Source organism: Pelodiscus sinensis, chromosome 2 (assembly GCF_052426305.1).
Source record: "Pelodiscus sinensis isolate ZL-2025 chromosome 2, ASM5242630v1, whole genome shotgun sequence".
Lineage (NCBI taxonomy): Eukaryota > Metazoa > Chordata > Testudines > Trionychidae > Pelodiscus > Pelodiscus sinensis.
In genome coordinates, this window is record NC_143053.1 from 37,104,042 (window position 1) to 37,176,130 (window position 72,089).

Consider the following 72,089-nt stretch of genomic DNA (forward strand, 5'->3'; position numbering starts at 1 on the left):
TAAGTCATCAGACAAAACAGAGATGTAAACTAGGGTGAAGTACAGCTCTCCAACAAAAGGTACCGTGTCCTCCCCAATGGGAAAAGTCCATTGGCACCTGATGGCATATGATGGGACATTGCAGAAGACCTCCATGTGAAGAAAAATCATGCATATGGATTCCTCCCATCAATAAGAACAACCCAGGAAACTACAGACCAGTTAGTTTAACTTCTGTGCCAGGTAAGATAATGGAACAAGTAATTAAGGAAATCACCCACAAACACTTGGAAGGTGGTAAGGCAATAGGGAACAGCCAGCATGGATTTGTAAAGAACAAATCATGTCAAGCCAATCTGATAGCTTTCGTTGATAGGATAATGAGTCTTGTGGATAAGGGAGAAGCGGTGGATGTGGTATACCTAGACTTTAGTAAGGCATTTGATACAGTCTTGCATGATATTCTTATCAATAAACTAGGCAAATACAACTTAGATGGGGCTACTAAGGTGGGTGCATAACTGGCTGGATAACTGTACTCAGAGAGTAGTTATTAATGATTCTCAATCCTGCTGGAAAGGTCTAACAAGTGGAGTTCCGCAGGGATCTGTTTTGGGACCGGCTCTGTTCAATATTTTCATCAACAATTTAGATATTGGCATTGAAAGTACACTTATTAAGTTTACAGATGATACCAAGCTGGGAGGGGTTGCAACTGCTTTGGAGGATAGGGTCATAATTCAAACTGATCTGGACAAATTGGAGAAATGGTCTGAGGTAAACAGGATGAAGTTTAATAAAGACAAATGCAAAGTGCTCCACTTAGGAAGGAACAATCAGTTTCACACATACAGAATGGGAAGCGACTATCTAGGAAGGAGTACGGCAGAAAGGGATCTAGAGGTTATAGTGGACAACCAGCTAAATATGAGTCGTCAGTGTGATGCTGTTGCAAAAAAAGCAAAAATGATTCTGGGATGCATTAACAAGTGTGTTGTGAGCAAGACAGGAGAAGTCATTCTTCCGCTCTACTCTGCACTGGTTAGGCCGCAGTTGGAGTACTGTGTCCAGTTCTGGTCACCACATTTCAAGAAAGATGTGGAGAAATTGGAGAGGGTCCAGAGAAGAGCAACAAGAATGATTAAAGGTCTAGAGAACATGATCTATGAAGGAAGGCTGAAAGAATTGGATTTGCTTAGTTTGGAAAGAGAAGAGGGGGGACACGATAGCAGTTTTCAGGTATCTAAAAGGGTGTCATGAGGAGGAGGGAGAAAACTTGTTCATTTTGGCCTCTGAGGATAGAACAAGAAGCAGTGGGCTTAAACTGCAGCAAGGGAGGTTTAGGTTGGATGTTAGGAAAAAGTTCCTAACTATCAGGGTGGTTAAACACTAGAATAAATTGCCTAGGGAGGTTGTGGAATCTCCATCTCTGGAGATATTTAAGAGTAGGTTAGATAAATGTCTATCAGGGATGGTCTTGACAGTACTTGGTCCTGCTATGAGGGCAGGGGACTGGACTCGATGACCTCTCGAGGACTCTTCCAGTCCTAGTATTTTATGATTCTATAAGTTGACAGCTCAGACCACAAGGAAGGAGGGAGAAGGAAACATCTAACAAGTGTTCTGGATCTCTACTGATTTGATTCAGGAGTAGGGGAATAATGCTTCCTAGGCTTAAGCAAGAGATCCCTAGCTGTGTAGCCTAGATCAGTCCTAACAGACATGTACAGCTTGCTTATTATAGAAACTTCTATTACCATTTGAAATTTAAGATTGTAACTCATTGCTATATATACGTTTACCTGCTTTAACCTTGTAAATAACTTGTTTCCTTTTCCTACTTAATAAATCTTTATATAGCTTATTATAGCACTGGCAACAAGCACTGTCTGTGGCGTGATATCTTTTAAGGAGCAATTGATCTGGAATGACTAGTTCTTTGGGACTGACAGTAATTGAAATATTGCTCTGATTTTTTTGATGTAAGGGACCATTTATCACAAAGATACACTCACCTGGGTGGCAAGCCAGATCAGACTACCCAAGAGGATGATCTGTGACTATGTTTAGGCTGGTTAGTGTCTGAGTAGTTTACAATTGATGTTTGGTTAAATTAGTTTGCGGTTTGTGCCCCTGTTCTTAACAGTCTGCCCTGAGGTTGGTACTCAGGCTCGAGTCACTGCAAGCAACATTACATTCCCTCTAGTTGTACAATATCCTTTTGGAAATGGGGAGATTTCTATTGCACACAGTACTTCCAAAGAGGCCACACCATTTATTTTATATGATGGCATTATACTATTCTTTATCCCCCTCTGCTTGCATCCCAACATGTTCTTTGCTTGTTTATTTTTATTTTAGCATAGCTGCATGTTAAGCAGAGGTTTTCATTGGGTTGTAGACTGTGACGCCTAGATTCCTTTCCTGAGTTTTAAATGAGCATAATGTGTACAAGTAGCTTTTTTCTTCTAACGTGCATTACTTTATATTTATTTACAACGAACACTGAACAAGTCCAAGTTTCAAATTCCTAATGCTTTTTCCTTCTTAGAAACAACAGGCAAGAGTTAATTCTCAGTTACTAAATCCAGCGGTATTTTATTTCATTGGAGCATAACTGAAGATGAAATCGATTCACCATTAGGTTCTTTGGTCTGTATAGTACTTACTTGCACTGTAGAAACTCATGTTTTCAGTTCTGGAGGTTCCTGGTTCAAACCTTGGTGTCAACTACGAAGATGAACATCACATCTTCATATTTGACAGCACATTGTATGTTGACTTCAAAAACAGTGACAAAACCACGCATTTCTCCTTGTGGAGAGAAATAGAGAAGGAATTTCGTTTGATACATGATAGTTTCTGTTTTGTGTATCTTTGAAGGCACAGATGTACATCAGTAATAGGCATGGTGTAAGAACCAGAAGAGGATAAAATAATGTGATTTAAGTGGTACATAGGCCTCACGCTGCTTCCTACACAGGTATGTGATCTAGACCAGGGCTACTCAACATGTTGCCTGCATGTGGCCCGCAACCCATTTGTTTGCAGCCCACAGTGCAGTTTGGGTTTATGTAGAGCTCAACACGCGGCCCATGGGTGGGAGCCAAAATAATAAAGTAGTCAATATAATGGTCTTCTGTTGATATGCATTTTATTAATTAAATTCCTGGACTGTCATTGCTCATTAAAAGTGCTGTTATATGGGTGTAAATTGGGTAAATATTGCATTTTATTAATATCAGCAGAACTGACTTAAATGGAGCCTGCGTGCTGTGTAGTCTTGCCTTATTCTTTGTATTCATGCCTGTCAGTATGAAAGAAGCTATTTGCATGTATATGCAACCACACTTAAGTTGCGGCCCTTGGCATGTGCTGTAAGTATCATTGTGTCCCCAGAGTTTCCATAGTTTGAGTAGCCCTGATCTAGACAAATGTTTTAAAAAATTACAGTTAGATCTCCAATAAGTTTCTGGAAGCCTGTTTCATGACTGGCAGGTCTATTATAGGACTTCTTGATGGTTCCAATGGTAACAGTATCCACCCCTAATCCAGTTCTTAATTTATACCCCAAAGTGGCTTAATTAGTTTAGACAATCTAACTCTAGAGAACTTTGTTCATCCATTTTGCATCTCAGCTTGCATATAATGTTGTCACACCAACTCCAAACACAGGAATAAATTAATTCTTCCCTAAAAAAGTCAACAACCTCCAAAAATGTCAAGCTGACTCTTTTCAAACCAAGCTCTGCTTGGTCCAAGAACCCATCAACAACATAAATCCCAATTTATTTTATCAGGTGCTCATACACCACTAATGGAGACCACAGTAGAGCCACCCATGAACTTATGTAGTGCACCTGACACCCATTAGAGACCTATAAATCCATCTTCCTACTTATCACTCTGTAAATTTGTCTGCAGCCCTTCAGACTCAGCCTGGAATCAAATTCAAGCTAGGTTTTATTCATCTCACATATTTGTCACCACTAATAAACATTCTGCAGATCAAATTAAGCCTTTAGTGACACCTTTGCAAACCCATGGTCTTCAGTGGTTTGCCAAGGTTTAACCTATTGAAACTTTTCACACACGAGACAAGAACAGAATACAGCCTGCTTTCTCAGCTGTATTGGCTCTACACTTCTAATAGGAATAAAAAAGCTTTTTAGTTTGTCAGGTAACTGGATCAGCTGAGTAAGAAGTTGTATTGACATCATTTTTTTCAGAAAAAAACTGCATATTAAGTAGCAATTTAAAATATTAAATGGTTTAATTGTGAGCTGATAAGTATTAGTCTTACCACTAATTTATCCTAATCATTAGTTCCCTGCACACAGGCCTCAAACTGGCTCTCCTGTGGCACAGATGCCATTTTGGGATGCTGCAAAGAGGGGACGATAGCAACCAGCAAGAGGCAGGCATCACAAGAGGTTACTGGGGGCCCAGTTCTCTCTTAAAGGGGTTGGGTCAATATTAATGCTCTAGCCCAACAGGGTCTTCACCCAAGGGGTGGCCAGCCAAGTAAGCGGAGTGCATTTAGGTCAGGAGGGGGCAGGCAGGCAGGGGCTATGGACCCACTGAGGGGTAGAGCAGTTCCCAGCCTCCTCTGTGCCACTGGAAGGGGGTCAGCCACAGAGGCAGACAGTGCTCTGGTCAATGAAGGAAATGGAAACCACTGCTGGCATAGCATGAAGCAACTGTGACGGCCACATCAGAACAAACTAGGTACTTAGCTTCTCCCCCCATCTTTTATCAATTAACTGGTTAAACAATATAATTAACAGTTTAAACAATTATCTTGTTAAATGATATTTACATCCCAAATGTTACGATTACAGTTTAGGGGTTATATAATAGTTGTTTCCAAATAGTATGCTAAAATGCTATTGTCTGTTTCATCACTTTTTACCATTTGCAAACAAATGTTTCTAAGATATTTCAAATCAACTGACTTTCTCTGTGAGAGAAATATTCTGAGTGGAGACATCTGCAATCAACATCTGCATTAACATATCACTCCTTATCCAAAGTCATCTAAAGATATGACTACAAGGATTACCTAAACAGGACTTCAGGTTCTACTGGTTCTTTGAGTCTTCCTAGGAGGATATGTGTATTGTTTTTTAGGACTGTAGGAGGAAGCCAAGCAGGAAAGAGGATCTTGGAGAATGTTCTAGCCAGTGGTTTTCAACATTTTTTCCTTTGCAGACCCCTAATATATTTCAACTGAAGGAATGAATCCCTTTGAAAATCTTCACCTGCAGACACACACACCCACGAGCCCACAGACGGAAAGCCACTGTTCTAGGCAAAAACTTTTCAGTGAAGCAGAGAGAGCATGAATGTGCATAGCTTTAGGGGTAATATGCCTCGCCTTATCCTAATCCATCATTGAACAAGGAAAATTTAAAGAAGGAACTTTTTCTGTGGTTGTTTTAAATCACTGTCACATGATACGGTATTTGCAGTTGATTGGTTTTGGACCATTAAAAACAGATTCAAAAAGTGAATCCCTCAGAAGCCTTTTAGCTTGATCAGCTGACCAAATGTTTTGCGAGGAAGAAACACATCAGTCCATTTCAAAGCATGGTCAAGCTTGCCACAGAGAGTGATAACATATAGGCCTGTTCATTAATTTACATAATGAAAAATGAAATTGAAAATATTTATAAATCATTACCCTTCGCTGAGGAAGAAGACTGGAATAACTATAACACCTTCTAAAAAGGTATGAATGTTCAATTCCAGAAAGGAAAGTAGTACACAAACAGGCCTGCTGTTATTGAAGGATGAATGGAAGCCCTTGAAAGGGTATTATAATGTACAAATACAACCTTATGACATTGATTTCAGTAAAGAACATATAAAACACAGTCCGGCTGTGTCTAGACGGGCATGATTTTCCGGAAATGCTTTTAACGGAAAAGTTTTCCGTTAAAAGCATTTTTGGAAAAGAGCGTCTAGATTGGCACGGATGCTTTTCCGCAAAAGCACTTTTTGCGGAAAAGCGTCGGTGCCAATCTAGACGCGCTTTTCCGCAAAAAAGCCCCAATAGCAAAAATGGTGCTTTTTTGCGGAAAACAAATCTCAGCTGTCTACACTGGCCCTTTTACACAAAAGTTTTGCGCAAAAGGACTTTTGCCTGAATGGGAGCAGCATAGTATTTCTGCAAGAAGCACTGATTTCTTACAGTAGGAAGTCAGTGCTTTTGCGGAAATTCAAGCAGCCAGTGTAGACAGCTGGCAAGTTTTTCCGGAAAAGCGTCTGATTTTCCGGAAAAACTGGCCAGTCTAGACACAGCCACCCTAATAATTAGGATTTTAAGCAAAGAACTATCAAAAAATTAGTTCGTATCTGACCCAACTCTACAATAGGCAGTACACTAAGCATGACATACCTACTACCACTACAGTTTTCCCACACAGACTATAGATTTCCAGGCTTTCCCAGGCAACTGCTGGGAAAATCCCTAGCCTATAGGGATATTTTCTCTGATTGGCTGCTATTCCTCATATTCCTGACCCCTCAGGAAAAGCAGTCAATCAAAATTGCTGCATTGGCTGATACATTCCTTACTTTGTTAGCACAGGGAGCAAGCAATGCATCTTTCTCCCATGTGATGTGGCAGGACCACTGTGTTTCAAGAGCAGCTGGCAAGCAGCTGCTCCTATTGGTTTCTTGTGCTATCAACCCCCATAAAAGGCCTTCTCCCTGATGTATTGCCCCTTTCTCAGAAAGAAAAGGAGTTATAAAAAACTCTGCCCTGCTGCTACCTCACGAGACCTGGAAGGGGCTGAGTAGCTTTGTCCTGCTTCTTCTATCCACCTTCTAACAGGTTACAGTTGGAAGGGGGGATATTATATTAGAGGAGAAATAATTACATGTTGTAGATGGGAAAAGAAGGATTTTTTGGAATCATTCTCTGTCTAACCCCTCTTCTTCCAACCTGCTCTGTTTTTATGTACTTATGCAAAATTTAAGTATAAGCATGCGTCTTTAATTTTACAAATTCATGATATACTGGTATTTGCTTTCTGGATGTTGACAAGTATACCTGACAGTCTGAGATACTGGAAACAACTCCTCAAGCAAGAAAACTGCAGAAGCATGATGGAAAAAACCCCCCAGGCCCTCCCCCCCCCAACTCTTGTAAGGAAAAAGGCAGGCCCCATAACACAGGACACTCACCTCTTGAGCACTCCTTGCTGCTGAATGCAGTACTGCAATCCTTTTCCTGCTCCTGGCACCTTTTGTAGGTTGTGAAATTCACTTGGCAGCTCTTTACCGACTCAGTCCTCCAGCTAAGTAACAAAGCGAACAGGCAGTAGTCCCTGGCTATGGCCACCCCTTGATGCTAGAAACAGGGGCTGGTATTAGAGCAGCCCCTGCCTGCCGCCAGCTCTGGCCGCTGTGTCCCCTATCCCCCCTTGGTACTTGATAAAGGCAATGGGGAGGGCAGGCGGCACCCCGGAGTCAGCGCTGGTGGGAAACCAGCTTTTAAGCTAGCTCTCCCTCAGCACTAGTTCCTGTCCCCCCCCCCCTTTGCTACCTCTCATAGATAGAGGCAGCAAGGGGGGGGGGAGCCACTAGTTGAGTTGACTATCCAATAAGCATTTGCTTATCGGATAGTTGACTAGTTGCTTACATCCTTAGTATGGATACTCATCTCATTGCTTCCAAAATTGAAACAAGTGCTAGATATGATGCAGAAGAATGGTATAATGGAATATATTACTGACCCAACAAAGTGAAGTGCCTTTATGACCTATGCTACAAAAAAATGGGAGTCCTCCTGCTCTGCACAGTCCTACAGTGGTTCAATGAAGCAGTAAAGAAGAAAAGGTATATTCTTCATATTTCACTTCAGCAATAATTTTTTCTCACTAAATGCAACTAGTGAATTCTGATGAGCTTTGGCACACCTGACAGTCTCCACCATTCTAAACCTTATTAGACCTTACTTTTGTTACCTTCTATTTTGGTCTCACAAGTACTCCAGAAATCTTCCAAAGGAAAAAGAATGAGGTTTTGGAAGACTAGGGGGAAGTGAAGGTTTAAACCAGGGCTACTCAACATGCGGTCCGTGGGCTGCATGCAGCCTGTTTGTTTGTGGCCCGCGGTACAGGTTGGGTTTACACGGGGCTCAATGTGCAGCCTTTGGGTGGGATCCTTTGAACATGGCCTCCACTGGGAACATGTTCTACAACAGCAAAGTGTCTCCCAGGTGCGCTGAGCACTGAAAGACGCAAGTGGACGGGCTGGCTGGAATAGATGGGTACACGGTATCAGTGTTTCTAGCCCCCAGGGAGGAGGTGCTGGGAGTGCCAGGGCATTGTGTGAAAGAAGCTCTTTGCATATATTTGCATGTATATACAACCACACTTGCAGCCCTTGTCATGTGCTGTGGGTATCATTGTGGCCCCTGGGGCTTCCAAAGTTGAGAAGCCCTGGTTTAAACAGATGACATTTTAATTTGTGGAAATCTGAGGAGTAGCATGTAAAATTTAAACAAGCTCTGAAGGCAGCTGGGATGGTCAGACTATACTTAAAAAGAGAAAAATGTACATTCTGACAAACATGATTACAGAAGGCCAGTGGAAGGTCTGCTGCTGCCCCATCTGCTCCTTCTCCCCGCACAGGTGCCCCCCCACATTCACCACCACACACCCCATGAACCGTTTGACTCCAACTCCCACTGTGACAAGCCCCATGCATCAAGACCCCCAACCAGCTGCACCCAGACTTCTCCATCACGACCCCTCTGCTAAGCTCGGCACACTCATCTCCTCCTGCTGAGCCCCATCTCCTCCTCACCGATTCTCCTTCTGAGCCTCAACCATCTTCACCTGGAACCCCACCTACAGAATCCCATTGCTCCCACCTGAAAGCCCAAATGATCCCTGTGCATCCAGATCCCTCCATACCCAACCCCCCTACTCAGCCACCTGCACTCAGATTGCCCCACATAAAACCCTTTTACACCATACCTGGATCTACCCCTCACACAAATACACTTGCATCCTGCTGGGCTGAACCTTCCTGGCTATATCTAGTGTGCCTAACATGGAGGGGCAGGGCCCTGGGACATTTCTGTAAGAGGCCATGTCTACACTACAAGATCAAGTTAAATTTGTTAAGGTTAATTTTTTAGTACCTGGTTTTGTAAAATTGAATATGCATGTCCCCACTGTGTGGAACAGTTCAATGTAGCGCATCCTCATTAGGGTAGCTACTGTCGACTTGGACAGCAATGTACTGTGGGTAGTTATCCCATAATTCCTACTACCCCTTTGCATTCTGAGTTAGTCTCCCATGTCTGATGGGACAAAACAGTGCAGCGTGTGGTTCTGGGTACATATTGTCAGCGTCCCATAAAACACTCTCCTCCTCCCCCAGTTGCTTGAAAGCAACAGTAAGATATTTGTACATGTTCTTTTTCCCTGATTGTCCACACAGATGCAATGCTTTGGTAATCATTGCAAATATCTCACACTTTATGCTGTGGTATGTCCAGAACCTAGCCAGGAGTCGCCAGAGCAAAGAAGAATGTGACAAGGCTACAAATGCAGACACATATGAAACATTTGAGTGAATGCTGGCAGCAGTTGATCCTTTTGACACAGTGGAACACTGGTTCTGGTGCCATAAGACAAGCATAGACTGACAGGACCGCACAGTTTTGAAACTATGGGACGATCAGCAGTGACAGCAAAATTTTCACATGCATAAGGCTATTTTCATGGAAGTGTTCTCCCTAGCTCTAAAGCACAGCAATACCAAAATGACCCGCTCTGACAGTTAAGAAGCAAGTGGCATTAGTCCTGTGGAAGCTTGCAGTGCTGAACAACTACCAGTCAGCTGGGAATCAATTAGGAGTGGGTAAATCTACAGTGGGGGCTGCTGTAATTCAAGTAGCCAAGGCAGTCATTACCCTTCGGCTACGAAGGACAGTGACTCTGAGAAACATTCAGGACACAGTAGAGGGCTTTGCCATGATGGGATTCCCTAACTGTGGAAGGGCAACAGATAAAACACACATCCCTAACTTGGCAACTGACCACCTTTCCACAGAAAATTCAAGGAGTACTTCTCGATGGTATTGCAGGTGCTGTTGGATCACAAGGGTTGTTTCACTGACATCTATGTGGGATGATCGAGAAAGGTGTGTGATGCACTCATCTTTAGGAACTCCTGTCTCTTCAGAAAGCTGCAGGATGGAACTTTTTTCCCAGACTGGAAAATTACCATTGGAGGAACTGAAATGCCAATTGTGATCCTTAGTGACTCAACCTACCGCTTGCTCAAGAAGCTGTACACAGGCAGTCTGGACCACACTAAAGAGCAGTTATAGGCTGAGCAAGTGTAGAATGGGGATAGAATGTGCACTTGGACTAGGGATGTTAAATATGGTTAATTAAGTAACCATGTAACCACTGAAAATCTTAGTGGTTATACCAGCGTTTCTCAAACCCAGGGGGGTCACAAGCAACTTGGGGGAGGGGGTCACAGGACATTCCATTTTTGGGGGGTTTTGGGATAGTCCAGTAAAAAAATGGAAAAAATACCAGACATGTGGAATGTCCAGTATTTTCTAGTTTTCTGGCTAGAAAACTCCGACGGAAGCCTGGAGGAGGCAGGAGGAGTGGCTGGGAGGCAGGGCGCAATCAGCACTGAGAGCCTCTGGTTGCGTGTGACACCTTGGGGAGGAGGGGAAGCCCTGTACGTGTTCCTGAGCGCTGGTCAAGCGCGTTGTGGAACCTCAGCCAAACTCACTCGCGCTTTGCCGGGACTATGCGTGGGACGGGCAGCACCCTGGGATCTGCACGTGCCTGGGTCAGTCCTGCTCCCCGCCGGCAAATTCGCCCCCCCCCAGCCGTCCAGTTCTCCCCCACTTCTCCTCCCAATCTTCCCCGGCCAGCCCCGCTACCCCACCAGCCCTGCTTTCGGGGGCCAGTTCTCCCCTCCTCCTCCCGATGTCCCCCAGCCAGCCCCCAACCCCCCACCAGCCCTGCTTCCCGCTGGCCGGTTCCCCCGCGATCTCCCCTGGCCAGCCCCAATGACCCCCCAACTCCCCTGGCCAGCCCTGCTGCCCCCGCCAGCCCTACTTCCAGTGGCCAGTTCTCCCCTCCTCCTCCTGATGTTCCCCAGCCAGCCTCACTGCACCCAACCCTCCACCCCACCAGCCCTGCTTTCCGCCGGCCTGTTCCCCCACACAGCCCTGCTGCCCCCAACTCCCCGTTTGCTTGTGTAGCAGTGAGGGTGGGGGGTCACACAAATTCACTTAGAATTTTAGGGGGTCATGATATTACAAAGTTTGAGAACCCCTGGGTTACACGATTACATGCTGTGGGCTCTGCAGTATACTGCAGAGCTTGCAGCGCAGCCAGTTCCCCGGGAGCAGGGGCGGCAGTCAGCACACACTGGGAGCCGGCTCCTAGCTGCTGGACCCACTCCAGGGGAACCAGCTACACTGCAGGCTCTGTAGTATAAGCTTTATACTCTGGGGGAGCCAGCTCCCAGCATATATCTCCTCTTGCCTGCCAGCACTGCTCCCAGGGAGCTGGCTGCTGCCCTGTGCTGCTGCCTCTGTCCGTGCACTGCCGCTCCCCCAGCGGAGTGGGAAGGGGTGGGGGGAGAAAGGTCCGTGCACAGAGTGCACCAGCAGAGCCCAAGCGCTCCCTGCTCTGCAGAGCTCCAGTTGGGCTCTGCTTGGTCTCTGCCGGGACTCCGGCAGCAGCTCCCAGGAGTGGTTCATCAGCTCCAACCAGCGCCCCTCCCCCTCCGCCAACAGCGGCAGCCGCCTGTGGATGATGGAGGCCGGCTGGAGGCTGCACACGGCAGAGGCAGTCCCATGGTGGGAGCGAAGGGCGTGCCGGACAGCAGCGTGTGCTGCAGGGGAGCTTGGCACTCTGGACACTGCGCACCATCCTGGGTTCCCACGCAAAGCAACAAGGGAGCCGCTTACGTGCTGAGTGGTGCTGGGGCATTACTGCTGCACTGCACTAGTACTAGGTGTCTGCGAGGGAGCCCCAGAGAGGGTGGGAAATGGCAGTTCTGTTTGTAGCTGGATCCCAACAGGTTTTCTGGGACATTTGCCACCTTTATTGGGACACCAGGACAGAACCCTTAAATCTGGGTCTGTCCTGGAAAAAAAGGGCTGTATGGTTACCGTATGCATAACACCTCTGAAAGTAAGGGAGGGAAATTTCATGTCAGATTGGGAGGTGGGACTTGAGGCAACTTGCCTAGCCACTAATTGTGAGAAACCAGACATCAGGGCAATAAGGTGAACACAGCAAGGGACACTGATAATCAGAGAGGTTTTGAAAAACAGGTTTGTGAATGACCAGACAGTGATATGGCAATCTTGTATGTTACTTTATAGGAGATGCCCCCTGCATTAAGTGTGCTGGCCTGTAAACCCTGTGACCGGCGCAATCTGCCCTATTCCCCCATGCAACAAAAGCAATAAAGATACTGTTGTAGAGAAACTTGTATTTAAGGATCACAAGAAAGCAGAGACTGAAAAGGAATTCCGAGTGAGAGCTGGGGCAAGGGGAGAGAAATCACTGAAGAGGAAATTCCAGTCTTCTGTTCTAGAAGACCCAGACTGTCCATTTGCCTCCTTTGTCTTTTGATACGCTGCCTGAGTTTCTTTATTTCCATATGGCACTGCTGGGCATCCCTGGTGTATCCTTTTTCCACCATGCCCTGTGTAATCTTGCATTGATATCAGCATTTCTTTTTTTGGTTCATAGTTCTACCTACATAGATTCATCTTCCCCATTTTTTCAGGGATTTTCCTTCATACTCAGAGATGAGCTAAATTGAAAGTACTGGCCCTAGGGGCTACACGGGGGCACGGTGGGACACCTTCCAGAGGCCAAGAACATTGACTTTTAAAGCACTGTATCTGCACTACCCTACAGTTAAACTTAAAAAACAAAAGCTGATTGGGTAGCACTTTATAGACTAACAAAACATCGAATTTAACTTTGCTTCTTGCAAAAAGCAAGAGTACTGCAATCAACTTTAACAGCCCTTCAAGTCAGGGGAATGGGGTTGGTGATGTGGACTCTTTGTTTAGCAAATCAACTTAATGCAGCTAAGTTTGACCTAAACTGGTAGTGTAGTCAGAGTTCAGTGCAGCTTCACCTTCACCTTCAAGTCCGTATTCTATGGAGAGCAGGGAGGTGTTGTAGGGTGATCTCCATGCAGCCAGAGGCATTTGCTTTGCACTGCCATGCTGGTGCCTCCACATTTATTGACAACAATGAGATTTGCATATTATAGGCAGAAACTTTTTTAGTGGAGAATTTTTAATTTTTGGAGCAGAATTCCCTGGGGAGCATCATAATCTTTGACATGTTTGAAGACTGTAATCATGTCCCTCCCCACTAGTCTTTTCTCTGATTAAACATACCCAATTCTTTCAACTTTTCCTCTTAGTCCACGGAGGGCCCCAGTGTGCAGGGTGGGGGACAAAACATTTTCTGGCAAGGTGATCTGGCTGTCGATCATCTGATCGGGGAACTGCAGCCTGACCATTTTTAGATCATGTGGCAATTTTCTTTCTGAGGAAGCCTTCCTCCCAGAAGTACCGCTCACGGCTCAAAGCCCTTTCTGCTCTCAAACCCTTCCCTACACTTCCTCCCGAAAGCCCAGCCCGGCTAGCCCAGCAGAGCGCCGACCCCAGAAAGGGAGACGCACGAGAGACTCCAGCAAGGCCGCTAGGCTGGCCTCTGCTATTGCTATGGATTGGCTGTGTCGGGCGCTCAGCTCCTCCCGCGATGGGAGCAGCCTGCAACTCAGACCGATGGATGCCGGCTTTGTGCTGCAGAGCTCGGCTCCCCGAAGCGCCCCTCCGAGCCGCGCGCTTCCTCAGACGGCTCTGCAACGTGGGGCGGCACATGGGAGCCCGGGCTCCGGAAGGCCGCCGCAGTTGGGGCTGTCTGAACTGAGAATCGGCCCCGCCCCTAGCGAGCAAGGCTGGTCTCCCAGCCCAGGGCGGGCCCGGCCGGCAAGAGGGAGAAGGCGGCAGAGTGGCAGGGCGGTATGGGGGATGGGAGGCTCGGTGCGCGGCCTCTCCCAGCCCCGCCGCCAGGGGAGCGGCGCGCGGGCCGCGAAGGCGCCTCACTCACTCACGCGCTGCAGTCAGAGGCGCGCGCCCGCGGCAGGGGCTGTGGTGGCCGGGCTAGGCGTGTCCCCCGCGGTGGTGCGCGCGCCGACGCCAGCGGCGGTTGGCGCGGCCCCCGCTCTGTGGGGCGGAGGGGAAGGCGCGGGCGCAGGCGCTCGCTCCCTCGCGGTTGCCATGGCCCCGTTTGACGTCACGGGCAGTGTGGTGCCCGTGCGTTGCGGCGCAGTGATTGGCGGAGACCCCGTGTGCGGCGCTGGAGAGAGGCTGCAGCGGAGAGAGCAGCAGGGCTAGAGGTACAGTCCGCGCCGGCTACTCGCCCAGAGACACTCGCGCCGCCGCTTCCTCCTTACGCAGGTAACCGGGCCCACGGCAGCGCTAGTCCCACGGGGCGCCCGCGAGGGCGGAAGGAGCTGGCGGGGCAGCGGAGGCCCCCTCCCCCCGCGGTCCTTCCGCAGGCAGCAGGGCGGCTCCCCGCGCCGCGCTCCCGAGGGCAGGGCGCTGGGGAGCCGGCCGCCGGGCAACTGTGCCGCCGCTGCGGATGTGGCCTCGGCCGCCGCTGCACAGGTGAGGCCGGATCCGCCCCGCCCTGTCCCGGCCACTAGGCGGCTGCCCGGGGAGTGGGAAGCGGAGCCGTTGGCGAGGCGGGGGCAGCAGCGTGTGACCCGGGGCAGGGTCAGCGGGGGCTGCTGCTCTCGCCGGGCCCTGGCAGGTGAGGCTGCGGGGGGTGGCTCGCCGGGCCGGGGAGGCAGCGGGCGCTTGGGGAAGGCAGGCGCGACCCTCCCCACCTGGGCGCGCGGGGCCCTGCGGGCAGGGCGCGGGCGGCTCGCTGGCTGGGTGTGGCCTCCCGCCGGCCGAGCGGGGTTCCTGGGGCCCCTCCTGCGGTGGCCCCGCCCCGGATCCCGGCGCTGGTCACTGGGGGCCTCGGCCGCGGGGAGTGTAATGGGCGCTGTGCCGGGTTCCCGAGTGGCCGCGGCAGCTCCTGCAGGGCGGTGACTGCGCTGGCGCCGTGGGGCGGGATCCTCGCCCCCGTGGCTGCGGCTTTCCCTTCCGTCGCTGTGTTGGGGCGGGGGCTCGGCGGCCGCCTCCCCACGGCGCTGGGCTGAGGTGAGCGGGGTTAGCGCGTTAGCCCGGTGGGCTGGGCTCTGGCATGGATCCGCCATGACAAAGAGCCCGGCGGAGGCGCTGCCTGTCTCGGAGCCGGGCGGATGCGGCGGCGGCCGCAGCGCGGGAGGGGCGGCGGGAGGAGTCTGGCCCGGTCGTCCCTCCTCGCCCACGCCGTGTCGATTTCGTGTTGTAGCCGCCCAGTTCCCCGCCGCCCGCGCTCCGTGTAGCCGTGCCCACTGCAAGCGCGGCCCTGCGCTGCGGCGAGCTCAACAGCACCATTTTATGCTGTCAAGACACGATCTAGTGTATAGAGAAATCGACTGGCATTTTCCCATCCTCGCGGTGCTTCATTAAAGTAGCTTTTCCTCTGTTAAAGTGCAGCAGTGCTGGATAGGATCATGGCGTGCTAGTCTAGTGGCGTTGGCTAGCCAATAACCACAGTTTGATAAACTGGCTTTCAGATAAGATTTTAACTATTTGCCTGTCTAATCTATTCTGGGTGGTAACAGCTGTAGGTAAAACCATTCTGTAAAATGGCTTCTTAGCAGTGTTTGCAGTATGGTCAAAGGCCTTAAACCACCCTGGCAAATATTACAGAGAAATGGGAGCAACTAGTGTTGGTTAAAACAGCTACTGAAACGTGCTATAAATAACCTTGAGATGATCTGATCTCTGAAAAAGATCCAAATTTATTTCATTGAGTTTAAATACAAGAAATTCTATTCCAGGTAGTCTTATGTGAAATATCACTTGTATAAGCCAAATCAAAACTGTTGGGGTCAATGTTATGGCAATTGGAATATGTAATATAAAAACACAGTATGCTTAGGTGAAATGATTTTTCACTTTTTAGCCTCTGCAGTTAGTATACTAATGAACCATATAGCTAGTGCATATTGTAGGGCTCAAAATAATTATCAGGAGCCAAAAATTCATGAAGTGTGTGTGTGTGGGGGGGGGGAGATTCTGACCAGTTAGAGATACAAAAGGGTGTGCTTTAATCAAGTTAGGTTAGTATGATTGAAAGGGCTTGTTAAGATGCAGTCCTGAAGGGCTACAACACACCCAACTAACATTTGCATCTCAATGATGGTTTTCACTCAAATTGAGCAATTTAACCCATCAAACCATCACTAGAGAGTTAGAAGAGCAATGCCCAGGTGAGAAGCTTAGAGTCTCCCATTCTAGCATGGGTGTATAATTAGGGCCTGAATTGTAATATTAACCTCTGGGTGTCTGAAAGTTTAAAAGCAGACTTCTTCAGGGAGTAGAGTTCTCTGCTACTACTTCAGTCTGGAGGGTTTTTTTTTAATTTCTATTTTTCATTTTTTGGGGTGTTTTTTCTCTGAACTGCTTAAGGGTAAGTTACTGATGCTCTCTCAATTTGTTCTCTAATCATCAGAATAATGCAACTGAAGAAGTTAATGATGCTGCTTGGAAGTCTGAAGAGAATTCTGAGCAGTGGCAAGAGTTGTCACTACATACTTGAACAGCACAGAAATGGTGCCCCTTAACATTCTGAATGTGGTGATTTTTTTTTAACAAATGATTATCAGTACTAATTAAAGGTTTGAATTTGTAGAAATATCATAGCTTGAACACTTCCAAGTCACTAGTTTTATATATATTCCAGCATTCAGGGCCAATTTAGAGTGCCTTAATTGCATAATGACAAGCTAGAATATTGCATATTTTTTAAAAAAAAGACTTGTTTTATATATATGAGGCTATTTTGCCCTTGATGAATATTGTTTGAATAATGCCTTCGTGTTTTCCCTCTTCAGCAAAATCAGCATGGATAAAAATGAGCTGGTGCAAAAGGCCAAACTGGCTGAGCAGGCTGAGAGATATGATGACATGGCAGGCTGCATGAAGTCTGTGACTGAGCAAGGAGCTGAGTTGTCCAATGAGGAGAGGAATCTTCTCTCTGTTGCTTACAAAAATGTCGTAGGAGCCCGTAGGTCATCTTGGAGAGTCGTCTCAAGTATTGAACAAAAGACGGAAGGTGCTGAGAAAAAACAGCAGATGGCCAGAGAATACAGAGAGAAAATTGAGACAGAGCTAAGAGATATCTGCAATGATGTGCTGGTGAGAGATAATAAAACTGTATTTAATTCATGTTTTCTTAATATTAGGGGATAAATAGTTTTGACCCTGTTCAGCTATTTTTCAGTCCCTTGCTAAAAACTGAGGCATTCCATGCAAGGCATCCAAATCTTGCAAATACCACCACTTCTGAAAAACAAAGTTGGATAACTGGATGGCGCCTCATCCTTAAATATATAATTCCAAAACTTGTATTAAAGTTCTCATGGGCATCAACTCTTAACATATTTGCAAATATGTTTAAACTCTATTGTACATAGACTTTATATTCCATTGATTTCTTGATTTTGTGTGTATTTGTAAATAAGCAAAAATATTGAGACAATAATTATCTATGCATTAACTTACTAAGGGGGCTTTGAATCTGGTTTTCAAAAGGTATTTTCTTCACATAACCCAGATTACTTTTTATCTGGAACCTTCAGTGTACTGAGCTGCTTGCATGAGGTTGTAATTCTCACTATGGAAATTGTGCCCCTCCCTGGGTAAGATGATGTAATGTTAGTTATGACTCAGCCATGCAGAAACTCTGCAGGAGGAGGCAGTAGCAAAGCTGCTGATGGCCTCTTCAAGTTACAGCTTTTCAATGGTATAAAGCTATAACAAAGAAGGTGGTCTCTTGAGTTAGGGTGCTTTTATGGCTTGCAGTATAGAATAAGACTTGTTAACATGAGGGCTGAATGTTAAGTTTCTTATTAGGACAACTGATTTATCATAAAACACACTAAGTATCTGTTAACTTGATTTTTTTTAAACTTTCCAGTAATACACACATACTAGTACACAGTGAACTCATTGATAGTGTCTTTTTACGTGTGTGCTGAAGTAGAAAGCCTCTTGATGATCATAACAGCTACAGTAAATCATGGACTTCACTGAAATTGTGATAAGGATTTAAAATCCACTTGTATGTGTTGTAAAATTATCTAAGATACTTGCAGGCATTAATTTAAAAAGGAGCACAACCTTTTTAGCTGAACCTTTATTTCAGACTTCTCTTATGAGCAGTGACTCACCTTAAATCTTGTCTGGTGGATAGTCAAGATTGAAATACAATATGATCATCCCTTAGAATGAACTGAAAAGTATGGAGTACAACTTCTCCAAAGTTACAGAAGAGAATATGGCACTTTCAGCATCATCCTGAGTGTCTAGTTTTATTTAGGGTCTAACTTCCTTGGGGACTGGCACACTAAAAGTACTCATGCAGAAAGGACTTTACTGTGTCTTAATATCAGGATAACTTTAAAGTACCTGTGGATCTGGGACTGATAAGCAATAGAAACTAAGGGGTAACACTGAAAGATGCTAATTCCAAATTTTATTTCAGTAGGTCTTGTATTGGTGGGAGAGAACAACCGTTTGTGAAAGGGACACTGCCAGGGCCGACTTAAAATCAATCTTATAAACTGAGTTCATAAAGTTTGAAGATCAACATATTAATAAAATATTTCTTAAATTCTGCTAAGATTTATTTCAGGCAGCAATCCAATGCTGCAGTATCTTTTTTTCCTCAAGTATGAAAATAAGGTTTTTGGTGTTTGGGCTAAAAATAGAGCAGGAACCTAAAATATTTCAGCGTATTTTAATCTAATGTATCTTTGTGGAAAAAGATTTTTTTGTTCTTGCTTCTGTCACTGTCCTTCAGGTTTTAGAAGGAACATTAAATTCTTTGCTGTATTTGGTGATCAAAAATACAAATTATCTGTGTAGATAATTTACTGCTTAGCATACTTAACTGACTTCAGCCAGATAAAATCTTACTCATCTGGGTGTGGCCAGTCCAGTTATTCTTTAATCAAAACTAAACCTGTTGAGACTAAGCTATCATCCTCATGCCACAGGGCCTTAGGCAGTGACATTTATTTATTTAAAACTTCTCTTCTAAATGCTTGATTTGAAAATATATATATATATATATATATATATATATATATATATATATATATATATATATATATATATATATATATATATATATATTAATTACCATCATGTATCCAAGCAACTGGCTTTAAAATGCTGTCAAGGGTGCAGCCTAATTATCAAGGTTAAAAATTTTGGTAAATAATTAACACTTATAGCTAAACTCATTCTTGTTTCTTGACTAAGATGTCCCACATATACTCATTAATTAAATTAGTACGTATCAAGAAGTTTCTGTACAAGACTGCATGACCTGAAATGAGCAAACAGAGAAAAATAACTGCATGTTCTACATAGGGATCTGAATAATGTTACTATGAGTGAAAATTAATAGACTTAGTTAATTGCAAGTTTTTGTAGTTGATCTCTATAGAATAGACTACATCTGTCCTCATAGCAAACTAAATAAGTTCAGATGGAAATGACTGATCAGAGAGCATAGATATTAACTCTGCTTTTATATAGACAACTTGATCTCTAGTTTGGGTAACTAAGTTCATTATACATAGTGAATGGCCCTTATAAAATTCTACTCAGGCTCCCTATGATTCCATAACAAGCTCAATTTAAATGAACGTATCTGCTTTCTTTCCCACTCTACTTGATCGTTAAAAAAATAATCATCATGTAATTGCTGGTGTTCCCTATTATTTTAGGATCATTCAGGTAACACTACAAGGTATGAAATATAGCACCACAATTCACTGTAGAAGTAAATGATGTCCTAATCACTAAATAGATTAAGGAAGAATGGGAGGAGATGCCTTTTAATTTATTTGTAACATTACCAGAATGTGGCAGTTGTTGGTACTGCTGGAGCTTTGTAATATTTGTAACTTACTGGGAACATATAAAAGTGGTAGGTAAAAATAAATAGCATGAACACAGTCCATTTGTTGGAGCACTGATTGCAGTTTGGGAGACCTGGGTTCTGTTCCCAGCTTTGCTGTTGACCTGCTGTAACCCTGGCATTAGCAGTGCTCCATTTTAAACTGGAATTTTGAAATGGAAGTGTGGGAAATTGGTCATTTTTTAAAGGATCTGGCACTTCATAGTACATATACAGGTACACACATTTTGTAAACAGTAGTAAGGCAACAGAGGACTATATACAAATGTTGGTCTGTCATTTGCTGAGTGTTCACTTAAAAGGTGAACAATAGCTGACAATTTAGAATGGAAAGTAGTACGAGGGTTGCATACTTAGATTTGTATAGGCCTAGCATTGCATGCACCCAGAGGCTATTTGCATTCTTCCATTGCCCTCTTAAGCAACTTATGTGCTGCCTTCCCTGCTTTTCTGTTTCAGGGAGCACTATAAGTGCAGATATTCTGGCATTGGGCTGTATAACCTGTTTCCCCTCCATCCTTAAGCTCTATTTTCCCTTTCCTGGTCCTTCAGCTAACTGCAGATTTCTGTTTCCATGGGTATGTCTAGACTACAGGGTTTTGTCGACAGATACTGTCGACAAAGAGCGTCTAGACTACATCCAGTTCTGTCGACAAAGCAAGCCGCTTTGTCGACGTAAGTGTGGACGCAAAGGACAGTGTAGATGCAATAATGTCTTCTATCGACAGAACTCTGTCAATAAAAGGCATTATTCCTCGTAGAATGAGGTTTACATACGTCGACAAAACTCAAAGGCAGTGTGGACGCAGGTATAGTTTTGTCGACAAAACCCTGTAGTCTAGACACACCCCATGTGTCTACCTCTATCCCTTTTCTGGGTCCCTGATTTCCCTCATCAGCGTTCCCACCTCTGTTCCCTTGTATGTCCCTTCTTTTATTCACTCAGTTTTCTCCCACAAATCTTACCAGTAAGACTGTCTGGCCTCTGACAGAAATATCTTCTCCATACAGCAAGTTATTTTCTGAATCAGGCGTCTGTGGTTTGCATCAAAATCAGTTGTCGTCTTTTTATGCCTAAAACAGTCCCTGACATTTTGGAATTGATTGTGCTGTTCCAAAGTTATTGTTACAGATGGAAAAGTGCAGTTGAGTTTAGGGCCTTGTTTTGCTCAACCTCCTCCTCCTTCTCTCTCTCCCCCCCCCCCCCAAAAAAAAGGGGGCAAATGGTCTGTCCAGGGTCTCATTGAATGAGGTAACAAGGCCTTTTTTTCATTAAACTGTGTTTGTACAACTACTGCTCCTTACTAATTTCAGGATCAGAAGCTTATAATGGCAGTTCTTCATTAAAGTGCATTTATTTAGACTTGCAATAAGTCAAATAATTGTAAACTGAAGCAGAGTAGTAGTGGAACTGAAGGAAGAGGGGAGAATTTAATCATCCAGTGTATCTCTTGGTATATAATTCTTTGTTTTTTTTTTTGTTTTTTTTTTAAATATAAGCACTTCAATGTCATGTTTGGGAAGGACTAAAAATAGCTTCAGAACAGACCCAAGTGATTGCTTGTTTAGCAAAAACAGCAAGGCTGTGTCACCTTATTTGTGAGGATTGGCCATTCTAAAATACTATTTCATATTCTATTGATAAATACATACAAGTGGAAGTAATAAGTATTCCATCATCTTTTCATATTATGGATGTGAAAGGTTAACGGGTAAGCATCACTCTTAGCAGGAAATGTGTGTTGGTTTTATTTAACCGTTGGAGGATGGAGCAGCTCACCACCAGCTGCAAGCAGGGGGCTTCTCTAGCTCCATGGAGACTGCCACGGGTAGGAGCTGCTCTGGCTTCTTGGAGCAGTCTTTGTCTGCAGTAGACCAGGGCATATCACCTGCCTCCTGTAATCGGTTAATTGGTTAAACATGAAATTTAACCAGTTAAACAGGATTTTACATCCCTAATTTGTATTCAGATTTACCATGTTCCATCTGCACTCATTAACAGCGGATGCAAAAATATGAAGAAGTAGTAGTAGAAAAATTAACTTCCCTTGGTTTTTCTAGAATGAGTTTCCATTGAATGCTTTTACAGATGGACATACATTAGTATTTTCACTTTGAAAGTGGCATCTAACATGCAGTGTCCTACTTCTAGCCCAAGGAGTTTACTAATTTTTAGTGAACACCACCATAATCTTTTTGCCAACTTGATTAGGTGGGCTGTAATGGTATAACAACATGAAGCAGCTGATTGAGCATAGTAGATTTTTCAACATTGCATTCATTGACTCTGTGGTACAGTATAATTCACTATACTGTGATAGGTGTAACAATTGCTGGAAAGGTATTCGGTACTTGATTGAATGTGATTCTGTGGCCATTAGCATCTTATCTAAATGTAAACTTGATATTTGGGCTCTGTATAAGTTCAGATTTTTTTTGTATGTGTTAAAAATTCCTTGGAGTATGCAGCAGAAGTTCTAGACACAAGTTTTAGCTGAATTTTACTTGAATTTTAAAAGATATCTAAAGAGTTAGGTGCTCCAATTATTAAAATTCAGTAGCAGTTGAATGCCTAGCCCCCTTTAAAGATCTCTTGAAAAATCTTAGTCATTAGCAATCGTATCTATTTTCCTGGTTTTTTTTAGAACCACTCATTTAGACCATTGTATGCTAAAGAATGTTAAAAATTCTAAATTCATGAACTTAGTTTTTTGGGTTTACATGTGATACCTGGCAGTAACTGGCATAATCAACAGATTAGAGCCTTCATGGTAAACAAAAATTGACCAACTTTAGCTAGTAAATGAGGTCTCCTCTTGATTCAGCTGCCTACTGCCAGCCTTTCTGTTAATGTTCAGTGCATAGTTGCCAAAGTATTGAATAGGAAGCAGATGCAAACTTGAATCTTCGAACTTCACATTGTAGTTTGAGAATTACATGCAGCTACAACCAGGAAGTATCGGAACTCTTCCCCATCACAAGTGTGTAGGAACTTTCTAAAATAAAAATATAGTTTTCCTTTAATTCTCCAAAAAGGTTTCTCATCAAACTACTAACTTGGTGCAAACAGCTCCAATACCTCAAGTGTACCTGAAACTTCATGTCAATCATTGATAATTTAACTTTGAGATGGACTGACTGCTAAATACCCAGATCAATTTGATGTGATATAATTCAGAGTGACTACATTTGATTGTTAATTCTTTTGCAAATCTATGAAGCTTTGGCTCACTAACACACTAGCAAAGAGTTTGGACTCCAGCACAGTCAAGATACTTGCTCATTCTTAACAATAAAGCTGTATGGACAAAGGAAGGAGCAACTGTTCGTATTGAGTTTTCTGGCCCTGATATAAGCTACATGTATTTGTTGAATCAATCACAATAGGGGCTAGATGTGAGAGAGAATTAAAAAAGCCATCACAAGTTTCCTGAAACTGTCAGTATTTGGAAGTGAAAACACATTTGTCTCTCACTCTCTTCTCCTCCCCCCCCGCCCCTGACTTTAAAGTCTAGTTTGATTAGCAAAAGCTACACATGGTGTTTGATGCTATATATGAAGGCATTGAAACAAAGCCTTTCTTTACACTTTGCAAATAGGAAACTGAGTGCTGACAGCAGCAAAATAAAAATGACATATTTGGTCAATTGCATCGTACTGACTTGTCTTTTTCCCTCTGACCCTTGCTCATGGGGATCATGCTTCAGTTGTTGCTGATGAAATTGTTGTTATAAAGTTGCTGTCATGGACAAGTACAGGCAGAAACATTGAAATTGGCAAGATAAGCACACTTGCTTATGTTGGTAGCAGCATATATGACTTGGGTAACATCTGTATTGCACCTGGAGAGGAAATCAAATACCTGGATTGTAAAGCATCAGATCTGTTAAACTTTAAATCTTTACTTATTAAGCATTGGATTAGTGCTGTTACTGCTTGCTGATACTTGGAGAGGTTTCTATATTGCCTCCAGAGTCCAAAGCTCCCTTTCCCATGTTGTGGATTTGAAGGCTGTGGTTTCTTCCCATAGTAACTTTTGGTTTGGAAGGCAGCATGGTAGGGCTTGCGGTCTCTTGGCATGAATTTGGCACTGGATTTGTCAGGATGCATAATCAGAATAGGTTAATACATTGTTTCAACCATCAAAGGTTCTTTTGCATGGAACTGTGTTCTGGAGAAGCAATGTGCCGAAGACAATTGGAAACATCCTGACTTGCCACCAGTTTAATTCAGAAGATATCTTGGGCTCCATGAAGGGACAAAAGGCACACTCTTTAGTATATGCACAGTGTGCCTCAGGTGGCATGTGACCAGTGTTTCCAGCAAGCTGTGCACTTGTGCAGTTGCTCAGAAGAAAGTACTATGCCTCCCAGAACACTGTGTGAACACTAGCTACTCCTCAGGTTGTAATACCTACTCTGAAAATTGGGGTTAACTGAGGTTTTGTCTGTATTTACAATTAGGATTACAATTAAAGACTGACTTACTAATGATTAATTATTCATTCCTCGAGGCTACACTCCCATCTAGTAATCATTTTCGATTAAGCTCAGATAAATTTCTGTTTAAACAGCATATCTTTGGAGTGCCTCAGAACTAGTTCCCTTTACTTTTCCCCTTATGTTAGAAATGTCTTACTGTGCACTGAACCATATTATTTCACATTTTTAACTATTAGTGTTGCTCATTTCATGAATAAGTCCTGATTGACTAACTTGCGCTAATTATGAATCTGAAAAAGGTGACAGTTTTATCTTGCTAGTAAAGGACAGGCTAGCCCAGAACTCTTGTAATAGTATCTGAAGAGGCTTTTTCCTAGAAGTTGCCTGTAATAAGGGAATGCTAAGTACATAGTATCCATGTGGTCCTCACACTAGGAGAAAAGTGACATCTTAGAGTCCTCTATTAGCTAAAGCTTCAAATTAAGAGAGCTTGATTAATAAAATCTTTTAATGCTGCCATTGATTGAAATTTATCAAACTATACCAAGTGTGTGAATTGTTTTTTACCGATCCTGCTGTAGAGGGAGAAAGACAAATGTATGTAAAAAAGCCAGAAAACTTGTATTTTGCAAATGATGGCTTTCTTACTCCACAGATACAATTGGCATTTAATAGTGGCTGGATGGAAAACAGTTATAACTGCAAACTTAATATATTTAACAGTGTATATTGCAATAGAAAACATCTAAAATTTGATCAAGATGAGACCACTTAGAAGTAGATATATAGTACTAAAATGGAATATTACCAGGAAAACTATGGTCCTGCACTATTAGCATGCCCTTAAGAGATAAAATAAAATTCTATTTGGAACACAAACTAGATGGATATCTTTGTCGTCTTGTGCCGTATGTGCACTGAAAAATAACTTACATTGCCTAACATATGCTCTTCCCTCCTTCATTGGTAGGGAGGAAAAAGCATCATAGGCAGTGCGTTTGAAACTTTGTTGTGATAGGAGAACGAGGAATGGGCTTAATTGCAGCAAGGAAGATTTAGGTTGGCCATTAGGAAAAACCTAATTGTCAGGGTAGTTAAGTGCTGGAATAAATTGCTTAGGGAGGTTGTAGAATCTTATTGGTTTTTCTAACCTACTCTTAAATATCCGCAATCCGGGGTGGGCAATAATTTTTGCCTGGGAGCCACTTCAAAAATATTTGAAGTAGCCCTGGGCTGCCCCAGAAGGGGCAGCGCCTAAACGGGAAGGGCGGGGCTATCCCACCCCCAGACCATGATTAGTCAGGGCGTGGGGGGGGCCCTTTGTGCCCCCTCCCACTAGGCACCCATGCCCTGGAAGAGGCTTGGCACGCCTCCCTCCCCCAGGCCAATCAGGATCTGAGGGCGGGGAAACACAGGAAGCCTCCTTCCGCCCTGTGAGGAGCACTTGGCACTTAGAAGTACCGTCGCTCCTCACAGGTCCGAGGCAGGGTAAGGAAGCTTCCCACAGCTCCCCTGCCCAAGGCCCTGATTGGCCTGGGGGCAGGAGTGTGCACAGAATCTCCTCCGCTCTCCCCCCTCCCGCTCTGCAAGGGCCTTGTGCTCCTGGCAGGACAGGAGAAGGCTTAGCACCCTCTGCCATCCTCAAGCCAATCAAGGACTGAGAGCAGGGGAGCAGCAGGGCCTCTGCAACCCCGATCCAGCCCACAGAGGCCCTTTTGCCCAGCCCTGGTCTAGGCTCTAGATCAGGGCTACTTAACTTTGGAAGTCTTGGGGGCCACAATGATAATCACAGTCACAGTATGGTTGCAAATATATATTGATAGCTTCTTTCACACTGATAGGCATGAATACAAAGATTAAGGCAAGACTGCACAACACACAGGCCCGATTTATGTCAGTTCTGCTGATATTAATAAAATGTGTATTTACCCAACTTCCACCCATATGACAGCATTTTTAATGAGCAGTGACAGTCCAGGAATTTAACTACTAAAATGCAGATCAAGAGAAAACCATTATATTGGCTTTTTTTTGTTTTGGCTACCACCTGCAGACCACAAACAAACAGGCCGTGGGCCATGTGTTGAGTAGCCTTGCTCTAGACCAGGGGTCCCCAATGCGGTGCCCGCGGGGAGCCATGGCGCCCACCGGGGCACTTACGTGTGCCCATGGCCGTGTTTTAAAATAGTGGTCTCCAAAGTGGGGTGTGCGCACCCCAGAGGGAGCACATGCTGCCGTGCCACAGCTGAGGGGAGATGCTGGTTTGCGAGACATCCCAGGGAGCGCATGCGCGGCGTGTTCAGATGTCCACACAACAGTAGAGAGGGGAGACGCCTGTGTGCCATGATGTCACGGCCCAGGACTTTAAATTTTAGAAACACGCGACCCAGCTCTAGGCCCGGCACGTAGTCTGGGGTTACGGAAGCAGCTGGGGCTGGGCCTGATCACAGACTCAAACTGGAAGGCAGAAGGTGGGGGTATGGGAAAAATAGGGGGAAGGGTGGGAGAGGAAGGGGCTTGTGCTGAGGGGAAAGGGGCAGGTCAGGAGAAAAAAGGGAAAGTCACCAAGGGACCGCGTGGAGGACAGACAAATGCCAGGGGGCCAAGTGGAGACAATGAGGAAAAGGGCAGGAGGGGAGGTGTCAGTGGGAGGGGGGACAGGGTGATGCTGGGAGAAGAGAGGGTAAGGGCATTAAGGGCTAGAGGGGGAGATGCTGGGAGAAGTCTTGAAAGAAGGGGTGGGCACGAGGAAGGTGGGGATGGAGCAAATCATGTGTGAGGGCACGGGCATGAGAGGAACGGGGGCAGGGGGGGTGAGCATCAAGGAAAAAGGGGATGGGCGTTGAGGGAAGGGGGAGGCACCAGGAGGGTGCTGTGGTAAGGGAAGGTGCAGATGCCTGGGGATTCTGGGGGTGAAGCAGAAGGACAGACACCTGCAGGGGAGGAGGGACCAATACCAGAGGAGAGAAGCAGGGCAGGTCTGTAGAGGGAGGTATTAGCAGAGGGGGTCGCTCACATGGTCAGAATGGGGCTACTGGAGGAGTGGGCACGGGGGAGAGAAGGGCTGGTGGAGGGGGGCAGGTCTCAGGAGGGCTGAGGGCAGTGAGAAGGGCAGGAGTCAGGACAGCAGAGGAGGGTGAGAGGTTGGGGGGTAGCGGGCACCAGGGGAGCTGATGGAGCAAGGGGAAGAGACATGGCAGCAGATGGTAGGGACATGGTGGGGATGGGGAGTGTGAGATTTAAAGGTGCCATGATTTTTTGGGGGGGGAGGCGGAGGGTGCATTTTTTGCTCAACATTTGGACATACCCCCCTTTTTATTAATGCAGAATTTTGTTTAAAAATGAATTACAATATAATAAAAATAAAAATTATCCAGCTAAATTAAGTTACTATCAAATTTACCCAATTCACATTTAATATGAATTTGCTCATTTGACACCTTTTTTCTATTTTTTCTCCAAAGGGGGGGGCCGAATAATTGCCAAATAATTTAATTAATACATTTTACATGTAAAGCTACCTTTTTTATCTTATGGATTCATATATTATGTAATATTAAATGATGTTTTTCGTATTATTTAATGTTCAAATACAAAATAAGCCTTGAAAAATTGTTGGCTCCCGCCACACTCTTCTGAAAATGTGAATGTACTGTTGGCCACAAAAAGGTTGAGGACCACTGCTCTAGATAATACTTAATCCTGCATTGAGTGCAGGGGTTTGGACAAGATGATCTCTGAAGGTCCCTTCCAGTCCCATGATTCTATACTAGTATAAATTATGTTTTATAGTAAGGGTGTGTCTAGACTACAGAGTTTTGTCGACAAAAGTGGATTTTTGTCAACAAAACTATACCTGCGTCTACACTACCGCTGAGTTCTGTCGACATAACGTCAACAGAACTCAGCAGTTTTGTTGACGCTGGTAAACCTCATTTTACGAGGCATAACACCTTCTGTCAACAGAAGGTGTTATTGCCTGTAGGATTGCGTCTAGACTACAGGGTTTTGTCGACAAAGCAACTTGCTTTGTCAACAGAACTGAATGTGTCTAGACGCTCTATGTCGACAGAAGTTTTGTCGACAGTATCTGTCGACAAAACTTCTGTCGACAAAACCCTGTAGTCTAGACGTACCCAAAGATGCAAGATGGATAGCAATGCCCTTGCCTATTATAGAATGCCTCATTACTATTGCTTTCAAAGAAGTCCAGATCTCAAGCAGTTTGGATAATGTTGCACTTGAACTTACACTTGGTTGTTGGTTGTTGTACATTGTATACATGAAGGCAAACCCTTTAAATTGTAAAATGTACTTTTTAAATAAATAACACTGGAAATGGGAGAAGCATCTTATAGCTCCGAACTGTAAGTATCTCAAAACTAAATACATTTTAAATTACCTTAGAATGTGCTATAAGATTTGATGGACTGACACTGACTTGCAGGGTGGAGGGGCAAATGGATAGCCATTCATCAACTGGCCACCCTTATTTTTTCTGTTTAGTATGTTTCTTGCTCTTTTTTTTCATCTCTTCCTTTCTTATTCCAGTCGGGGGGGGGGGGGGGGGGGGAGGAAGGAGGTGTTGTAAATGTATAACTGCTGAACATTGGTTACATGTTTACAAAAAGAAACACATTTTATCATAATGTGTAACTGCTGAAATTTTCAGTGGTTACTTGTTGACACCTGATGGGCAGGCAGGAGCTAGTGCTCCAGGGGAGCCAGCTTTTAAGCCAGCTGTTCACGAACAGTTGCTTCTTCTTGCCCCTCTTTGTGCTGCTGTCTCTGTCAGCAGGCAGCAGCATGGGAGCCAGCTTAAAAGGCGGCTCCTCACAAGCACTGTCTCCAGCCTGCCCTCCCCACTGCTGCCTGCCAGGGGAGGAGGAAGGCAGGCAGATGCAGGGACCCAACTTGAAAGCCAGCTCCCCATATACACTGGTTCCCATGAGGGTTAATTGATGAGCCCAGGCTAATTCCTACTCCAGTCCCTGCTATTCCTTCTTAAAGAAACACTAAACTTCTTTCATCATATTAATTCCATATGTTAGAGATCATCCATTTGTAATAGACTTTGTACCATCAAGTGTAGTAGTCTATTAAAGGATACAAGTAAAACTAAAAGCATTTTTGGGCAGATTTCTAGTAACTGTCACAGCAGGGCCCTGATCCTGATTGGGGCTGAAGTACTACTGCAACTTGGATAATACTGAAATCTTGGCAGTTTCTACAAAATATAGTCAGACTTAAATGCTGGTGTTCAAGCTGAGACATTAAATGCCATGGTTCTAAATGCCTGCCTATATGTCGTTTATATACAGGATCAAATAAGACTCAAGTTGGAAATAAGACATTTGGTTATATAAAGGAAATTTTCAGCTAAAGTGTGGCAATATCTGTAGGCTTCACAGAAATGGGTTTTGAAGAGGAATTTAATTGACAGAGATGCTCGTGAACTGGGAGAGGGCAGTCCCTTTCAGAAATAGGTTGCATAAAAGAACTTCAGATTTACTGCATTTATTTGTCAGACTTAATCAGTAAAATGCAATAAATTGTTCTCCAGTACTTTTCCTCCAGTAAAACTAATTAATTTTGAACATTGTGAAATAAACAAGTGTGATATTAATGTTAAAAATAGTTTTAGCAGAACTGATGCTAACATGACACTGATTTGAGTTCTTATAAGTCCAAGATTTCTACAAATACAGGCCTTCAAACTTTTGGTCCATCTCAAGTTTGATGTTTTTCCAACGTGAGCTCAAAGTTTTATTATGGTAAAAGCTTTTAAAACTAGCATGTTGTGGGAACAGAGGGTGCTGGTCAACTGAAAATACTGGCTAAAAGTGGAGGGGTTTGGAGCGCAGGGGAAGAGGGGTGCAGGGCAGGAGTCTGGAAAGTGGTTGGGGTGATAGATTGGGGGGGGGGAGCGCTCACTTCTGACAGACCCCACAACCAGGTTCCTGTTCTTGCTGCTTCTGGCAGAGGTGCAGCCTGGCAGCTCTGCTGCAAGCAGGCACACTGCCTTGTTGCCATTCCTTCCCCCCCATAGCTCCTGTTGGTCACAGCTCCTGGCCAATAGGCTGGGAGCCACAGTCAGTGTTTAGGGAGTGGGGATGCAGGCACCATGCCTACAGCCACCTGGCCGCACCTCCCCAGCAACCACAAAGATGAGCTGCTTGTGAGGGAAATGGGAGGTAAGCACCCCCTTATCCAGTGCCCAGAGCTTCTCTTCCACCTCAGATATCCTTCTAGATCCAGACTCCCTCCCAGAACATGCTCTGTAGCCCCCTCCTATGCCCCAAACTCGTACTGGTTTCACACCAATCACGCTACAAGCCACCGTATTTGTGTAGATTAGAAATGCTGGTTTATTAAGCTTGCTTGCTGGTGATGTGCTAGGTAAGGCTTTTACTTCAGTACTTCTAAGGCTTTTCACTCATTGCTATCTTAACAGCAACCAACATTTTTGTAGAAAAGAAATCTTTCATAAAGTAAGGAAAAGCTCTTGTAGCTAATTTAAGAGGAAAAAAATACATATTATGGTTAATGAGCAGTATATATCTTTAAAGTAAGTCAGTCCACTCCTGATGATCTGCCTTTGTTTGTCAGAAGGAAAATAAATAGAACACTGTACTGCGGAAACCTTCCTCAGACACAGTATTAATTATTCAGAATCCTCAAGTGGCAACATTTGATTTTATTGAAAGCTGCACCAACAGTTTCATCCGTGAATATGCTCTAAACTTGAAGCATCTGGCCAAAATAAGACATTGGTTTAACATCTTCGGTTGAATTATTAGGAATTACCACTAGGTTAGTTTCACCAAAAGATGTGAATGAATTTGCTTTTCTGGAGAGGTAGCTTAAGCCTCAGATGCAAAGAAAGCACTATTTTAATCTCTATGGGTTGTGTTCTAGTCCTCAGTTAAAGTCCAGACCACAACTTCATAATTCCAGTTTGTGTACTTTGTCCACATGAAAAGCACTTACACTGCAAAATATGCTTTTTAAAATAAAACTAGCAGTAAGCATCTCTGAGATTTTGCTGGACTGCAGGAACAAATGCATTGAGTGACTGTGGTCCCTGAGAGGAAGAACATACCTGCTACATGTGTAAACCTCCATGTAAACTTAGTAGTGATATTTAGAAGTGCATTGTCGTGATCTGTTAACTAGTTGATTTCTCAATAGCTGGAACAGTAGAAGAATAAATCTCTTGCTTTGGTCACTTCTCAGAATACAACAGTGAATATCCTAAAATCACTAGCTCCAATCTAGTCTAAGAAAATGGGCAAAAAAAGATGCAGTGGCAGTGTGCCACTGCAGATTACTAGACCAGAGGTGGGCAATAATTTTTGACTGGGGGTCACTTCCGAAATTTTTGAAGTAGCCCTGGGCCACTGTGAAAGGAGTGGGACCAGGACACTTCCGGGCTTCCCCACCCACAGACCAATTGGTCTGGGGATGGGGGAGTTTGCAAAGTTTTTGCCTTCCCCCTCCCACCTAGGTTCCCTCTAGATGCCTGTGCCCCTGGCAGTGAGAGGAGACTTCATGTGCTTCTCTCTCCCTACTCTGCCCCAGACCAGTGTCAATGAGGGCATGGGAGAGGGGAGCATGCAAAGTGTCTCGCTCCCTGCCCCCGCCCTTCAAGGGAGTGCTGTGCTTAGTCAACTGAGCAGCAGCTGGCAGTTGATTTAAAGTGCTGAGCCCTTTGCAGGACAGGAGGAAATGGTGTGCTTCCCCCTACTTCTGGGCCCTGATTCCCCTGGAGGCAGGGAAGCGGCAGGGCCTCAGCAGGCCAAGTCAACCTGCTCAGTGGGCCGGATCCAGCCCACCCCTGTTACTAGACATTACTCTTAACCATAACTAGTGTTCCTAGGCTGTTTCATCATAGGCTTAGTAGTAGATCAAGATTGAGATTCATTGGCAGAATAATGAAGCTTGTGCTGAAGCTGTACTGTAGTTTTTTCCATCTCTTAAAATATTTTTTTTGTAGTACTGAAACCCCCGTAATTGGGTAGAAAGTGCCAAGTTTCCTCTTAAGTGCCTATGTGTATTTCACATGTAAGGTACCCACAATGTACCATGTGCCCAACTCAGATTTTAGCAAATGATGTCCATTGACCTACACACACACAGATCTCCTTGTGCTTCTAAGTATCATAAGAGGCAGTCTGGGTTGATGCCTGCTGAATTCCTTCTTACCATTACATGGCCTCACTGAGAATCCAGTGCCCTTTCCTGCTCCAGCCTTTGCAGAAAACCCTCTAAATAAAAATTTAAATATTCTTTTAGTATAGTCAGTTTTTAGTGTAGCTTATATAGTTTGTTTCCGAAGACCCAGGGATTGTCCCTGAATGCAGAGAGCAATTTCCAGAGTTCCAGGCTTCAAAAACGGTCTCCTGCCCCTATGTCCTTCTCGATCAGTGACAAACACCAAGGTTGCCTCTGTTGTCGTGCATATTTTCACAAAGTGCAATGCTTTTTGATTGTTTCCACTGAGAATTCTCAAACTCTGTGAGCTATGTCTTACAACACTAGGTGGGAAAGTCCATGAGATGTTTCTGATTTGGGCCAGGGAGACCCCATCCATACCTAACCAAATGAGCAGCACTCCTCTCTTAAGCATGTGCTTGGAGTAACTCTGAAGTTATGGTTAAGCTCTTCTGCCCTGCTTCCATCTGCAGCACAGCCAGCTCATGCTGCAGGCTTTGATACTTCAGAGCCCGCAGCATAGGGTGGCAGCTGGCTCTCTAGTGTGCTCTGGCTGCTCGTCCTGCTCCCGGGGAGCCAGCTGTGCTGCAGGCTCTGTGGTATAAGCCTTATACTGCAGAGTGCACCGCACATGTAACTGCTGGGATTTTTAAGTTACTTTTTTAAAACCTTTTTTATGTCCTTACCTCAAGGTTCTAAAAATAAAGACTTATTTCTTCCAGGGTTCCCATAAGAGCAAGGAACATTCTCATGGGCACAAAGACAACATTGAAGGCCATCCATAAGAGACGTGCTGCTACTTGAGCCCACCATTATTAGGCAGCCCCTAAGTCAGACACTGAGGAACTGATTCCACGCCAAAAAAACCTTGAGACTGGAGGATGAAGCTGGTCCAAAAGGACCATCCTCCACTGGTCCTATCCATAAGCGCAGAAATATTTGCAAATGTTTCTAAGTAGGTTTCTGGATGCTTTATCAAATGCTACAAACTGGTTCTTTTCTGTGGTAATATAATGGCCCACTTCACCAGAGCAGAGGCTACCATGATAGCATTCCTGCAGTCAGTCCCAATATTGGACATGTGCAGAGCAGCTAGATGGAGTTCCATATGCCCATGTCCTACCTAGGCATTATGCTCAAGTCCTGGCCTCTGCCTTGAGTGCAACAATGGGATCTACAGTACTGCATGCATTTTTGACAGCTTTCTTCCACTCATAGGAGTATTTGTCAGTCGCTCATGTGGAGTACACACAGGGACCTATGCTCAAAAAGGTTACTTGTTCTGACTGGAAGTTCTTTAGTATGCGTGGTCCCTATTAGGGATGTTAATGTGTAGTTGAGTATACGATGAACTGATGAGCCCAGGCTTATTGGTTAATCTTACCAACTATACATACTCCACCCCTTGCTGCCTCTGTATCAGAAGCAGCCAGGGGGAGCAGGATCTGGCTTTAAAGATAGCTCCCCATGCACACCAGATCCATGTGCAAAATAGCACACGCCTCCTGTGCACGTAAGTTAGTGTACTACCAGTAGAAACAAATTTAGATGTGGGTGCTCTTTAATCAGCTGGGCAGCATTTGACTCTCTCCTGAGTGGCCATGAAAGTGCACAGCTTACAGGAAGCACTGCTCACTGCCTCAAGACAATGAAGCCACCAAGAGGTTTAGGACTCAAGGGATTAGATGCTTACCCATAATAAGTTCCATATCCTATCTAAATAATGTAGCTAAGGGATATAAACCTCTTTGTTTCAGTGTGTACTACCCCATTAACTGCCAGTGCTTGGTTGCGTAACTCTTATGTTCAGGGTATGTTGAGGGAGTTATTACACCTTCTGAGGCATTTTATAATGGCTACTCTTCCGAACCAGAACTAAAAAATTTCTATGCTAGAGAATCTGTATCCCTTTAGATCTTCAGTGTGTTCAGTGAGCTGATGCAGTGCAATCTTGTACTTCTGCCTAGCTCAGCCAGCCTTGGAAAAAGGAGTTTTATTTATCTAAAGGTATTTACCATGGACAAGCAATATTTTGCATCAGATAACAGTGCATGAGCAGTTCTTGAGCCTGGGACAGTAACCTTCGTGATTCTTGCAATGCTAACCAAAAGAATGGTGCAATGTCTTTTGTTCTTTCACTGCCTTTCATAAAACTCTTGGCTGTTAGGCAGATTCTTTGCTGCCTCCTAAGAATAGCATTTTTATTATGGAAGTATTTTGTGGCCACAAGATGAAATTCTGAAGGACAACAGTTAATGTTGAGCTATTAACATTGAGGCAATAAATGAGAAAAATCTAGGCAAGAGACATTGGTTTTTCAATTTGAATATTTATGAAACTGCTGGAACAGCCTTTCTTCATATTGCACAATCCCTCATTGGTATTTCTGATAATCCTGGCAAAATCTCTCCAGGTCTGTCCATGATCAGAACTTCGTTAGTAGATTTGACAAGATCTCTCTACTTCATGTCCATAAAATGGTGGCATAGATCAACTAGCACGAAACTGTTTAAAGTTTTTAAAAATCTTGGGTATTACATCTGTTGAGTTCTTGCTAACTTCTGTTTTGCCAGTGCTTTATTCTCTCCCTTCATTGCTGTGAAAGAACCACAGAAACAGGATATACTTTCTATGCAGACTAAATATCGAAGCTTTCTAGGCATTTGATAGCATTGAAAGATCACTAAAATAGAGAATAGTTTTTCTGACCTTAAATGCTACTTGTAACAAACTGATCATTTCTTAAAAAGTTGAAGTAGTCTTTCATGTTCTTGGCATGAACAAAGCCTTCCTAGAAGCATATTGTACAGTACTTTGCCCATCTTGATGTTATGAAAGGCACTCAGCCTCATCATTAAAGACCTAGACCTTGTGGTATTCAAGAGCCTCAGGTACCTAAACAACGTTTCTCATTAGCAGAAGATTATTTTTTTAAAAGATAGTTTGAACAATAATTTCACTTGGAGCTGTGGCAGTGGGGAAGTTGTTAATAAAAGGATATGAATGCTACTGGTTGCCACCTGCTAGACTTCATAAGAGAAGCTAGTTATTGTTCTGCATAGCTGGGACTATGTTGCAGAAAATTTCTTTTGGGAGTGATTCTTATTTCTTAACATTTGTTACTGAGAATGTGTAGATATGGCTTATCTGGGGATAGGACTTCTCACACCAAGAGGTTATGTGCATACTAACTAATCTGATAGATATTCTTTTGAAAGCTATACTTAAGAATGAGTGGATTGGTGGGTTTTTTTAGTTTTGATTAGTAGTCCTCTGAATCAGGCACCGCTAAACTTTGAAGACTGTGACCAGCTTTTCAAAAGTGCCAAGAATTTGCAGCTTTCATGAAATTCAGTAGTGATATCACTGAATTTAATGAAAATTGCAAATTCTTAGCACTTCTGAAAAGCAGGTCATAGACTTAAATTTCAAAGGGTGCCTGGTTCAAACAAAGATAAGGGAGTTCTCCATAGCTCACTAACTTTAATGTCAGATTTTTTCCCAAGGATTGGTCCTGCTGCTACCATTCATGTCAGCAACAAGAACGCATCAGTTATCTTGTGTCTCGTTATACAACTGTAGGAGTTGATGCCTTCTTCACAGGAGCTGAAGATTCTGTGAGAATCACTAATCTTATGCCTTTGATAGAGAGACAGCAACTCAGAGGGTAAGGGGAGCAAATGGGAATGGATACATGTGGGAAGCCAGTTTAAGCCAGCTCCTCGTGTATGTTGACTCACACAAAGCCCCCTGCTTGCTGCTTGCAGCGCAGAGTAGGTAGGTGAGATGCCAGTGCTATCTCTGTCCATCGGGAACTTGGGTCCCCTGTGGGGCCCTGCTACCTTTGTATTAGAGGCAACACCGCTTGGTGGAAGCTGATCTGTGAAGGAAGCTGACTTTTAAATCACCTCCCAGAGTGGGGCCAGGAGCATGCTGGCTGCCAGCCTGGCCCCTGGGAATCATTGAATAACGTGTAACCGCTAAGATTTGGTGTGGTTACATGATTATTCAATTATAATTGATACAGTACCTAACATCCCTCGTATGAAAACCACATCAGTGAACTTTCTCTGACCTTGTTAGAGGATAGACAAATAGCTATTTCCTCTGGTCTGACTCTTGCTTCCATTCGCCCAATATCCTGATTACTCCTATCTGCTGAATGGAGAAATGTTTGGCTTAGTCATTTTCATCTTGAATTTGAGTAGAGTTAGTCTCAAATCATACTAAATTCACAATTCATGAAATTTGATAGCAATACTTTTTAAAAGGATCACTACACCCTTTTAATTGATTCACTCTTCTCATATCACTAGTCTGACAAGATGGCTTTTCCTGCCACTTCATATACTGTTTGCCAAATCTGGTACTACAGGAGCTAATAAAATAATTCAGTACAAGTGTGTTCTGAATATGAGAATAATGCCCTTCCCAAGAAGTGAACATGCATATTGCTTCTGCTCCAGCTAATCTCGTAGGTCATTACTTTAGTAGTAAGTGCTGCAAAATAGTCTCTAGTTCTAGAATCTTGAACTGCATTTATATTGCCACCCTTCAGTACTATAATGAGTTTGAAAGGATAGTCTAAGAACAGAGAGATAGAAATAAAGCTGAAATGTTAGTTCTTTTTGTCAACTTTATGTAGCAGAAAGCTATTGTTAGTGGAATAAGGATATAAAATCCCATTTAGTTAAACTTAATGTTAAACTAGTTAACTGATTAAATGGGGGAAGGTGGGCTGCTGTCCTAGCCTGGCTGCTTCCAGTCCAGTGAGGGGCTGCTAGCTCCCAGCCTGTGCAGGGCTGAAATAGTCCTCTGCCAGGGATGGGCTGCTCCCTGAGTACCAGTTAACCCATTAAGAGTGATGCCTACTGGTTATCCATTAACATCCCTAGTGAATAATCTGTCAGACATGATTAACCTTTCATATCCCTATTTAAGATTCCATTTGTAGAATAATTTACAGCTAGCTAAATGGAATTGTATTCAGATTGAGGTAGAGCAGTTATAAAACCAAGTGTTAACTAGAATTTTTTGTAATCCATGTTTTATGTGAAGTATAAATACATTGCTTCTTTTCAAAGAACTTATTCATTCTTCCTCCAGATAACCCATTTTAAATCAAAGGGTGAAGGAAGAATGTGCTAGAATTCAAGTCAAGAATTACTTATGGCATGTTATACAGATTGGTTTAAAGTCACTTATTATGTAGAATATTACCTAAAACCTGTGTAAAGTTGTTTTGTAGCCTTGGAGATAGCAATTGTGTGAAGACTATGTAAGCGCTAATGCACATACTAGCGTAGGTAGAAAAAAATTCTCCCAGTTTGTAATACACTTCTACACTTACTGGGAGATCTGTACTGTGGTGATCAATGCCCTTGGGGTTGATTTAGGAAGTCTAGAAAAGACTCACTAAAACGACCACTGATAGCGCGCTCGTTAACTTCATTACTCCATCAGAAGGAGAAGTGTAAGGGGAGCATCTGGGAGTTTCTCTTGTTGACCATCTGTAGTGGAGCCCCTGCAGCAACTTGATCTAAGATATGTTGATTCTAGCTGTGCTATTTATATAGCTGGATTTGTGTACCTTAGGTCAGTGGTTCTCAGCCAGTGGTACAAGCACCCTTATGGGTACTCTAGAGAAGTCTGGGGGGTATATTAACACAACTGAAATTTGGAGAAAACGGAATTTTTGTTTGAAGGCTTACAGCACTTGATTATTTTTGTACTTTTTACACCCAAAAATTTCATCGTCCACCCGGCTACAATTAAGTTGTTTAAACAAATGTGTTGCAATGGTAGAAAAAAAAATTGTCTCTGAAAACTGGGGGTACTTACACTTGCACACACGCGCGCGCACACACTTATTTATTTATTTGTTTATTTTAAAGTACTTTTTTTTAAAGGGGGTACTTTATAAAAAAAAAGGGGGGGGGTTGAGAAACACTGCCTTAGGTTAACATTGCCCCCTAGTGCAGCCCTGCCTTTACTCTTACATGAAAAGGCGTTTCATAGGCAATTACCCTGTTTCAATTACTCAAGTATTTTGTACTGCTGAACATTCTCTACATCACAGTGTGGCATATTCAGCAAAGAGGATAAAGCTAGACTGAAGCTAGACTGATAGCTAAAGTTTATCAATCAAGTTTTCTTGATTTTTTTTTTCTGATAAACCTGTGATACATCAAATTATTTATATCTACAATACTATTGAAATGTATGATTGTATAAAATAGTATTCTGTTTTCATTTTAGTCTCTGTTGGAAAAGTTCTTGATTCCTAACGCTTCTCAAGCAGAAAGTAAAGTTTTCTATTTGAAAATGAAAGGAGATTACTACCGTTACTTGGCTGAGGTTGCTGCTGGGGATGACAAGAAAGGTACAGTATGTCAGCAGCATCTTAAATTTGTAAAAAACGGGATTTCTTTAAATGGAATAGTGTTCTTTCTTTCACTTCTCAACGATGATTAATATTAAAATAGAATAAAAAGATGGTTTATCTGCGCAGTTATAAAAATACTAGTGTATAGGTATATTCCTCATTTCAGAACTGTGATATGAGTTCACTGCCAGCCAGCCATCTCAGTTCATATTTCAGCCTTTGGATAGGATTCTGGCCCCATCCTTCCCGTCCCCCTCATTCTCCACTAGGCTTAATGTTTAGGGTTTTTGGTAGATGCACTTTTTGTTTGATACATGTTGACAGACTAGGTGTGTATACTCAAGGAGGCTAGAACCCACCTGGGAAGGGGCTAATGACCCAGACTCATGAGGTATTGGAATGAGAATTCTCTTAAGGCAGACATACTCTCCAATTTATCTGGACACCTTTAATGTCTCAACCACCTTGAGTTTTCAGAGGAAACTGTTTTGTCCCCTCATACTGCAGATAGTTGGTTGCCTTACCTGAACATCAGTGTCAATATTGAAATGTAATATCTAAATTCCTTTGAATAATGCTAGTGCTATTGCCTAAAAGGTTTGAAGTCTTGAATGAACAAAAATAGCTTTTATTATTCCAGCATAGAATCTTTGGAGGTACCCAGAGCAAATTGTCCCATTTTTGGAGGTTGTAGAAATGTACATATAACTGGCTATTTCTACCAGTTATACAAAAATGCTTAGATTCTTCTGTCTGTATTCTTCAGTTCATGAACCTGCCAGTTTTATCTTCAGTGTTAAAACCTATATGACAACTTTACATCTCTGAATTAAATTTATAACCTGGGTGTACGCACCTCATCTGTCATAGGCTCTCCTATATTATGTTGACTTGAGAACTAAGCTTGGAAAATGCAATTATCATGATCAGGGCTTGACAAACGGCGGCAAAACCTACTCCCCAGCCTCACACTACCCATGCACACACCACTGGTGAACGGGACTACCGAATGAAATCTACTTGCCATAGGCGAGTAGATTCAGTGATTTGTCAAGCTCTGATCATGATCAATTGCTATTGAACACTTAGTGATTTTAGAATTTTAAAGTGTTTCCACCATTGAAAATGAAGTAGCAGCAGCCATGTAACATGTCCAGATATAGGAATTGAATTTCAGTCCTATAAATTGGACTTATTGTTTCAGAAACTTATTTTACCCATTTGCTGAATCGGCATAGATTAAAAACTTGTAACAACCTAGTAGACAGATTAACAAGGGTAAACAATACCCCATAGCTTAGCCTCTTAGTTCTTGAGAGTCCAAACCCTTAGTTTCTATAATATTTAAAAAAATAGCTGACACACATAGCAAGATTAGGGAGGAAAAGTGATCTAATTCTAAATGTGTCCCCTAATAGTTCATGGTAAGGTTGTTTGCAAACTGTTCAAAACTAACTTTTCATTGAACCATAATGCATGGAACCGGTACAAAGGCATCAAAACAGTACTTAGAGACTAGCTGTGTCTGCCCTCAACTAAGATCACCAAGTAACATATTAGTACTTCATAGTTTTGTGTAGGGGGAAAAGTTTCACAAAGTAATTGCAAACAGGGGCTTATAATGGTAAAAGTGGCAGCAACATTAATCTGCAATGCGGCCACCCCTGTCTATAATAAAAGCTACATTTGGAATATTTTGAAGTATTAAAGGGACCCTGTCAGATTAGTGTGTGTGTGTGTGTGTGTGTGTGTGTGTGTGTGTGTGTACGTTTAAATGCTAGAATTCTGAAACATATGCTAAATTTTGTACCTTGCCCCTTCACTATGTACAGGTAGAATCTCTCTAGTCTGGCACCCTTAGGACCTGACCTGTACCAAGCTGTACTAGAGAAGCTTCCAAACCAGGGGAGGTCACAGCAGAGTTCTAGCCAGTCCCCATAGGTTTGGGAAGTTGCAGCACCCCTAGGCTTTTTGCCCACATGGTCCTATACCCAGAGCTCTAGCCACCAGTTCCTCTGCTGCAACCCAGGGTCCTAGCCACAGGTCCCAGCCACCACTTCCTCATTAGCTGGGGGGCAGTAGCTCTCTTTCTTCTTCCCCCTTTCTCTCCTCCCTTCCCCCCCCCCCCCCCCCCACACTCTGAGCTTGAACGTTGTTTCAAAAGCTGGGGAGGGGAGGCAAGGGAGGAGTTACTAAGCAGAGGGCTATCCACATCAGGAAGGTGGGGAAGTGGGTGAGGAAGAGGGGGAGAGCATGGCTCAGATTTTTTCCCCATGAGTACTTCAGTCCCAGAGCACCCACATTGTCGCCACCAGTGCTAGACCGTGGATGTTGCTAGATGACAGAATCTCGGGTATTAAGCTAATATCTACTTTTTAATGAGCAAACTGAACCCTAACGTTACTCATAGTAGTTACATGATTAAAAACACTGAACATAGCTGTATAAGTACATCTAAAATATTTTACATGTTTTTCTTGAAGGAATAGTGGAGCAGTCACAACAGGCATATCAAGAAGCTTTTGAAATCAGTAAAAAGGAGATGCAACCAACACATCCAATTAGATTAGGTCTGGCTCTGAACTTCTCTGTGTTTTACTATGAGATTCTGAATTCCCCGGAGAAAGCCTGTTCCCTTGCAAAGACTGTAAGTTTCTTTTAGACAAAAAATCAAAAGCTGTAATGTTTTATGTAATCTGTTACATGGGCAATAACCCTTTTTAAAAATCTTCTAGGCTTTTGATGAAGCCATCGCTGAACTTGATACGTTAAGTGAAGAATCATACAAAGACAGCACGCTAATAATGCAATTACTGAGAGACAACTTGACAGTAAGTACCATTAAAACTTGCTTGTTAAGCAAGGAATTTTATTACATGTCACGCTGAAGAATGCATTTTGTCCATTGCTTGTCTCTAAAGTATATGAGCAGTTAACAGATGACGACTGTTTAATCTCTAACGTATTGGGTGAATCATGTTTGTTAGCAGCAAGTTGCTCTATTCCTGAACTCAAATTTTGTTCACATTTTTGCCTCCAAAGGTCAGTTGGCATAACTTTCAGTTTTCTATGATACCACAATTGGCAAATCCACTACATCATCAAATAACTACACTTTCTGGCTTTTGTAAAGAATCTAGCATTTTAAAAAACAAGCTGCAGTGTAGGTTAACTTTTGACTTAGAGTTCTAGCCGCTAACATTTTATTGAAAGGTCGTTGCGTCCTTTTGGGATTTTTTTTTAAAAGAGCTGCTCGTCGCCTTTACATATTGGGGTCCAGTCTGATCATATGCATAAGGCATAGATCCAAAAAGTGAAGGGTCCATAGTGTAGTTCTAAATGGTAGGGATGTGAAGGACTAGTCACTCTTCCTTCCCTTCCTCTCCCCTTCCCTCTATTGATAGAGGCAGCAAGGGAGGGAGAAGAAGAGGATACTTCAAGGCAGCAGCGCTGCACGGAGCCTGGGGTCAGCGGCTCTGTGTAATGCTGTGGAGAGCCCAGCATCAGGATCCTTGAAGAGCCCAGGATCATTTGGGGACTCCCCAGCTGATCCCAGGCTCCATGTGATGCTGTCGCTTTGAAATTCTGCATGAAGCCGGGGATCAGCTGGACTTCCCAGCTGATCCCAGGCTCTGCGCGATACTGCTGCTTTTAAATGCTGCGGGGAGCCCGATGCTGGGTTTCTCGCAGCATTTCAAAGTGGCAGTACTACATACAGCTTGGGGTCAACAGAGGAGTCCCCAGCTGACCCCAGGGTTTGGCAATTTTGCCTTTCAAGGCTGTTGCTACACTTCAAAGGTGGAGGCGCCCTATCGACTAATCGAATAGTTGATGCAAAAATGCATCAACTATTCGATTAGTCAATTACCAGGTACTTAACATCCTTAGTAATTGGATATATATCACGTTAGGTGTCAGTTGCCTTGGTAAGATGTTTTTATTCATCAAATAATTAGGAATGTTAAGTTTTAACAGGTTAACCGGTAAGCCTCACCTATAATGGATATGGCTTACTGGTTAAGGTTAATGGGTGGAGAGCAGGGAAGGAGGCACACTGTGGACAGGGGCTGTTCCATCTGTATGACTTGAAGAAAAGTGGAATAGTGCTGAAATCCTCTGAATATTTAGTAAGAAATCAAAATGGAAGTTGGTTTTAAGCATTTTTCCAAATGCAAACACATTACTCCTTTTTCTTTTAAACAGTTGTGGACATCGGATACCCAAGGCGATGAAGCTGAAGCGGGAGAAGGAGGGGAGAATTAACCAGCCTTCCAACTTTCATCTGCCTCATTCTAAAATTTACACAGTAGACCATTTGTCACTCATGCTGTCCCACAAATAGTTTTTGTTTACGATTTATGACAGGTTTATGTTACTTCTATTTGGATTTCTATATTTCCCATGTGGTTTTATGTTTAATATTAGGGGAATAGAGCCAGTTAACATTTGGGGAATTTATCTGTTTTCATCTGAGGTGGCCAATATAGGGTTGTGAATTTTTTATACAAGTTTTACATGTTTGGCATAGTACTTTTGGTACATTGTGGCTCCCACAAGGTAGCCAAGGTTAAACAGCTTCCTATGTTGAGCAAAGAAAACTGCTTGCATATTGGTCTGTCGTGATGGGGGGAGGGAAAAAGGGATAATCAATTGCAGCCACAGGTGTAGTTAGTGTGAGTACTTCAAAGCTGAAGCATGCCATGGCTGTGGGGGAACACATGTCCCATGTATCTTGCAGGTCAGACATGTTAAATCCTATCAAACAGACAGTCAAGTGTACATCTTATTGTAGCTGAGAAGTGTTCCTTAAGACAGTTTTGATCACCCAGTCAACTTTCTCTAGAGAAGGGCAGAAACGGTTCACATTCCATTATTTGTAAAGTTACCTGCTGTTGCTTTCATTATTTTTGCTACACATTTTATTTGTATTTAAATGGTTTAGGCAACCTAAGAACAAATGTACAAGTAAAGATGCAGTAAAAATGAAATGCTTGATATCCATAACTACACTGTATATTGAGCACAGCAGTAAAACAAAAACCCATGTATTTAACTTTTTTAGGTTTTTTGCTTTTGTGATTATTTTTTTTTGATACTTGCCTAACATGCATGTGCTGTAAAAATAGTTAAACAGGGAAATAACTTGAGATGATGGCTAGCTTTGTTTAATGTCTTACGAAATTTTCATGAACAATCCAAGCATAACTGTTAAGAACATGTGTATTAAGTTGATGTAAGTGGAATAAAAGTTTTATGAATGGACTTTTCAACTACCTTCTCTGTAGCTTTCATGTAAATCTTTCTTCCTGCTCTAAATTTTTTAGAGTATCAGTAGCTATTGTAGTGAAACAAGAGGCATGGTGAATTATCTTAACTATTAAATATCCGTTTTCCCCTGATTATATGATTCTACATCCAGATTTGGGTTTATTTTCCACAGGAAACGAAGTAGCAAGATTAAGAGCATCTTAACTATCTTGAAAGCCGAAACTGAATTGTTCTGCTGAAGTACGTAATACACACTTGAAGTCAGTGGGACTGCAGGGAGCTAGTGAGTGTCCAGAAGCACCCCTACAAAGACATTTGCAAAGCCGTGAAACAGACTTTTACAAAAGTGCAACTACAGGTTGTACCTCCCTTAACCGGGAATCCCTGGTCTGGCAACATCCATGGACCACTGATGTTCCTGGACCACAGAACCCAGGAACAGGGAGGTCTGGCGGCAGGGCAGAGAGCATTAGGTGGCACATTAGGGTGTTCTGGCCCCAGCAGCAGCCATGGAGCTTCAGCTCCAGCAGTGTCAAGGGAGCTCTGGCCCTGGCCGTGGAGCTCTGGGCCCAGCCCTTAGCCCAAGACATGGTGCTCTGCCCTCAGAGTAGTGGTGCCAGTGGCATCTAGAAAGCCCCAGAGGGCTGGAGCAGCAATGGGAGCAGGCTGGAGCTATAACCTGGGGGCAGCACAGGCCAGAAGGGAAAGACCTTCCCTGGTCCAGCAAATCCCCTCATTTGGTATCAGTCAGGTGCTGGACCAGTGAGGTCCAACCTGTAGTACAGAAAAGACTGGAGGGAGTGGGGACATCGTCTTCAAGAGCCAAGAATTCCATGAGCAGGAGGGCATCAAAGAGGAGTTCTGGTCGAGCAGATCCAGAATCCAACAACCACGCTGAATCTCTCCATTTGCTTTTGTGCTCTTACTCTTCAGAGCACTTTACAGTTTGATTCTGGGAAAGGATTTGGAGTTGGATTCTCTCTTCCTTCCCCTAGCATATGCTCCCTATAAGAGCAACATTGGTAGCACACCTTCAGGGATGTCAGTCTGAACTTCACATAATTCAGACAGGAAGAGCACCTTTTTATTCTCATTTGCTGTTCCACTGGGGACAGAAATGAATTAATTCTTTGAGAGATGTCAGGTGCTACAAAGTAGGTGTTGGTGCATCCCTGTGTCTTTGACTAGAGTCTTTAGAGCAGTGTGCTGGGGGACCATGCATGTGTAGTGCCTGGGTCACATACATTCAGTGTACTGACACCTTGCATGTACAGCCCCCCTGTCCCCTTTCAGTTCCTTCTTAACCATACCCAGCCAGAGAGGGAGCTCTGCAGTTTTCCTCAGAAATTTACCTTTGTTAAAATTTTCCAGTTAAATAAGTAGTTCCTCTTCCTTTTCTTTCAGAGTTTATCCAAGTTTTTTCCTACTCATTATATATTTAAAAAAAAATCCTTCCTGCAGTTCATTTCTGGTTAGATACTGATAGATAATTACAATGACTGGCTCCGCAGGTTTTAAGTGCTGTAGTGCCTGTAATGACGTTATGCCCATGCCCAGTGGGCACTGTAAGTGCATCCAGTGTTTGGGGGAGTCCCATGTTTCCCAGAACTGCCCTCATTGCCCCAAACTGAAGCTCACAGGGATTGGTACCTATACATCAAGCTTAGTTTTGCTTAAAAAAATCCCTTCAGCCTCTGACCGGGGGATTGAGCCCTCAGAAGCTCCTCAGCCTGAAAAAGGAAAGAAAAATCTCAAAATAATGCTTCTCAGTGCTGCACAAAGCTCTGTTTCTGAAATTGTACTTTCCGGCCAAATCGGTGCTGTGCCTCCGCACATACGATGCTCCAGGTGACTTCGGCACGGCCTTCCGCGCAACTAAGCACAGCACACAATGACCCCATGCCAAAGCCAAGGGCTTCAAGTTGCCTGCCTCACGTGTTATGACACCGATTGTCTCGGATGCCACTACACAGGTGTAGCAAACTCTGCCTTCGGCACCTCAATCTCCTTCCGCACCCACTGTTGGCTCCGTGGAACCATCACATGACGCCTCACCTCCTTCGGCACCCATCCAAATCACAGCACTGAACCTTACCTTGGAGCAGCACAGCACCGTCCACTCCGGCACCAATATATAATCACCACAGAGACCTACTGGTATCTTTCATGCTCTATTCTCTGTGGCCATGCATGTGTGGTGCCTGGGTCACATGCAACATTTGTCACCTACTGACTTCTCCAGTGATGAAGATGATGTGAAGAACTTGCACCACAAACGTCTCCTTGCACTGAAGCCTCTATCCTGTCAGCATATACTTGACCTAGATACGCCAAAACTAGACTTGCCTCCTTAGGGGGTGGCATCCATGGGTGCCCAGCCTATCTGGGACATTGGTAGTATTGGCACACATGGGGACCCAATTACAGCCAGTGGACTACTACATGATACATTACATTGTGCATCCCATCTCTATTGCCACAATGCTGGGGGAAGAAGCCCAAGATAGTCTCCAGACACCATCTCATCCTCCCAAGATGAGCTGATTATTCTACCACCTGAATGGCAGCAGATGATTTCACCAACTTCTAGGATCTCTTTAAACAAATTGCAGCAGACCTCAACATCACCCTAGAAGAGATTGCAGAGAACCAGCAGGAACTCTCCGCTATCTTACAATCAGTAACTTCATCAAAGATTGCCTTACTGCAATCTGATTGTATTCTATGCTACAATAATGGACCCTGCCAAGACCAACTGGCAGACATCTGCTATGGTACCACCTACCTGTAAGCAAGAGGACAGGAAATATTACATCACTTCTAAGGGGTCTGATTTTTTTTTAACCTCATCCCTCTCTCAACTCTCTGGTTGTGGAAGTGGTACGTTAGAGGACTAAGCAACAACACTTCAATCCACACCTTCCCACCAGTGTTCCCTATAACATTCCCTATCCTTGGATGGATTGAAATTTCTTATGTGCAACACCAATACTGAGGTAGAGTATGGCCATTTACCACCCATACATACAAAAAACAACACCCCACGTATATTTTAAGCCATCCATATGTGTGGAAGAAAATATATTAAAAATAGTTAACAAGGAGCAAAGCTTACAATATTTAATATGAAATCAAATAAAATCAACACTACCCGTGGACTCTTACATGTATCATACTTTCTAACAACACAAGCTAGTAAAGTAACTAAAACTGTTTACCCACACATAGCTCAGCTTTAAGATACTAAACAAATCTGAGTCAACTAGAAATAGTATTTGCAAGGAGAGCATGACTAATAAGAGATTTACTGACACTGGAAAGGAGAGTAAGAGGCATTCACTAAGACCTATATGGTTTCTCTGGGGAGTGTTTAGGATCCATGCTGTTGAAATTGATAAAAGTTCTCCTGTGTTGAAACTTTTACCTTTTGTGTGTTGCCAGCTTAAAGTCTCAGTGGAGTAACTGTTTTAGTCTGCAACTGGAAAAAATAAATGATCCTACAGCATTTTAGAGTCTAACGAAACTCAGAAGCCCTAGAGAAAATTAACATGGAGCTTCAGGGGTTGTAGACAGATGCGTGTTTCAAAGAGCTTGCAAATAAGGTTTCATCCTACAAAACAGCTAATGTCACACCTAGTACTTGATACTTCTGACTCATAAGAGCCAGAACTCTACCACACAGCAAAGATCTGGCCTTAATGCAATTCAATTTACCATGCATTAATTAGTAATGGGATTTTTAGAAATCATTAAGATCAGGATTTTATATTTCTGTGATACTACAAAAAATTGTTTACAAGAATCATCTTACCTTAAGCCATTAACACCTGTATAAGCTTTTGTTTGAAATGCAGTCATGTGAAGGTCCCGGCACATACCCACCCTGTACAAACTGCTTCTTCCTTCCCTCTTCCCCCTCGCCCCTCTGGACACAGGACTGCAACAAGGTAATCAGGAACTCCCCCATCTCACCCCAATGCCATCTCCCACACACCCTCTATTTCCCCCAACCTTACCCCATGCATTCAGCCCCTTATCTACCTTCCCAGGAATCTTGAGAGTGCTGAGTTTCTGCCTCTCCTTGCCTCCCTCCCGTCTGCCCCCCCACACCTCCACCCAGCCAATCACTCCCTCCCTCTGCCCTTTTCTAGTCTCCTCCTCCCCAGCCCCTTATTGTCTCCTTATCTCACTTTTGACATGCTCTAGAAGCTGCTGAGTTTCAAGCAGGCATCTAGCTCCATTTAGCTGCTTGCTTAGCAAGAGGATGCCCTCACCCTCTGCCAGTCAGCTGAACTCCTTGTCTGTGCAGGAGCTTTGAATGTCTGAGTTGAGCTCAGAAAACAGCTGTGCTCTTGCACAACTGTGCAGCTTACAAGGGGTACTTAGCCTCTGATCAAGACAGTAAAAGGCTAGATCTTTTTGGAAGAAGAGTTTACACCTCTTTCATGCTACAATTTAGAGTAGCTAACTTATCTGCCCTTGTGAATTAATGAGTACAACAATTACTCAAAATTTGATGACTTTATTAACGACATTCCACAGGCAGAAAAGCAACACTTTAAAGCAGTCAGCGCTGAGAGCCATGTGATCTCATGCACGGCACTATAGACAGCCCTCGACACTGCAGACACGTCAACCATACCCACAGTCACTGCAGTAGTGAGGCAAGCTTCATGGTTTAATTGAGCCACCTTTCCATGTGAAATCCAGTCAACAGTCAATCTCCCATTTGAAAGGGAAAAGCTGTTCTCAGCCATGAGGACTGAAGTCCTACATACAATGAAGGACTCCAGAGCTATGTGCTGATCCTTGGAGATCAAATGTTGGCTTCTAGAAGAAGGCAGTTCAGAGTCTGTCTTTATTCTAGGCCAAGGTACCCATCAAAACTAAGGGCAAGACCGCCAACAACCTCAGTGCAAGTGAAATAGCCTCAGCATTGGTGCACACCTTCCAGTAGCACACACCAGCCTCCCCAACTGAATAAACAAATTTGAGGCTACTGTTGAGGGCTCAGAAAGCCACTCTTTCTCTGTACAGTGCCACTATCTTTTCAAAAACTATTTGAACAGTCTCCTCCACTTCTAACACAATTGGCAACACAACATCAGACAGGTATTGCAAATAGTACAATGATATACTAGTCCCTTCATGTCTATACCTCCTACCCTATCCCTCAGGAACCATTCTCACTATATACTACTCCAACAGGAGGTCCAACATCTTCAGTTAGGCACAATAGAGTCTGCACCTTCCAAATACAAGGGCAGGGGCTTCTGTTCACATTACTTTTTCAGAGAAGGGATTTGGAGGTTGTTGCCCAATCTTTGATCTCAGAGCCCTTAACAAGTATGTAAAAAAGCAGAGATTCAAGATGGTGACACTCGCCACTATAATCCCGGCATTGGAGCAAACGGGACTGTTTTTCATCCCTTGACTTACAAGATGCTTATTTCCAGGTCTCAATTCATCCCGTTCATAGACGTTTTCTCTGTTTTTTTGTCTTGGGTTCCAACCATTCCCATACACGGTTCTACCTTTTGTCCTCTCTTCTGCTCTGAATATTCTCATAGGCTGTGACTTTTGCCAATACTTCTCAGAAAGCAGAATGTCATTTTTCTGTACCTGAATGATTGTCTTCTCGAAGCACCCTTCAAAATGGAGTCCACGGCACTACTTCTGTCACGATTGCATACTTCAGTGATATTGGCCTGTAAATAAAATACTCCAACACAAACCATACAATTCATAGAGGCTCAGTTAGATGCAACAGCCTCTTTACCAACAGATCCCTGAGAATCAGGGACCTTGCCATCAAACTACAGTTTAGCCCTCAAGTCAGCTCACAACTGACTCCAACTACTGGGACACATGGTCTCATGCAACCCTGTGTTACCAATTGCACGCCTGTCCATGCATTGTCTCAATGGCTCCAAATCATTTACAGATTAAACATTTACAGATTAAACTTGTCCAAGTCTCCCTCCATCCCTATAGCAGTAAAACTCTCACTACAATGGTGAACAAACACCACAAATCTCAGAGGAGTCTCAGAGCCCTCTATAACCATTACTATAGATCAGGGGTTGGCAACCTAAGGCTCGTGAGCCAAATAGGGTTCACTAGGGAGCCAGATATAGCTCTTGTGGAGCCCCAACTCAGCCCCCCCCCCCCCCCCCCAGCAGCAGTGTGCTACAGCCTTATGGCCCCTGGCAAGATTGGGACATCAGCACCAGCTTTCTGCAGGAGTGGGTGGAGAAAGCCCCAAGCCTCCCTGCCAGATTAGGTTGGAGGGGAATGTGCGCTCCCTATTTCCTTCCCCCAGCAGACGGAATAAACAGCAAAAAATGGCTCTATGCACTGCCTTTTTTTCTTCCCCAGACACACTTCCTAGAGGCTTCCTTCTGGTGAATGGGAGTAGTAGGAAGCCATGTTACATGGTGCTTGTGACAAGGCATGAAAACAAGTAAGTTAACCCCCAGCCCCTCATGCCCAGACCCCGCACCGCCACCCTCTCACTCACCTCCCACCCCCAGCCAGACACCCTGTCCCCAGCCTGCTCCTGCCCTCTGGCCAGGCACCCTACCTCCTTGCCAGATAGCCTCCCCCCCTGGCCAGACACCCTGCTCCTGCACTCTTGCTCCTCCACAGACCTCACACCCTCACCTGCTCCTACGCCCCATCTGTGGCCCAGATCCTGCACCTTCATCTCTGTCCTATTCACTGGCAACCCTGTCCCACACACTTAACCCCTCATTTCTGGCCCCGCCCCAGAGCCTAGAAGGGCCCACAAAATCCACTAACCCTGAAACCCCAGAAGAGTAAATCTGGCCTGAGGCCTTAAACCCCAGTCCTCTCTACCCTCCCCCTTTCTGTTTGTTTGTTTTTTGTCTCTCACTTGTGTGGTCCCTGACTGATTTTTCTGTGGGTCAGTGGCCCCTGTCCCAAAAAAGGTTTCCTGCCCCTCCCATAAATAAAAGAGACAATGTTGAAACCTTTTGTGTTGGACATACTATTTTACTTTATTTAAAAATGAAGCCTGGCCACAAGCCCCCATTTGAGATTGAGCACCCCCCTGGCCACAGTATAACACTCCTGCACCACCACCACCACCACCCCCCCCCCCCCCCCCCCCCCCGCCCCTCCACACCAACCCTGAGCTCATCATGTACTTGAATCCACTGCCCTGAGCCCCTCATACTCCCACATCCCTGGTACCCTGCCATAACACTCCACCCCCACATCCCAGCCTTGTGCCATGAATCCATCATACACTCAAATCCCCTGCCCTGAGCCCCTCATATACCCCAATCCAGACTCCTGCAACCCCACATCCCCAGCCCCCTGCCATAAGATTGAAAGAAGACAGCCTGAATGTGTGCACAAAGCTGGATTTGACCCGTTATGATATAAACTTTAAAGAAATGTGAAAAAAGATGCAGCAGCAGAAGTCCCATTAAATAAAGTCTATGAGTACAATGTTTTATTTATGCTGCTATTAATCATGTCAACTATCAATAATATTAAGTTGCCCATTTGCATGACTGAAAATATACATTTTTATTCAGCTCTTTGTTCTGAATTTTCATGTAGTTTGGCTGTTTGGTTTGAAAAGGTTTCTGCCCCCTGCTACAGATACTTCCCCTATGGGATGGGAAGCACATTTGGCACATCATACAGCTCAGGAACTATGCTCCAACACAAAGATCACTCCATGTAAATGGTCAAATATGCCTGTGTCAGTTTCCTGGAATTCATTGCTGATAGCTGCATGAGAGTCTAACCGACAATGTAGCATGTATGTTCTACATAAACAGGCAGGGTGGTGCTCGCTATCACCCTATGGAATTGGTGCCTCAAGCACAAGATTGCCAGAAATGTCTTCTACTTCCCAGGAGTTCTTAATACAGGTTGGATCTCTCTGGTCCAGCACCCTCGGGACCTCACTGGTCCTGGACAAGGGGATTTCCTGGACCAATGGTGATCCTTCCCCTAATGGCCTTTGCTGAACTGCTGTCCCTTCTCCTCCCTCACCTCCACCCCCGCTGCTGCTTGGCCAGCCATCATTTCTTGGACCGGAGCTCTCTGGCTCCTGCTAGCCCCACTGTTGCCAGGGTCAGAGTTGCATGGCTAGGGTCAGAGCTTCCTGGCTGCTGCTGAGGCTGGAGCTTTGTGGCTGTTGCCAGCCTCCTACTACTGCCCAATTGCTGGGTCCAGATCTCCCCGCTGCAGTGCCCCTCCCCACCATGGGGCTCCCAGGTGAATCTGCCCTCCCTCCCTGCCGCGCTACTGCCTCATGGCCAGACCTCCCTATACCTGGATTCTGTGGTCCAAGAAAATCTGTGGTCTTGCCAGACCTCAGGTGTCAGACCAGAGTCCCTGTAAAGGAAGGTACAACCTGTGCCACTGCAGACACTCTCAGCAGAGCCCTACCTCTGGAACACAAAAACGATGACATTCTCAGAAACATCTTCCACCAGTGGAGTCACCCCAGCGTAGACTTGTTTTCCACATACAACAACAAAAAGTGCAACCTTTTTTTGCTCTAGAGTTGGGGTAGGCAAGTGATCCCTAGGAGATGCACTCCTCACCAAGTGGAATTCCCACCTATCCCACTTCTGAACTAAACAGTACACAAAATAAGTACACAAAGCTGAAGTCATGCTCATAGCTCCTTCATAGCCCAGACAACCCTGGTACCCCTTCCTCTCCAGGATGTCAGTCTTTCCTCCTTCCACCCTCCAACTCCCCCTCTTCTATACCCATCAGGGATAACAACACAATACCTCTGTCTACCCATGCTTCACCTCAAGGCATGGTACCTCACTGGTTCTCTGCTTAAGAACTAGAATACTCTGAACCAGTTCAACTTGTTTTATTTCATAATAGAGCCCAGTCCACTTCCAAAACCTATATGCAGAAATGGAAGCACCTTTCCCAAAGGGCATCAGAGACAGATGCCACCAGAGGTAGCACCCACGCCTACAGTTCTCGAGTACCTGCTGAGTACCTTAAACAATCAGGTCTCTAGATGAGTTCCATAAAAGTACAGCTTGCCGCATCATGACATTCTGTATAAACAAAGATAATACAATATTTGCACATCCAATGATGAGGGGATTCCTCAAAGGTTTCCAGGCCCTTTACCCTATGATAGACCATGAACTGAGCCTTAGGATCATTATTTAGTACTAAATGCTCTCACCCGACAACCCCTCGAACCCATGGCTACCTGCTCTCTACTGCACTTGTCAATCAAAATGGCTTTCTTAATAGCCATGAAGTCAGCTCGACGCATTGGCGAGATCGTTGCCGTTCATGGCTGACCCTCTCATATACTACAATTTGTTTTAAGATAGTGACCCTCAGTACTCACCCAAAGTTTTTTACCAAAAATTAAATAATCTTTCAACAACGCAACTAAGAAGATGATGAAAGTAGATGGGGAGGATAATCTCTGTTATACATGTTATGAGTATCACAGGTTACAATCTACTTTTTCTAATTAGGATTCAGAACAAATCATACAAATCAATGAATTTCAAGTTGGGAGAATACAAATGAGAGCAAATAGACTGCAGGGGAAATAAGTGTGAACAAGTTCCCTTATTAAAAGGAATAGTTGGCAAATCAGCCAAGATCACTGCCAAGAGAACTACTTATATTTCCATTCTTTTCTCTAGCATTATGACTAAAACCAAATACCCGTCTAAAGGAAAAAGCTGCTGGCTTTGACTAAATAAAGGGCCCAGTTCTATCCCGTAATCCAAGTGTAAACCAAGCTGACTGGCAGAAGGTTAAGAGGACTTTAAAAACTGCTTCTACCAAGGAACCAAAGATAGGCATCTGCAGTTTGTGGAGGCTCAGTTTCTGAGCAGGAATCCACTTTTGATAAACTCTGCTTCACTGTGTTAAAGCAGTAGAATTTGAGTTGCATGTTTACTTTCAATCTACAAACAGAATTAATGAAGACAAATAGTTTCAGTTGAAATTTTTTTAATCTAACCCCTCGGAAAGGGAGTTGCCACTTTCAGTTATATGCAAGTAAGATGCTACACTAGTAAGTCGTGCTGTTGTTTGATGTTCTTGGCACAAGTAAGTTAAATGAGACCAATTTATTATCTAGAAAATACAACCTCAATATAATTCTCGGTTTTATAGTGCTTTGCACCCATAGATATCAAAGAGCTTTATGAAAAGAGGTTATTATCCACAGGAAATTGTATCTAATGTTTTAGGTGTGAAACTCTTTTCTAAATATCTTTCGCACAGATAGCACAGCCTTGAGTTTCCACAGCACTAAATTACACATTTAATTGCTTGTATGGAACAAGTCTCCTGCCTGTTAGATTGATGTCATAATTTACGTGCACAAAGTCTCTTTTCTTACCAAGCTATTTACCTTTTTTATTTGCACTGCCTAATGTCTAATTAAAACAGCAATTTGCAAAGGTGCTTGTATCACAAGCAGAACCCAAGGAGCTACAATATGGGTCCAGGAATCCCATCAGCTGAGGGCTGTTGTTTTGAGAGTTTTCTTTACCCTGTTTACATATTTTGGTATGGAGAAGATACTGGAAGGGAAGAACTGTGTACAAAGAGTTGCATGTTAACTACATATCATGGTGAGGCCTACACAACTAGAGATGGGACAGGTGTATTTAAATAAACTAATTATAAAGTTAATCATGGAACAAGGTTCTTAAAATAAAGTTGAATCATTGCACTGAAGATTAGACAATCCAGCCTATTCTTTCATCAGCAACTTTGTGGGACTGTATAGGGGGCTGGAGAAAGATTCCCACAATGGCAATGGGCACTTCAAAGCATCTTTCCCTTCTAGGAAAAGAATCTGGTTATATCCTTTTCTGCATCAGCTCTCAGTACCTATTTATCAGGTGCTCATCTTTAAGCTAGCAATCTTCTTGCCTTGGATTTCAGGTCCTCCCAGGTAGGAAGATGTGGCTACTATGACACCTCTTGGTTTGAAGTACTTGGAAGAGGGGAATATGATCAGGAATAGTCAACATGGATTCACCAGGGGCAAGTCATGCCTAACTCATTTGATTAGCTTCTATGGGAAAGTCGGTGGATGTGATATACCTTGACTTTAGCAAAGCTTTTGGTACAGTCTCCCACAATATCCTTGCCAACAAGTTAAGGAAGTATGGATTGGATAAATGGACTGTAAGATAGATAAAAAGCTGACTAGATTGTTGGACCCAGTGGGTAGTGATCGATGGCTCGTCAGGTTGGCGGTCACTTTCTAGCGGAGTGCCCCACGGATCAGTTCTAGGGCTGGTTTTGTTCAACGTCTTTATTAATGACCTGGATGAGGGGATGGATTGCACTCTCAGCAAGTTTGCAGATGACACTAAACTAGGGGGAAAAGTAGATACATTAGATGGCAGGGATAGGGTCCAGAGTGACCTAGACAGATTAGAGGATTGCACCAAAAGAAATGTAATGATTTTCAACAAGGACAAATGCAGAATCCTGCACTTGGGATGGAAGAATCCCAGGCATTGTTACAGGCTGGGGACTGACTTGCTAGGTAGCAGTTTGGCAGAAAAGGACCTGGGGATTACAGTGGATGAGAAGCTGGATATGAATCAACATATGTAGCCAAGAAGGCAAATGGAACATTAGGTTGCATTAGGAGGAGCAATGCAAGTGGATCTAGAGAAGTGATTATTCCCCTTTATTCAGCACTGGTGAGGCCACATCGGAAGTATGTGTCCAGTTCTGGGCCCCCACTTAGAAAGGATGTGGACTTCTTGGAGAGGTTCCACTGGAGGGCAACCAAAATGATTAGGAGGCTACAGGGAGAGGCTGAGGGATTTGGGTTTATTTAGTCTGCAGAAGAGAAGAGCGAGGGGAGATTTGATAGCAGCCTTCAACTTCCTGAAGGGAGGTTCCAAAGATAATGGAGAGAGGCTGTTCTCAATAGTGACGGATGGCAGAACAAGGAGCAATGGTCTCAAGTTACAGTGGGGGATATTAGATTGGATATTAGGAAAAATTATTTCACTAGGAGGGTGGTGAAGCACTGGAATGGATTATCTAGGAAGGTGGCGGAATCTCCATCCCTAGAGGTTTTTAAGTCTCTGCTTGACAAAGCCCTGGCTGGGTTGATTTAGTTGGGATTGGTCCTTCCTTGGGCAGGGAGCTGGACTCGATGACCCCCTGAGATCTCTTCTAGCTCTAGGATTCTATAATTTAATGGTTGGGTACATCTCAATGTTTGCAATAATTCTTAGTCCCTTAGACAAATTTCCTTCAGATTAATGTGACCAACTTCTGAATAGTAGGGAAAATGTTTTTGTGGGTATGGCAAAGGATTAGAAATCAGGAGAAATGTCTTCTCTTCCCAACTCTGCTGTAGATTTTTTTTCCTGTGACCTTAGTTAGCCTGATTTTCCAGAGGTGCTCAGTGCTTGCAGCTTTTAACTGGTATCAGTGGAAGATGTGGGTGCCCAACCCTTTTGAAAATCTGGTCATTTAATCTGTTCTCTCTACAACCATGTTTTCACCCTACCACACCTAATGGGAGATTATTTTTGCAAAAAACATTGAGATTCTTATATGGAATTTGCTGAAAATGTAAAATATTCTGATCAGCAGTAGAAATGATGCAGAGCAGTAGTGTTTGAACAAATGCTCATAGGCTTCAAATTAGCCTTCTACAAAGTGAGATATAGTTTCCATCTACTCTACACTTTCTGCCCATCCTTCTGCTGAGATAGAAAGTAGTAAAGTCCCAGATGCAACTGCTGATTTTGATGAGTAAAACTTAAGTAGATGCTCCACCAATCATGAATCAGGCAATGAATAGGCTGAGTGCTAATTACCATAGCAAGTGCTATTGAAGTATTTTAGGAGCACAGATTACATAGTGCTACATCGCTGATCACTGGAAAACAAAATCATTCAGAAATCTAAACTAAACCAGATATGTATTTGAAAACACTCCCAGGTCCCCATCTCAGCTTCCATGAAAGGGGCTGAGGCCCAAAAGTCAGAAGAATCTGCTGGAAACCTTCTCTCCAGTCCTGCAGCATCAGTCCACACAGCTGAAAGCAAAAGCCTCCTTCCCAGTTGGTGTGTTACAATGGGATCTGTAGCAGGAGGTTTTATGTCAGGTAAGCAAGACTCTCACCAATATTTTAAATTGTCATAGGTTCTTTGAATTGCACTTGGTACTGCTGTGTGCAGAGAGCAATTTGCAGGTATCTGCAGTGGTGGACGTGGACATCCATTGATCATTTTTGCAGATGTAGATACCAATTTTGTATTCATGCAGGATTCTAACTATGATTATTTAGACTGAAGGTGGCAATACTGTGGTTGACTATGAAAGGTTTGCACTGGCAGAATGATCAAGCAGCTGCATGGTCTAGTGTCATCCTGACAAAAATTGATGGCACATGGTGCAAGTTTTACTCCATTATATTAGGTGCCTCCATAGTTAATTTAAAACTAGAGGGAAACTGCTGACTTCACAGATTGTTCCCAAGAGAGAAGCAGCATGGCTACGTCTAGACTGGCATGATTTTCCACAAATGCTTTTAACGGAAAAGTTTTCCGTTAAAAGCATTTGCGGAAGAGAGCGTCTAGATTGGCATGGATGCTTTTCCGCAAAAGCACTTTTTGTGGAAAAGCGTCCATGCCAATCTAGACGTGCTTTTCCGCAAAAAAGCCCCGATCACCATTTTCGCGATTGGGGCTTTTTTGCACAAAACAAATCTGAGCTGTCTACACTGGCCCTTTTGCGCAAAAGGACTTTTGCCCGAATGGGAGCAGCATAGTATTTCCGCAAGAAGCTCTGATTTCTTACATGAGATCGTCAGTGTTCTTGTGGAAATTCAAGTGGCGAGTGTAGACAGCTGGCAAGTTTTTCCTCAAAAGCAGCTGCTTTTGCGGAAAAACTTGCCAATCTAGACACAGCCTATGAGTCTAAACAAATGGAAAAAGAAGGCTGTGACTTTTTTTCAGTTGAGATGCAACACACAAAGGCAGCTGCCTTTCATATCAGTCCTCGGGGAATTCCATTTTACAAAACCCTTCTCTAGACCAGGGGAAAATGGATCTGCTTTTAGGAAAATGTTTCATAAAATGTTTCTCTGGAGCTATTCTTTAAAAATATATGCATTGTAACTGGGAATTCAGTGAAAGTAGGCTTTCCTGGAGAGGGGGAGCTAGAAGGCAGTGAGTTCCCATGCTGAAGTCCGCTGTTAGAGGCGTGATGGGGAGCTGTAGTCCGGCACAGACCCCATGGCTTTATCAAAATACAGGACTATGTAGCACTTTAAAGACTAACAAGATGGTTTATTAGATGATGAGCTTTCGTGGGCCAGACCCACTTCCTCAGATCAAATAGTGGAAGAAAATAGTCACAACCATATATACCAAAGGATACAATTAAAAAAAAAGAACACATATGAAAAGGACAAATCAAATTTCAGAACAGAAGGGGGATGCGAGGGGGGGAGTTAAATGTCTGTGAGCTAATGGTATTAGAGGTGATAATTGGGGAAGCTATCTTTGTAATGGTTAAGATAACTGGGGTCTTTATTGAGACCCACGTGTAGAGTGTCGAATTTTAGCATGAATGACAGTTCAGAGGATTCCCTTTCAAGTGCAGATTTAAAAGGCTTCTGAAGCAGGATGCAGGTAATTAAGTCATTGAGACAGTGTCCTTTCTGGTTGAAATGGCAAGAAACTGTTTTTTCTTTGTGATCCTGTCTAATATCTGTTTTGTGGGCATTGATCCTTTGGCGAAGTGTCTGAGACATTTGTCCAATGTACAAAGCAGACGGACACTTTCGGCACATGAGAGCATAAATTATATTTATGGATGCGCAGAATGTACACAGACATTAGGTTTTTTTAGAAACACTATCAGTAAAGAAAGGGTGTCAACTGTTTAAAAAAAATTGTCTGTGTATGTTCAAATGTGTAAACTTAAATCTTTCACACAAAAATAAAGATTTTGTTATATAACTGAAGTGACCTTTAACTGGGGTGGTAGGGGACTGAAAACATGGAGAGGGGAGGGGGGCTCAAGTAGTTCCGCTGCTTCCCTTATCTTAGGGTCCTGCCACCTTCCTGTGTCCTGGCATTGCCACGGCTTTGGGATTGGGTGGAGCGAGACCTAGTCCTGGCCTTGGCAGGAGGTGGTGCAGCTGTTGGTTAAGCTGTCTTGCCACTAATGCTAAATCATTTAGCAGTATTGTGTTAATTCCAGCTCCCACTGCCAAAAAGCAAGCTGGAGAATCTTGTCTTAGTAGATAGGTAGTATTGCCCATAAAGTTCCAGCAACCCCTTTTCATGAATAAGACTTTTACTTAAAGACTTTAAGATATCATTAGTCCAGATTGCAGTTGCGCTGTACAGTATAGCCTTCTCCCATTGCCCTTCTTCTCCTCTCCTCTGCTTTCCTTCCCCTTCTGCTACCATCTGTCAGCCGACGGTCAGGGCAGTGTGTGTGTGTATGTTTCCGAGAAAAGGTTTAACGTCCGTGTCTTTACTGCTAGGACCGGGGTCCCGTCGCAGAGGGTGGCCAGCCGGCCAACAGACGCCCCGTTATATAAGAAGAGCTTATTACACCTTAGATTTTAGCTGCTAGAACACAGGGGTTCCTTCACAGCAGCCAGCCTAGGAAAGGCTGAAAAGGTGCCCCAACGGATCTTGTCACCTGGGAGTGACACAGATCCAAACGCCCAAGCTTTCCCTATGTCTGTCCCTTTATGACCAGCTGAAGTTCTTTTAAATTGTGCTTGGTTCGATTACAGCAACTAAAGGAGTCAGGTTAAAGCTTAAACAGTTACAGGTTTATTAAAAGACTTATAAAAGCATATGGTTACAATGGCTATTGCTCTATTTCTTAAATGCTAGCAAATATATATATATAGATCTTAAAAATGGTTACAGGAAAAAGGTAAAGATAGAAAATAGAAATAATGGTACCAAGTGACAGCTTAATCTTTAAAGAGCTCTAACACTATGTATATATATACTTAAACAAAGAACCACATCCAGGTACAATTTTTACCTCTTTCTGTGCCTCTCGACTCCAGCATGTCAGGCCAGGGCCGGTCTCTCAATTCCTAGGAAAGACGAAAACGAGGTGGGCGTCCCCTCTGGAACCTCGGGAGATCAAACACCTAACCCGACCAGCAGATAGATGGTAGATTGACACACAGAGAAAATGTGCTGCTGGACCCATCTATATACCCCTGGGGGACCGTATCCTTTCTTATCTAAGATGCTGAATTGTACTGGTCCGTTTTATGGCGCCAGTTCTTACAAGCAAGTTTGAAGTTAATTTACACTTGCAAGAGAGATAACTAAATTGTGAGTACTAGACACTTTTTTTACTGGGCGAGAGATTCCTCCCCCCGCGGACGGCTGTGTGTTCGTATCAATATGGGTTAAGTCAAGGACACTCCTTGGCAGCCTCTTGGTCAGCAATTGGCATATCTCTGTTTACAGCCATTCACGGTCACACAGCCTGGGCCTTCGGCTCTGTGTGCCCTGTATGCTCCAGGCAAGCAAAAATGGATGTTATAGGGGGGTTCCTGTCTGGCTACACCATCTCACCTTGTACTCTCTTCTTTTTATTCCCTTTACTGGCCATTTTCTATTTCTTGTATATTCACCCTCATGTACCAGATGATGAATCCAGTTTGACCCTTATCAGTCTATGACTTCAGATTTCACACACTGGGAGAGGCAAGTTTATAAAATGACATTCACGATACAGGAGAAAACACTTTTTTTCAATGGTAAAATGCAAATGTAATTGATGAGGAAGGAGAAAAAAGAATGGAAAACTCATTCCACAGATGATTCTTTTATTAATGTCTCTGCTTTCATTATGGTACTATCCAAAGGTAATTTCACTAAACCCACACATACCAAACCAGGAGAGATGAGGGAGGAGAACTAAAACTTGAAAGATGTCTATAGAAACAGCTCCTGTAATTGTCGAAGTGTGTTAAAAATGAGTTGTGCAATATAGCCAACTCCATTTCTGAATGAAAAGAGAACTGAATCCCTTAGGGTAAGTCTACACAGCAGGGCTAAAGCCAAAATAAGGCTTGCAACTTGAGCTTCATCAGTTGCGTAGCTTAAGTCGAAATAGCTTATTTCGGCTTTTGGTGCTTTCTAGACAGCAGGAAGTCTGAGAATCATAGAATCCTAGGGCTGGAAGAGACCTCAGGAGGTCATCTAGTCCAACCCCCTGTCCAAAGCAGGACTAACCCCAATTAAATCATTCTAGCCCCGGCTTTGCTAAGCCAGGACTTAAAGGAGAAGGAGCACTCTTCCTCTGACTTCCCTTACTCATTGTAAAATTAGGGTAAGAAGTCCTCCAGCTTGACCTTATTTTGACATTAAGTCAAAATAACTGCTTGTCGTATAGATGCAGACTATGTTGTTGTGGAATAACGTCAGTTATTCCAAAATAACACTGCTGTGTAGATGTAGTCTTAGGCTAGATCTACACTATAGGGTTTTTTTCGGAAAAAACTATGCAAATTGTGCTCTGCAATTTGCGTAGCTTTTTCTGATCGCTTTTACAGAAGAGGCTTTTCCACCATTTGGCCCAGTCTAGATGGGGCCAGATGGCAGAAAAGCCTCCTCCTTTGGCAGAGCTCTTATTCCTTGTAGAACGAGGTATACAGGGCTCCCCAAAAGAGTGTGTTTGCTCTTCCACAAAAAAAAGTGGAAGAGCAAAAGCATTCCTTGGACGCGGCGTTTTTCCGGGATACCTCTGGTATCTCGGAAAACCCCCGCAGTGCAGATGTACCCTCAGTGTCTGGAGGTGAAATTTCACTAGCACTGAAAGGTAATGTAAAGTGCATTTGTACAAAAGTGAACACTTGAGCACTAAGGATTCAACTCTTGTTATTCCTGACCCTAGTGCCTATGCTTAATTGATCAGAAACATGAACATACACATATGATTTGGAAAGATGCAAATGAACACATTAAAAAGTCACAGAAATCCATATTAGAGCTATATGTCCTCTAGGTTACAGCCACTAGAGGGTGAGAGGATCACACACTTGAATGAAAGACAGTGGTCCCCATATAAATTATAGAACAAAAGGGTGGGTTTATTATATACAGCAGCTATGATTGGCAATGAGTGATCTAACTGCCTGTTGGCAAGTCTATAATTCTAGCATCACTGGCATTTGAGTCCTAATCTAACAGGTGAAAGGTTTTGGTGCTCGCATGGCCTCCAATGAACTTCAATCCAGAAGAATATTATTTTTGTGTAAGATCAATTTTTGCTGAGCTAGCTTGAGAGACTTGGAATTGCATGTTGCAGCCTAGACCGCTAGAATGGAAGGTTTAGCAGAAGGTCAAGTAATTACAATATGATTTAAGTTTGTATGATATGGAAACAAATTTTATTTTTAAGGATCAGAGAATGAGAGTGTAGAATTACGTGTGATGGAAGAGGCAGTCTTTGACAATAAATAGGCAAACCCATACTCTGTGGAATAAATGGCTGAAGAGGTGACAAAGCTGGAGTGACAGCCAAGAAGGAAATAAGCAAACATGCTGAAAACGATAGAGAACCTAAACAGCCAGCGTGAAACCTCAAAGCACACAGTAGATTACACCATCCTCATTCTGAGACAGCCATTGTGAACACTTTAATTGGGGGGTAAGTGTAATAATATATTTATTCAAAACCCTGTTTTCTTTAAGGGTCCAAAAATACTTCATAAACTGTACCAAAAGGGAAATAGAAGAAACGTATCCAACTCCGGGGCCTAGCAGCAAGTCAAAATGCATAAACAAACAACATTATATGATGGGAGATATTAAAGGAAAAAAATATCTATCTGAAACTTCATGAGCATTTTAATCAGGAAGAATGTAATGAAAAAGTGGAAATATACCAGGAAACTTGCAGAAAGTGGTGTGGGTTCTTTAAAAGTGGCCTTTAGAAAGAAATACATTTGATGAGTTCTTTTGTCGTCTGCTTAATTTTTGAAAACAAGTCTTTACAGACCACCTTTATGGTGCTATGTAAAATATTATAACAAAGTTTTGATAAGATATTCTTCTAGGGTATGTCTAGACTACAGGCTTACGTCGACATAAGTTTTGTCGACAGAATCTGTTGACAACACTTATGTCGACGTAGAGCGTCTAGACTACATCCAGTTCTGTCGACAAAGCAAGCCGCTTTGTCGACATAACTGTGTGGACGCAAAGGACAGTGTAGATGCAATAATGCCTTCTATTGACAGAACTCTGTCGACAAAAGGCGTTATTCCTCGTAGAATGAGGTTTACATACGTCGACAAAACTGCTGAGTTTTGTCGACGTTATGTCAACATAACTCAAAGGCAGTGTGGACGCAAGTATAGTTTTGTCGACAAAAGTCCACTTTTGTCGACAAAACCCTGTAGTCTAGACACACCCCTAGTGTCCTGTGCATATGCCCATTCTTGGTTTGTTCCTACTGGTGTAGCCTGAAGGGTAGAATTTGTGACCGAAACGTTGGTTGCTGCCCACTGCCTGGCAAAGGGCATACTATACCATGACCTTCATCAGGCCTGACACTCAGTGTCCCAACTCACTGTTATCATAGTCTATATACAAAAGTATCATGTAAGATATCATATGCAAACTGGTACACAGTGGTTGTTACTATTATTGTGAGCTACATATATAGGTAGAGTATAAATCATTATAGATCTGTGATGGAAATATCTTCTTAAAAGGTGATTATTTGGCAAGCCATGCATGAATCTAGCCTATCCTAGATAAAGGAATGTTGTTTCACCTGCTTGATTGTGTCTCCAATGCAAGTAGATTTACATAAAACATAAACAAAGCCATCAAACTAGCAAGGGCGGGGACTGACCACTTAGTGATCATGACAAGGAGACTGTACCTGCAGAAAACTTCCCTGACCCTTGAAACAGAGATAATGGATTTAAGCAGAAACAAAAAGCCATTTTGGCATCTGTCATTTGAGGGACACACAAGGGGCCAGAGCTCTTGAAGGGTGGTGTGATGCTGGCAGACCTGGGACCAGGGCATACTCAAAATCAGCTGAGTACTGATTAATCTGTAGCTGGGGGCAAGCCAGATCTGGCTCACCTGTGAGTTAGTGTCGTTAAAATAGGTATTAGAATGATATGAATGTGGTTGGTGATTAGAATGTACTAAATGCTTGTGTGTTGTTGCTTGCATTAATCTCAGTTATAACATCTGTGTCCCATACTACAAGGTGATATATGATCCGTAGCACTGTGAGCCTCTGTAACTTTGCAAATTGCCAGACAGGAGAAAGACATTAATTACTGTGAAGTGCTGATCTATAACAAAAATTGTTAGGTCCAGCAAACAAAAAAGGTTCATTTACACCAGAGAGACTGTAGTGGGGCATTAAGAAGGCAAAAGACTGCTGTTCTGCTCTCACAAAACAGAGCAGAGGAGGGAGGGATAGTTCAGTGGGTTTGAGCATTGGCCAGGGTTGTGAGTTCAATCCTTGTGGAGGCTATTTAGGGATCTGGGGCAAGATCTGTCAGGGATGGTACTTGGTCCTGCTGTGAAGGCAGGGACCTGGACTTGATGACCTTTCAAGATCCCTTCCAGTTCTAGGAGATAGGTATCTCCATTCATTTCACTCTCCTCCAGATGAATATGAGTCATACAAGTGGATTCCCCCCCTCAGCTGAGGATAAGGGAGGAATAGACTAAAAACCCCTTACAAGAAGTAACTGAATATCTCTGTTGCTTGGACTATGGGGGGGAAAGTTTCCTAGGCATAAAGAAGAGATCCTCAGTACTTACCCAGGGTTTGTCCTAAAGGACATATAGAGCTTGCATATTCTAGAAGCTTCTTTCACTTTCTGAAATTTCAGATTATAACACATGTATGTTTATCTGCTTTAGCCTTGTAAATAACTCTCTGGTTTCATTTGCTACTTATTAAATCTTTAATTATTATAGGTCTAACTGCAAGCATTATCCTTGGTGTGTAATATAAGGTGCAATTGACTTGGGTAAGTAACTAGTCCTTTGGGTCAGGGAATAACCTAAATATTGCTGGGATTCTTGGTGTGACTAATTACCAGAAAGGTATTGTAGCCAATAATTTTCATTATTGCATGATGTTATGATTTTGTTATATATATTCATTGTATGTCAGAGTTAATTTGTAGGGTTGTAAAAGTGTAAGATAGTTCCTCTAAATACTGAACTATGTACTGGACATGAGTAATGCCTTGTCTACGCAGACAAGTTGCAGCACCGTAAATCAGCTCCCAGCACTGAAACTTCCAAGGTGCCCACACTAATAAAGCAGTGTGCACTAACTCCACAGTTGCTGTGTTCTAGGTAAACCACCTTGACAAGAGGCATAGAGCTTGCTGTGCTGTGGCACCAATGTGGATGTTGTGATATACAGTCCTGTGGCGCCAGTGTGGATGTTGTGATGTTCCACAGTCCTGTGACCAGCCTCTCCCACAATGCCTGTTTTTGCCTCTCTAGTCATAGGTTTGAACTCTGCTGCCCTGCCCTCAGGTGACCAACCTTTAGACCTGCTCTTTTCATTCCTTTGGAATTTTGAAAGTCCTCTTCCTGTTTGTTCAGTGACAAATGGAGTGCTCTCAGCCATCCCTGCTTCATGCCCCAGCAGATCCCCTACTTAGAGCCATGTTGGACATCAGCATCTGGGGAGAGGAGGCAGTCCATCCCAGCTGAGCTCCAGCCAAAGGAATTATGATAGCTGCAGGCAGATCTCTACGTGCATGACCAAAAGAGGCCATGACTAGGATGCATTGCAGTGCAGGGTCAAAGTGAAGAAGCAAGGTGCAGGAGGCAAACTGCTGTTCTGGTGCCAAACCCCATGACCTGCCAGTTCTACAAAGAGCTAAATGACATACTTGGGAGGGACCCCATCTCTGCTTCGAAGATCCTGTGGATACTTTGAAGCTTCAGGGGCAATCCCAGATTGGAGTGAGCCAATAGGAGGAAACCGTAGATGAGGGTGATGAGAGGGAGGGGGACCCAGAGGCAGGGTACAGCTCAGTGCCCACAGATGCATACAGTCGGGACCTGCTTGCAGTCAGGGTGGTGAAGCACTGGAATAAATTGCCTAGGGAGGTTGTGGAATCTCCACCACTGGAGATATTTAAGAGCAGGTTAGATAGACATCTATCAGGATGGTCTAGATTGTGCTTGGTCCTGCCATGAGGGCAGGGGAGTGGGGTTTGATGACCACTTGAGGTCCCTTCCAGTTTTAGGATTCTTTGATTCTATTTTCTATTCCAGTGGAGGCTAGCCAGTGGCAGCAGTTGGAGACTGGGAAAGTACAATCAGCAGAGGATGCCCCTGGTAAGTGGCTTTAGTTTCTGAAAGTGCTGAAGCGACTTGTTAGGAGTGGGAGTGTTGCAGAAAGCAGGGGCTTGGCTGTATGTGGTGCAAGTACCGACACAGGGCTAGTCATATTTGGAAAAGGGTTTTAATGGACGCCCTCACTTCATAATAATTGGCTTCTCAGGTCTCACTGAAAGTTCCATGCAGATGCTGGGCTACTTACCTCCACAGGTTCCATTGCAGAGCTGCTGTGCTCATTGTCCCATTAAGGGTAGCAATCCCATGTCACTGTGCTATAGTGGGGGGTGGGACATAGTGCTGCACATAGGCAAGCCACGTAAGGGCCAAGACAGAAACTAGAGTCTCACAGAAGATCCTCCCTTGCTTCTCTTCTCACCCTCAGCAGCGAAATATCTTCCAGGATGAACACAGCCTATAGAAAATGTGTGGACATTACTAACTATAGGGCATCCCTGCATTGTTGGCTGTCATAGAATCATAGAATCATAGAGCTGGAAGAGACCTCAGGTGGTCATCAAGTCCAGCCCCCTGCTCAAGGCAGGACCCAATCCCAACTAAATCAACCCAGCCAGGGTTTTGTCAAGCAGAGACTTAAAAACCTCTAGGGATGGAGATTCCACCACCTCCCTAGGTAACCCATTCCAGTACTTCAGCACCCTCCTAGTGAAATAGTTTTTCCTAATATCCAACCTAGACCACCTCCACTGTAATTTGAGACCTTTGCTCCTTGTTCTGCCATCCATCACTACTGTGAACAGCATCTCTCCATCCTCTTTGGAACCTTCCTTCAGGAAGTTGAAGGCTGCTATAAAATCCCCCCTCACTCTTCTCTTCTGCAGACTAAACAAACCCAAATCCCTCAGTCTCTCCTCATAGGTCATGCACTCCAGCCCCCTAATCATTTTGGTTGCCCTCCACTGGACCCTCTCCAATGCATCCACATCCTTTCTATAGTGGGGGGCCCAGAACTGGACACAATACTCCAGATGTGGCCTCACCAGACCCAAATAAAGGGGAATAATCACTTCTCTGGATCTGCTGGCAATGCTCCTCCAAATGCACTCTAATATGCCATTAGCCCTCTTGGCTACAAGGGCGCACTGTTGACTCATATCCAGCTTCTCATCCACTGTAATCCCCAGGTCCTTTTCTACTGAACTGCTACTTAGCCAGTCGGTCCCCAGCCTGTAACAATGCTTGGGATCTTCCGTCCCAAGTGCAGGACTCTACACTTGTCCTTGTTGAACCTCATCAGATTTCTTGTGGCCCAATCCTCTAATCTGTCCAGGTCACTCTGGACCCTATCCCTGACCTCCAGCATATCTACCTCTTCCCCTAGCTTAGTGTCATCTGAAAACTTGCTGAGGGTGCAATCCATCTCCTCATCCAGATCATTAATAAAGATGTTGAACAAAACTGGTCCTAGAACCAATCCTTGGGGCACTCCGCTAGAAACTGACCGCCAACCTGACATCGAGCCATTGATCACTACCCGCTGGGCCCGACCTTCTAGCCAGCTTTCTATCCACCTTACAGTCCATTTATCCTGTCCATATTCCCTTAACTTACTGTCAAGAAAGTTGTGGGAGACCGTATCAAAAGCTTTGCTAAAGTCAAGGTATATCACATCCACTCACTTTCCCATATCCACAGAGCCAGTGACTTCATCATAGAAGCTAATCAGATTGGTCAGGCATGACTTGCCCTTTGTGAATCCATGTTGATTATTCCTGATCAGTGATCACTTTCCTCTCTTCCAAGTGCTTCAAAATGGATTCCTTGAGGGAGGATCCCCTTCATGATTTTTCCAGGGACTGAGGTAAGGCTGACTGGTCTATAGTTCCCTGGATTGTCCTTCTTCCCTTTTTTAAAGAGGGGCACTACATTTGCCTTTTTCCAATCATCCAGGATCTCTCCCGAACTCCATGGCTGTGTCTACATTGGCAAGATTTTGCGCAAAAGCGACAAAATCAGTGGGTCTTGCGCAAATAGTCTGACGCTCCCGCTCAGGGATAAGCCCTCTTGCGCAAGTATCCTTGTGCAAGAGGGCCAGTGCAGACATCAACGGTAATTTCTTGCGCGAGAAAGCCCGATGGCTAAAATGGCCATTGGAGCTGTCTTGCACAAGAGAGCGTATACTCTGGCACGGATGCTTTTGCGCAAAGGCACATTCCAGTATAGACGCTCTCTTGCGCAAATACATTTAACAGAAAATCTTTTCTGTTAAAAGTATTTGCGCAAAATCATGCCATTGTAGACGCAGCCCACGAGTTTTCAAAGATAACGGCCAAAGGCTCCGCAATGACATTTGCCAAATCCCTCAGTACCCTCAGATGCATTAAATCCGGGCCCATGGATTTGTGTATGTTTAGCTTTTCTAAATATTTCCTAACTTGTTCTTTCCCCACCAAGGGCTGTCTACCTCCTTCCCATATTGCATTGCCTAGTGCATTTGTCTGGGAGCTGACCTTGTCTGTAAAGACAGAGGCAAAGAAAGTATTGAGTACTTCAGCTTTTCTCACATCATCTGTCACCTCCCTCATCCAGTAAGGGCCCCACACTCTCTCTGATCACCCTTTTATTGCTAACATGCCTGTAGCATGCCTTCACATCCCTTGTTAGCTGCAATTCCAGTTGCGCTTTCACCTTCCTGATAATTCCCCTGCATTCTCAAGCAATATATTTATACTCCTCCCTAGTCATCTGTCCAAGTTTCCACATTGTACTAAGTGTTCCGTCCATTTCTGTTGTGGAATCTACTTGTCCTGTTTTCAAAATTTTGAGGGCAGTTCCTGGGCAGAAGGTCAGGTTTCTTTAGTGGAAAGATTGTCTCAGTTATCTAATACACCCTGGAATGTACCTCATCTGTTAAGCCTATGTCCAAAAACACTGACAAATTGTACCAATTCCCTCAGGAAGGCCTTCCTATGTTCCATGCTCATCCCTCACCTTACCTGTTAGTAATAGAGGTTGCACTACAGAGGTCAAAGGTTATACTCTACCCCTTCTGATGAAGCAAGAAGACTGGATATGTTTGGGGGTAAACTATTTTTTTCAGCATCATTGGGCACATGTATAGCAAATAATAAAGCTGTCATGGCTAGTTAGCAATATCATTTAGAGGGGAAAATTGTAATGTCTTGAATGCTCTACTGGAACAGCATGCTCTTTTAGTGGAAGGAAGGAATGTCACTAAATACCAGCTGAGAGTAGCATTGGAGTCTTTAGAGATAGCAAGTAGAATGGTACCTTTAGCTATTGTATTAAGATGACATGCTTGGCTGAAATCAATAGGTCTTCCTCAGGTGATCTGCCCTTTGAAGGAAATGGTTAGTTTAGTACACAGATAGACAGTGTGCTAAAGACAATGAAGAATGTCACTCTGCAGCTACTTCTTTAGGGATCATCTTCTGTTCTATGTTTCCGATACCAGAGAGAATACCCACCTTCTTTGTGGTTAGCACCTCACTCCTGTTAGAGAAGGAATTATTATTTCAAATAATACTAGTAATATTATCAGTAAAAATCATTCCTCTCAACAATAGCAGCAGCATTACAGCAAAGGAAGAGGTCATTTAAATCTCACTATAACCGGAAACTTTCCAACTTCATCTGCTGCTGCTACTCCTCCAACTTCACATATATGACTTAGGGAAACAGAGTTTCAAACCAGTCTTGCTAGATTCTGCTGTCTCTCCATTTGGGGACCACCTGTCTCATTTATACCATTACTTGGAATTAATAACATCAGACAGGCAGAGTCCAGAGATTATTGTATGCCATTGTTTGATACAGTTCAAACCCGTTCCTCCCACCTGCCCTCCCCTCTCCATCCTGTCATCAGTCAGAGACCTATTTAATTTGAATTTTCTCAGAGAAGAGGTTCAGTCCCCATTAAAATCAGGAGTGATATAGGAAGTATGTCACAAATATCAAGGCAGATGTTTCTATTCATGTTCATTTCCAGTTCCCCAAAAAATGAGGGCTTCATTTTAGTCTCAGGAAATGAAACACCTTTATAAAAAATTTCCTTTCCTCATTCAGGGTGGTCAAATATTGGAATAAATTGCCAAGGGAGGTGGTGGAATCTCCCTCTCTGGAGATATTTAAGAACAGGTTAGATAGACATCTGTCAGGGATGGTGTAGACGGAGCTTGATCCTGCCTTGAGGGCGGGGGGCTGGACTCGATGACCCTCGAGGTCCCTTCCAGTCCTATGATTCTATGATTCTATGATTCTATGTTACCTTTAATTTGTATAATCCCTTTTTTTCCTCTTTAGGATTGGTTTGCCATTCTGATATAAAATATGTGTATTTCCATATTTCAGTACATCCCATGTCTTCAGAAATGTCTCTGTTTCATGGGAGAAAAGAACCGTTTTCAGTACAAGGTCCTCCCTCAGTGGAGTGTCCCATATCCAACTACAGGGGGATTTAGGTACGCAGATTGTAATTACCCGAGTTATCTTTTGGCCAGAACAATTAAGTTAAACCTCTACTCTTTATTTTTTTTAAGTGTCACTGTGTGTAGCACTCTCTAAGGTATCTCATAGTCTCATCTGCTTCAGTCTCAACAGAAACACGCCTCTCACAGTCCATACATCTGGGGCTATCTGCTTCATTGAAAGGAACTTCATTTTCTCAGATCATTTGGCAGGATCCATTATTGCAGTCGATTTTTTAATACATTTCCTTCACTTCCCATGCTGCATATCATCCTTTCTGCTTTTTCAGTCTTCTGAAGTAGTAAGCCAGACTTTAAGGCTAGTCCAGCATTTCCTATCTGTGGCATAAATGATGTTCATCACTTCAGACAAACTATTTCATTGTTAAAAATGTTTAAGAGGACAGATTTGTCCTGGTCTTGAAATGGCTATACCATTTCCTTGCTTCCCTGTAGTTCCAAATGGAGTCATTCTGTTCATTTTTTTTTCTAACTAATTAATACTCAGGGAAATGTCATCGGGGGGCTGTCAGGATCCAGGAGGCCCTGTGGGAGAGTGTCCACCCCGAGGAGCCCTCAGAGCCACCCCGGTCCTCCTCACTGGGTGCTCATACCCCATTCCTCCCTCATGTCCTTCCACTTACCCCCCCTACACTCCCTTCCTGATGTTAAACAAAAGACACGTATGTTCAAAAATAGAAACTGGGTTTATTGAACAAAACTGGGGTGGGGGATGAATCTCTTGGGAGACTGGGAAAAGTAGGTGGGAGAGGGGAAGAGAGAGGGGAGGGGGAAACCTGGGAGGAGGGAGCTGGAAGGGGGAAGCAAGGGGAAGAAGCGGGAGGGAAGCTCAGGG

The 72,089-nt window shown here is 43.7% G+C and overlaps 1 protein-coding gene and 1 long non-coding RNA gene across 5 annotated transcripts; one reads left to right on the top strand and one right to left on the bottom strand.

Annotated features, from left to right (window-relative positions):
• Positions 1–12,457: 12,457 nt before the first annotated feature.
• On the bottom strand, positions 12,458–14,253 carry LOC142826976 (uncharacterized). Its single transcript, XR_012901286.2, has 2 exons — positions 14,124–14,253; positions 12,458–13,235 (listed from the first exon to the last, which is right to left on the bottom strand). It is a non-coding gene; the product is annotated as an uncharacterized LOC142826976 (long non-coding RNA).
• A 20-nt stretch (positions 14,254–14,273) lies between these two features.
• YWHAZ (tyrosine 3-monooxygenase/tryptophan 5-monooxygenase activation protein zeta) lies at positions 14,274–44,408 on the top strand. Of its 4 annotated transcripts, none has more exons than XM_075920266.2 (6): positions 14,274–14,412; positions 17,008–17,311; positions 39,020–39,143; positions 41,630–41,793; positions 41,882–41,977; positions 43,350–44,408. In XM_075920266.2, exons 2-6 carry the CDS (start codon positions 17,018–17,020, stop codon positions 43,407–43,409), a joined length of 738 nt encoding a protein of 245 aa, XP_075776381.1. In that variant the 5' UTR covers positions 14,274–14,412; positions 17,008–17,017; the 3' UTR covers positions 43,410–44,408. The 4 variants fall into 4 exon arrangements, with proteins under 4 accessions (XP_075776381.1, XP_075776380.1, XP_075776382.1 ...); XM_075920265.2 differs by having other exon boundaries at positions 14,326–14,473; XM_075920267.2 differs by lacking the exon at positions 14,274–14,412 and adding an exon at positions 14,558–14,683.
• Positions 44,409–72,089: the final 27,681 nt, after the last annotated feature.

What these genes read in the sequence shown, in the direction of transcription:
- YWHAZ (XM_075920267.2), top strand. Translation starts at nt 14,658, where the DNA reads ATGTGGCCTCGGCCGCCGCTGCACAG. An exon ending in CCTCGGCCGCCGCTGCACAG is followed by an intron (nt 14,684 to 17,007) that starts GTGAGGCCGGAT and finishes TTCCCTCTTCAG; the next exon opens with CAAAATCAGCATGGATAAAA. An exon ending in CCTGTTCCCTTGCAAAGACT is followed by an intron (nt 41,794 to 41,881) that starts GTAAGTTTCTTT and finishes AAAATCTTCTAG; the next exon opens with GCTTTTGATGAAGCCATCGC.